The 64,311-nt window shown below is 39.3% G+C and overlaps 3 protein-coding genes across 4 annotated transcripts; 1 reads left to right on the top strand and 2 right to left on the bottom strand.

The window, feature by feature from the left end:
- Positions 1 to 7,127: 7,127 nt before the first annotated feature.
- On the bottom strand, positions 7,128 to 8,642 carry LOC119548446. Of its 2 annotated transcripts, XM_037855709.1 has the most exons (5): positions 8,522 to 8,611; positions 8,070 to 8,197; positions 7,923 to 8,013; positions 7,767 to 7,859; positions 7,128 to 7,697 (listed from the first exon to the last, which is right to left on the bottom strand). In XM_037855709.1, the coding sequence occupies exons 1-5, from the start codon at positions 8,562 to 8,564 to the stop codon at positions 7,486 to 7,488; spliced, it is 567 nt and encodes a 188-aa protein (XP_037711637.1). In that variant the 5' UTR covers positions 8,565 to 8,611; the 3' UTR covers positions 7,128 to 7,485. The 2 variants fall into 2 exon arrangements, with proteins under 2 accessions (XP_037711637.1, XP_037711636.1); XM_037855708.1 differs by having other exon boundaries at positions 8,070 to 8,642.
- Positions 8,643 to 8,751: 109 nt separating this feature from the next.
- LOC119548447 lies at positions 8,752 to 9,076 on the top strand. Its single transcript, XM_037855710.1, has one exon. It carries the CDS (start codon positions 8,803 to 8,805, stop codon positions 8,971 to 8,973), a length of 171 nt encoding a protein of 56 aa, XP_037711638.1. The 5' UTR covers positions 8,752 to 8,802; the 3' UTR covers positions 8,974 to 9,076.
- A 14,781-nt stretch (positions 9,077 to 23,857) lies between these two features.
- On the bottom strand, positions 23,858 to 28,096 carry LOC119548206 (tetratricopeptide repeat protein 30 homolog). The gene is made up of 5 exons (XM_037855340.1): positions 27,724 to 28,096; positions 27,488 to 27,666; positions 25,109 to 26,110; positions 24,721 to 24,931; positions 23,858 to 24,385 (listed from the first exon to the last, which is right to left on the bottom strand). The coding sequence occupies exons 1-5, from the start codon at positions 27,781 to 27,783 to the stop codon at positions 23,870 to 23,872; spliced, it is 1,968 nt and encodes a 655-aa protein (XP_037711268.1). The 5' UTR covers positions 27,784 to 28,096; the 3' UTR covers positions 23,858 to 23,869.
- Positions 28,097 to 64,311: the final 36,215 nt, after the last annotated feature.

The following is a 64,311-nucleotide window of genomic DNA, read 5'->3' on the forward strand; positions in this document are numbered from 1 at the left end:
CTCGATGACGACGATAATGATGATTGGGTGGTGGAAAAAGCCGCCTCTAATTCCATTCCAAGGCCAATTCACTTAGCTATTCGAGGAATTTTCATTTCACGAAAAGCCTTTGAAGTTGAGATTCTTTTGGCACGCATTTAAAGCTTTGTTCGTTCGAAAGAAATAAATTTCATTATAAGGGTTTTCCGAGCTGGCATCGCTGATATTATTATTATTAACGCCACAAAAGAAACTCTCCGTCATCGTCTGCCAAAGTTAAATTTAACCAGTATATGTACGACGGTCCCCCACGCATTTCCACCACGTATGCTGTCGGTGGGATTCAGGACACGAGTCCTGTTTGCATTGCAAATTATATGCCAGACTTCGGTGTGGAGCCGGTCAGAGAAAAAATCCCCATTCTGCCCAGTCAAAGTAAAGGCAAATTGATTTAAGTTGCGGGAAACGCGAGGAAATGTTAAAAGGCTGTCGAAATAAATGCATTCGGAAGGTCGGACATAGATTGCCCTTATAAAAATAAAATCGAAAGAATCGAGGAGATTTGTTTTAGTCAAAGAATACAACAATTTAATGTGTCAAAAGAATGTTTATTGTTATGTTTAAGAAATGTTAACTTTACAAACTTTTTTAAAGCTTAATTACTTTAAAACCTCTTTTACTAAAAATGTTTTTATAAATTAATGTTTAGTTTACTTTAATTACCATACTTTTTTTATTTCTGGTAAATAAGATTCTAATTAGCTTCGCAAATACTTTTGAGTTTTTAAGTCAAAGGTAAAAATCATTCAAAAGTCATGTACAAAGTTCGGAAATGGATTTTAATACCCAGCCGGAATCATTTAATGCCCTTACCCACTAAAGGGTGGGGACAACCACCGCACTTAAGCACAACATCCAGAGAAACACAATGCGTTCAGTGCACATGCCAGCTGCCGATGGTTGGCCGAACCATCTGGGGAAATGTCGCGACGACGGGAAAATAATAAAAGTACATAAAATGCAGGAATAAAGAATATATTGAAAAGAGAAATATATCTCAGAGAACAATACGCAAATTAATCAGCGCCCACACGGGACTCGTGCCTGCGATCTGGCATTCGTTAGCCGTTTTCTCCACAAAAATGCGACAGTCCGAAGTATTTTGCATTAACATAAATTTTATTGCGTATACGCAGCGTTGCAGTGGCATCAGCAGACGGCCACTACGATTTTTGGGGGATCAGAAATGTTGGTGAAAAAGTGTCCCTGCCGCCAACGATTTTTGTATTCATTATTTGCCCAGCGATGACGTTGTCCGGTGGTGAACACTTTTACGCCAGTTCTGAGGAAACCCGGGTGGGAATAAACTGGGGAGAAGTGGAAAGTGGCGGTGGCAGCTGTCGGGAGTCGTTTTCAGTTGGCTACTCACGGCGCCTGGCACAATGACAAATTACGGGTTGAAAGTTGAGTGAACTTTGGCGCGACAGTGTCCACTGTTCTCCCTCTTAATTTGGCTATTTGTAGAGCATAAAAGAGGTATTTGGCATTCTGGTAACGCTTGGTCTTGATCTGAAAACTTCAATGATGTTAGGTAGTCTTCAACACTTCTTATAGAGTATCTATTTTTCTTAAAAGATTTACTCGTGATCTCTTCATTGAGATGAATTATGTGATGCATATTAAGTGTTATAATAATTATTAATTAATTAATTTTATAAGCTTTACCTTTTGGTGAGAAATAAATGCAGCTTTCTAACTTGTTTTCCTTTATTATTACATCAATAGTAGGGTAGAGTATCTTAATGTCGGCTTTCTGCAACATATCCTTCACATTTTGGTAATGGGCCTCTAGTTCTTCGGCCGTAGTCTCCGTCCTATTCGCTCCTCCCGCAGACAGCTGTCAGTGGTTCAATCTTTGGCTGCGACGGTCGAGGCCTTTGAAATTGATGAGGCTCTTGCTTTTGTTGCTGCCTTTGGCAAATGAGGCGCAGATAAGCGTCAACTTTGACGCCCTCTTGAACATATTTTTTCAGTCGGTCTCATTCCTTCTAAGTTCTCGATTCGGGTTCGTTTTCCCTTTCAGAGCTCTTGTTTTTCGTAGTGCTTTGGTTATCATCGAAACTGTTGATTCTTCTTCGACACAGCAAACAGGCAAGGGAAAAAGTTTTAGGCGGTCTGTCGGTTTTTGTGTCTCTGGCTCGCCTCATTTGAACCCGATGAACCTTGTTCCATTCCCTTTTACTTTTTGCTATACACATTTTTTTAAACATTTTTTTCGAATTGTTTCCTATTTTTTTGTACTTATTTTCCCTTGTTTTTGCTGTTTGTGCGTGACATATTTGTGTGAGCATTTGACTCTTCGCTTTTCCCCTTTCGGGGGTAACCATTTGTTTGCCAGAATGCTTGACTCGGATTTGTTGTCTGGCCCTCTATTTCCCCTTTTAGGGTATGAAGAGGGGCCTGGGGCTTATCATTCAGAGGGATCGATGAGGTAGGCTGGGGAATGGAACCTTCTGACTGTTATGCAAATGATGAACATGATTTGAGGGTATTAAGTGAAATTAAATTAATGTCAAAGGAGAAGTCACATAAAATAATACGGAGCTTGGATGTAAAATGGCCGAGCTGTAAGAAATGGGCAAAAAGATTCTATAAACTAGAACATAACTTACACAGAAGGTAAAATGTATGAGATTTTAAATCTTCATTATTTGGATTATTAAAAACATGAAAGTCTAAGCACCTTAGTAGGGTAAAAACACTTCGTTTATTCAAAATTTGCAGTCTTTAGGCTCTCTGAACAAACGACAGAGAAAGCTGCACATTTAGTGGGAAAGGGCGGGGTTACTGGGGGTAGAAACAAAATCATCACTCGTCGTTCTCATCGCTGCTTGCACTGATTCCGCAGCTGCTGCTGCGGTTGCATCCGAGAAAATCCCCCAATGAATAGCAAGTTGCAAACTGCATTTGAATTGCAAACCCATGTCCCCTGCCCTCACCCTATCTCCCTGTCGAGCAGCAACTACCCACATTAGTTTAGCATATGTTTTACATAACTGAGAGTCGGAACCGGAGGCTGGGACCACGACAGTTCCCCAAAGCTGAACTGAATCCTCGGCTTATGCTCCACTTCTGGCTGTCTGAACTTTCGGATAATTTCTTTTTCATTTCGTTACTTTTTTCTGCGTGTTTTTGTACACAGGAGGAAATAATGGTTGATCTGATAAAAAACAGAAAATATATCGCATACTTTTAATATTACAGCTTTGCCCTTTGTACTCATTATAGTTTCTAAATTAACCAACTAGTCTTTGTAAGTATAAAAAGCATTTCAGTGTAGCTCGGGACTTCCTGTTTGTCCTATTGCTAATCTCCACTACATCTCTCGGATCGGAATTCTAGTTTCGTTGCCGCTTCGCCGGAATCAAAGATTGAACGTTTCGGGGGACCACGAAATGTACGCAGCTCAAAAACAAAATTTATTGAAATGGCAAAAGGAAGACCTTGATCTTTAGATTATCACGTCAATAAATGGATTTCGTTTTGTATTTCTTTCCATTTTTTGTCGCCGTCGTTTTGCCGCTGCTCTTTTTTGGCGGCGTCTTCAGCCTCTTGTTGTTCTTGTTCTTTGGCGTTCAAGAAGCGAAAACGAAACCGAAATCGAAATGAAACGGAAACTGGTGGAACCAGTCGAGCAGCAGATGAAAAGACGACATAAAACCAAACCCACTGAACTGACCAAGCCAAAAGAACTTCTTGGGCTAATTAAGAGTTTTGGCTAGCGCCAGCTAACTTGTGTTCGCTTTCGCTGATCTCGAAATCCAAGATCTCGGCCCATTAACTCAAATGCAACTAAATTAGGGGAGTCTTTGTGCATGAAGTCACAGCTCACACTCGCCCCATCGCGACTTAAAGATTGCTTCTCGCAAATGTATTCCACAAATGACGCTTACGTGATTACATAAAGACCCATAAAAAGTGATTTGAACTTGAAATCGCTAAATGCGTCATGCAATTGAAACAAATACACGGCAACAGAAACAAAAACGGCGCTTGTTAAAAAAGAGACTAGAGAAAATCACTGAAATCTGTGGAAATAAAAACGTACTAGCCATAAAATTGTTACAATGACAACGGACAGGCAATGGCTAAAACAACGGCAGCAGCAGCGCAGTTTGCCAGTAGATCAAATTGAATAACTGCTTTAGCTTTCAGTCGCAGCAGCAGCAACAGCAACAACAACAGCAGTCAACTATATAGCAAGAAGATCAACAAAAGCAGGCAAAGTCGAAAAGAGCGCATCAATTAGGCTTATACCCATGTACATATATACCTCTCCCATATACTCACTATATAGTATAACACTCGTGTTCTTGACGATGTTGCTGCTGTCACTGCAATTGCTGTTGCTGTTGCTGTTGCTGCTGCTGTTGCTGCTGCCCTCTGTTAAATGACAATTGCTGCTGTCGAAACAGATGTTGCTGCTGGTGTTTTTGCTGATATTCCTACTGCTGCTGTGCCTTTTGAGTTGCGAATATTGCTACTTGGATGTCTCAAATTGTTTTACCCGTTTCCGGTGGCCCTGCTGTTGCTGCTGCGGCTTTTGGTGTTGCTACTTTGTTGCTGTTGCAGATGCTGCTAATGTGGCTTTTGGTGTTGCATTTTGTGGGTACATGTCGTGTAAGCGTGACTTTTAGTGTATCTTTTAATTTGTTTATAGACAATTCTACAATAGCCACTACAATTTTATGTTCTTATTGCTAATGAATCCTTTAATGTTACCTATGTTTCCTTTGAACAATATTCTTAAATTTGTTAAATTTTTATGAAATATATAGGTACCACTATTTATAACATTTTGTGCAGGTTTGTATCACTCTGGACAGCAGTACATTTAATATTTTAGAACATCACTGTGGTCGGCTCTCCACATAGTGACGAATCGCACCGGAAATAAGTAGTACACCGATCGAAAGGTATTATGATCTTCATTCATTCGGCACGCTGTAATATAATACGCCCTTTTATGTGGGAAGCCAGAGTAAATATTTCAGAAAGTGTAATTGTTTAGTCGAATTTACAAGCATATTTTGTCAGAAAATTTGATATCGATATCAGAACTTTTGTATGTTGATAGTGTGATCGTCACGACCGCTCACCTCGGTAAGAGGTATTTGTATTCGATTCGTTACAAAACTCACTAGTATTTAAATTAATTAAGATATGCTTTATTAAACTTTTTTAATTTAGTCTTAAGTAAATACCACCCTTTAAATTCCGGACATTCTTTCATCCCAAGCACGTTTGTTAAATTCTACTAGATAAATGTGAATCTGTGATGCCTATGCAAATACCTATCCATTCTCTTATGAATTAAAGAATTAATGGCCACCTCGTGCATGTAAATACCAAGTTGAAATAAGTGAAGAGGCCTTTGCACACGACATTACTCACCTGCTCAAGTGTGAAATGTAATTAGAAGACATGTTCAATCTGGCGATCAGATAACGAGCTTATGTCAGCCCCCATTCTGACTCACAAGACCCAGGGAGATTCTTGGTCAAGACAAATCCGACAACATTGTCAAACAAGATGCCTATCTCGAAAGCGTGCAATTTTACTATGCAATAAAACAAAGTTGATTTCGCCTTGAAAATGGCAAGACTCATGCGATATGTTCTGATTTTAGCCTTAAGATATATTTCTTTAGTCGGCCTTCATTCAAAATGTCTCTAGAACCATTCGCAAGGACCAAACAAATTAACTAAAAAGCCTCACAGCAATTCAATTTCGCTTTCAATGGCAAACATACGAAATGTCACTGCGGGTTAACTCAGTCGAGGAAGCCGCTTAGAGCCAAACAAATTAGCAGCAAAATATGCCAGCCGGCAAGATGCAAATGCAAATTCAAATTCGACAATTGGATTGTCCGGCTTTTTGGCTCTGGCCGGGGGCCAAATGTTGTAGCCGGAAGCGAAATTCTCATGTCCTGTGGACCCGAAATTCGAATGACAATGACAATTATCCGAGGCTAGTGACTATTATCCCAGCCCCCTCGAAATGCTCGTGGGGACACGCCCACACAATGAGGGATAATTGTGAGTTACGCATACGCCAAGTGGGCCCCAGTATGGGTTTGATTTTATTGCCCACCGCCTGGACCCCAGAGCCAAAGCCAATTTGAGCCTGGCCCGAGCAATTTGGCAAAGGGAAGCCAAACAGCCGAACGGAAAAAATGTGAAAATGAAAATGGGCAGAGACACACATTTTCGGATGCCCATAGAAATTTCCAAGTTTCATTTTTTTGGAGGAGGAATCCCCTTCGGTAAATTGAATTGAAGCGACGCCAGAATGGGCAAGGCATCAATTCAATACAAGGAGGCTGTCTGCTCACCATATGTGTTCCTCTGCGTGCACAGTGGAAAAAAGGTTTCTAATAAAATATTAGTATAAGCCATATTTAGGAAAATATAATGTTAAACGCTGTACTCGATTGCCTCAACTATCAGTACCTCAAATGTCAGATACCCGTTACTCAGCTAAGGGGAGAGCGAGGGAGATGGAGATATGCATGCAGCAAATCGACTGTTTCCAAGATTAAACATTTTATTTGGTAATATCTTTTTAATGAATGGTTCGATTTAAATTATTTTTGGCATTCAGATGGTATTGATAATAAAAACCTTGCGGTGCGCAAGGACCTCAAGAATCTGTATGCCGAATACCAACTTTCTTGCTTTTATATTTATATATATTCTATAGAGTCTAAGTTCTCAGGGTTTATTCCTAGAGTAAAGGTGTGTAATAGATTCGTCGGAAAATATGTAACAGGATCTATATTCATGATCCCGATCACTAGCCATGTCCGTCTGTCCGTATGTGCGTACGTCCGTTTGAACGCAGAGATCTCGGAAACTATAAAAGCTAAAGTGTTGGACCTTTCATTAAAAAGTTATAAGCAAATAAAGGAATTGACGCTAGGAGACGCAGTGGCGTAGTGCGTCATCTTTTGAGCACATGCTTCCCCATCTCCCCTTAGCTGAGTAATGGGTACCTGATAGTCGGGGCCATCGACGACAGCGTTCTCTCTTGCTTAAATTATAAAGATTTGCAAGTGTCCTTAAAAAAGCTCTATATTTTTAGCACAGAGTATTCTAGAAATATAAACGTTAAATCGGTATATCGGCAAAGAAAATGTACCTCATAACATTATTAAATTTCCACCTTTTTCAAGTCCTTAGTTATTTTTTACTGTGTCGATATATGTATGCATACAAGTGGGTTTCGGGAACAAGGACACGGGAATCAGCACAATTGGGTTCCTTGAAGGACCGAGCCCAATCAGTCCAGTGAAACTGTCGTTGGTAATTGATTTTGGTTGGGCCAACTCAAATTAATTAAGTTATACGATTTCCTTTCCATCGCCGCAGCTCCTTGAATCATTGATTATGTTGTAATAATTAGCGATAGTTATGCAATTAATTCATGCTGTCATCGTCAACATCATCAATGATCCCAAACAATGTTCGTTGGGGAATTGTGTCGCCCGGGTCTTGGTTTAACGTGGTAGTTCAATATGTACCACTCAAAACAAAACGCTTCCGCCTTGAGAAACTCAAGTTTTTCGATGGGAAATGCGATTGACTCTAGGAAAAAGAGGGCCTTGTTTAAGTTGTCTAACAATGGAGTTCGCGTGCGAGTTAGGATGCGCAATTTAACTACAAAAAAGGTTCGAATATAAAGAAAGTTTAACGAAAATTATTTTGAAGTTTAAAGAATTAACTCACCATTGTACTTCTTGGTCTGATCATTGTGTGTGCATGCATAGGTTATAAGGAAATGCTTGTAGTCCGTAAACAAGATATTGGTGTTAAAGTAACCTTCATAAATGAGATAATAACAATTGAGATGAAAAGTATCATAAGACCATCTAAGGGACTCACGACTATTTTGCACATTGTAAGAGGCACAACGTCGCTGGTAGACGGGTAGGTCCAGAGGTGTTGTTGCATAGGCAAACCAAACTCCCAATAACTAATTCATAACAAACTTATTAGCAATGGCCACCAAGCGTTTACCTTCTAACTTACTCTATTTTTATTTACATGCTTCAGGGTCTTAACTTTGGGGCACTTATTTACTTCAAAGGAAGACACCAAGGGCTTTACTGTGGCCCTTCGAAAAGTCGGCCTTAATTTAGCTCCATTAGTAAAACGCACTACAACAAGTAGAACAGTCAGCAATAGGCTTAAATATATCAACCGCATTGGTATAATATTTCATACAAAGTGGGCCTAGAGTAAATTTCCAACCTTTTGGTAAGGTTTTTCAATTAATATAAGGTTCTTTGGCTTATCAGAATGGTCTGGCTAATGAATTGGTTGCGGCTTTTAAAGCGACTCCTTGGTTTCCCATTGCTGTCAGAGTTTACGTGCCGCTTTCTACCAAAGTTTCGGCTTTATTTGTTCAATTTATTCGACTTTTGTTGGGTATTGTTATTTTGCTAGTGAATTGCATAACGAATGGCGGAGTGACGCCTCACCGATAGTGTTGTTTTTGCTTCTTTTCACATGTACATATTCCATCACGGAAACGTGCAGCGGAATCGGAAACGGGGCACGGACATTCGCAATTACACTGCGCCGTTGTCTGTCGATATATTAACTGGGTCCGTGCAATTCTGTTCCAGCGATTTACATCTGCATCTGCATCGGCCGCTGCTGATGCGATTATGTCATCGCCGTTTGGTTCACTGATTCGACAAGGTTCCAGCGTGTCTTGGCCCCGAGTTCCGAGTTGTAAATAATTATTTTAGTCGCCAGAATGATCCCACCGCTGGGTTCCGCCCTCATTTGGCTGGTGGTGCTGCTGCTCCTGATGGAACTGGCTGAGGTGTGGTCCAGTTGCTGTGCCTGCCCAGCGCCCCGCTGCAAAATCGCACAGTGGCCATGCTGCACCAAGAAGTCAAAGTGGTACCACTCGTTTTTCGGTTAGCAAATGGAGATTGCACATTTCTGTAATTAGGTCTGAAATATCTCCTGTTCTATCATATAAACCTTTAAACTGTTCTTCCTTAATACAAAAAAATTGCAATTTCGATAACTGGATTTTATACAATTGAGCCAGTTAAGTTCAGTGAATTTTAAAATTTTCTTCTTCAATGTAAAAATTCATATTTTGATAACCCCATTAACTTTCATGGCGGCAAAGTGTTTGGTTTCAAGCATGGGTGCTCCTACTTTTAAGGGCATTAAACAGCATCATTTATTTATTTTCAATTAAAATCTGTTCAGACTCGCCGCCTCCTGCTGCTGAATTTTCGCGCTTATGGGGAAGCTTTTATTTTTGGTCAATTTTGCGCAACAATTATGTGAGCCCACGAACTTTGGCCCCGCCCCTTCGACCCCTTGCATCCCCAACTTGACTGCTCGACAACGTCAAATGATTTATTCAATTTGTGCTATGAAGCGTAAACTTTTTGTTTGCTCGCTGGCGGCGGAAGTTCGCTGTGTGAATCAATCGCGGGAGTCGTGGATCCTCCTCCCCGGGAACAACAATTTAAACAGTATTTCCACATGACAATGGCCGAGATACGTTTATGGCGACCCAGGAGGTCAAACTGAATTTGAATATTTAACTTGATGTTGTGCATTGCTGCGGTTGATAGAGATAGAAAGGATATGGATACACAGTCGCTCAGCTGCAATATATTTCCCCTGGACCAGCCAATTATAATTACAACCCTTTCGCGTTGTTCTGCCAAATAAAATGTTCAACATCATTGCACTTGGCAGCTTCATTTGTTTACGACTGCTTTTCGGTTTTCCCCTCCTCAGGATCCTTTTATTTTACGGCAGTCGGGCAAAAAGTTTTCTTTTTACAGCGATATTAAGTTAATTACTTTTGCCGTCGAAGTGCGGAACTCAGACGGGTGTTTATGGAATGCCGGCCTGCAGACTCATAATTAATAAGCATTTAGTTGGGCACACCTCGAGGCGCTCTCCAATGATGTTGTCAAAAAGCGTGAGCTGTTAAAAAGTATATTCATATTTGATTTTTATGATGCATTTCGCACGCCCCTCAATTGAAGGGCGAACGTGCCTGCCACTCGATGATTTCACCAGCCTTCAGCAAGACAGCTCGACGAAGAGAACTGCGGCAGCCGGAGAAGGGAAACCCTCGACGATGGGAAAAAGTGAAACCGTAATTGGTGAGGAGTCTGGAATTACTTGAGTTGTGGCTGAGGGCTTTATTGGGACCGACCGCGCTAATTTGATGATGAGATAAGTCGGAGAGATGGGGCTGTCAGGGTCTCAAGAAGCTACCAAAGGATATCGGGGCTGAGTAAGCTACGCTTGTGTTTCATAGAAACATTCAACTTTGATAAAGACGTTAAGGGGTTGCAGAGGGTGTTTGGGCCACAATCAAGCTCTTGTTCATGATATTAATATTTTTAAAAACACTGAACGGTGTTTTAAACATACTTTATTTGGTACATTTTAGATACATGTTATCTTGGTAAGTTCAAAATAATAATAGCCTGAAAGAATAGAAATCTTTCCTGCTAACACTTTAAGAAAAAGCACTCAACCGAAGGACATCAGAAAGTTACAGCGAAATTAGAGTTTTTGAACACGGTTATTAAAATACAAATAAAAAAGGGTTCATAAAATAGTTTTTTTAGGGTGCTATTTCATACTCATATTAGTAAAAGCCAGCAAGCGCTAGTTTCGAATTTAACGTTTTATTCGCAACGAAAGGTACTTAGAAACATAAAGGCGATATTAATATAATCTGTTATTATAGCTTAGCCAAGCCATGAGAACTTTGTAATTGACAAATCCACATAAGCGATGTCTTTGCAGATGCCTTATATCGAAAGTCTATATCCAGTTTCCAAAATATATATGGAAAAAACCACAGTGCCCGGCAGACATGCGCCTGTCTGTCAAAGTATCGCAAAATGTGTTGCTCATATAAATTTCATTTATGCCAGTTAAATTAATTACTGTCAACACATGCGAGGCGGCAGCTCCACCGCCACCACCAAGCAACACCACCAACATCGCCAAGAAGAGGAGCACCGCAGCAAAAACAATTGCCAATCAGCCACAGAAACTAAAGCAGGCCAAGCGTCCAACCAAAAGTCCAAAAACAACGCGGGAAACTTGGACGCAGAGTGCTGCGAGAGTAGAGCGTGTTGCGAACATAAACACAAAGTCATAAAGTTTTTACACAAAAACATTTAATTTTATTGCATTTTTGGGCGGCAGCCAGACCCCAGACCCCGAATCCGAGTCCGAAACCAGACGACGTCGTGAACAATGCACCACCCAACGGGGGGAGGAGGTGGGTTGGAGGCCGTCCATGGGGCGGGTGGTGGTGGGTGGGTGTGCTCCGCTGGGAGCATGGTCTGCTGGCCGGGCCAACTTAATTTGCCGCAAATCGAGCAAAACTACAGCGAGCAGAAGCGCTCGGGAGAAGCGGACCGAAAATCGCACACAATTTTCGGCAGGACAGGCATGTTATTCTGAAAACTTTAAAAAATCGGGGTAAAGTAGAATAGAAGAAAAACATGTGCTGCCTCGGAAAGAGGAATCTTAAAAAAGTTTTATTTGATAAATCAATATTGTATAATGATATCATATTTTAACGAATTACTTAGACAAAGATGGATAAGATCTGTGCAAACTATAATTTTTGATTGTCTGGAAGATAAGTAATATATACGTTTCACAGTAGTCATATGATCCTACCACTCAATTAATAACGATCGACTGATTGTCATTATTGGTTAACTTAATTAAGTTTGGTTGAATTTTAATAAGCTGGTACACCCTCTAAAAATGTTTACCAATAATTTGACAATTTATTAATCATCAACTTCTTTTATGAGTCCTGAAATATCATTAAAGTAGTAACATTATTGCTTAATTTTGAATGACTACGCAGATCCTGTTGAAAGGGGGAGAGTTTAAATTTGCAGATGGCTAGATGGATGCTGCCTATGTTCCCCCGTTCGAATTGTTCCCACACGACTCGTGTGGCTGGCGCGGTTGACGTCAGCAGCATTTGTGGAAATCTCCGCCCCAAACACCAGAACACATTGTCGTCATGCATCTGCAGTTGTTTAGACAACTTCTTGAAGAATCAGCGTAGCGAGCAGTCGGCACACTGGAAAATGGGCCAGCAAAGATCTTTTCTGTCTGGAGGTTTCGGTCTTTTCCCTTTTTCCCAAAGCCTCCTCGCCTAAAACCATCTCATTTTTGGCATGTGCCTAAAGTGCAGCATTAAAATAAAAATTATGCGGCAGACGGCGAACTGCAGACCGCAAAACGCAAAATGCACCACGAAAAGAGAGAAGTAAAAACGTCCAGCGTGCGTATACGTAATGTGCATTAACATCAACAAGTGTGGAGGAAAATTCGCGTAGATTTGTGGGTTTTTATGGGCGGAGGAAACTGGTGGGAAATGTGTGCCTGCTGCAAATGGGAAGAGTGCCAACAACAAATTTTCGGTCGATCCCATTTCGAAATGTTTTTCAATGCAGGGCCTTCGAGAGCCGCAGAATGTTTGAAATGACGATGATGCCATAATCATGGCAGCGATTACTGTCCTAAGTGGTGGGGATTGTGGCTCACTGTGTTTGGTTGAAACTCACGTATGGATCGCTGACACGTTTTAAAAACATGAGTAGAATTATATTTACAACTACTGTATATATCCTTAAGGACATTATCTCAACAAATAAACTATTAGTCTAGTCACTAGTGTATACTTATAAAAAAGTGTTTAAGTAAATTCAATTTAACTTTTCTCTTCTTAATATTTTGTTCTCATATTAAGAACATTGATACCAAAATGTAATTACGTGGTTTTTAAGAACGAATGTACTTGAATATTTTTCTCTGTGTAGAAATTCGCTTCTTGAGGTATTAGCAGGGTTTACCCAAAATCTATTTAACTAATAGATTAAATTTCAACTATTCTGAAAAAACACCTTATTGTGCGAAAGCTTTACAGACGAAGAAACGGTAGAATAGAATATTTAATTTAATTTTATAAAAAATGTAATGGTATCTTCTCTATCTTCCTGCTCTACTTTATCTGTTCCTCCCAAAGAAAGGTCCTTCGAAATCCCCACCATATGTTCCTTATTTCTTCCCTTGCAGACCAACCCCTCTTGGAGGCAACTGTCAGTGTCAGTGTCGGATGAACAACAATAAAGACATTTACATATGGCGAGGGTGTCGCTTAGACATAAGACCTGATCCCCAACCCCGAAATCCCACCCCAATCCCCCCACCCCACATGCGGCAATTCAAGGGCAACCTAAACATACCAATTTACGTAGGTCGGGAGTATAGAGATTTGGACGGCGATAAAAGCATTCGGGACAGGCCCGCGACCTCTGACCGCCGACCGCTTACCCCTGTCCCCGCCCTCCTGGCCACGCCCCCTGGCCTGGGCTGTGGGCTCAAGGCTTCTGGTCCGTGCCCGTGCCCCATGGCATATGTCTGCGATGCTCATTAAGGGCGCACAGCGTGGCGCAGCTAATGTGACAACGACGTGGGGAGATTCCTTGCGGATGGGAGGTAGACAGCCCCGCAGGGATTTTCATTTGACTTTGCAGTCAGTAGCCACCATTTTTTGCATTTCTTACCCGGTATTCAACTCGGACAGGAGCATACTGCTTATTTTATAAAATAATAAGAAACGAATTCCTGAAAAAAACATTAATATAAACAAATTTGCAGGTCTAACTGTTAAAACTAATAATTAATGAAATAATAGTTGCATTATTTTTATAAAGTATTATTTAAATTTTATCTGTACTTAAGATAGCTAATATACTATTTAAACTAAAATGATTCTCTTCATATTTACCAGCAGTCATGTATGAATTTATCACATTAAATTAATAAGAGAGCAAAATTAATTCTGTACTAAACTTGTTTCGAAATCTTATTACGTCATTATGCATAACATAAAAATACGATGGTATCTTAAGGTCGCAAAACACCACCAGATCCTTCTGCTGGATTTCCTCAACTTCGTTGTTGCTTTTTCTTGGGCTGACGACGATGGGGACAAGTTATTTGTTTCAAAAAGGAGTTGGTGGGAGAAGAGTGAACAAAAAATGGGGACTAGAATGGGAAGGGAAACAGGAGGCCGGTTTCGGCCTTTCAACATTTATTCTTTTTCCGCCGCTTTTATTGTTCTGTTTTCACTGCGGTAGTAAGAGTTGTTGCTGTTGCTGCTGCTTTGGGTAATTCAATTTACTGCCACAATTTTCATTTGTGCAAATTTCGAATGACTCGAGGATATACACAGTATGTATGTAGGTTATATGGCAGCGTCCAGTTCTTGGGTCTCCGGCTGGGAAGCATTTCATGCACAATTTGTTGGGTCCTTTATTTTTATTTCGCCGCATTGTGAAAAATTTGACTTGGCGCTGGCTGCTTCACTTACTTGATTTCCCCTCTGGAATCTCAAATTGCTTGTGACTTTTGGGTCGATCCAATTTTGTTTTGGGTTCCGCCTTTAGGTTTTTTTGATTTCCGAAACCTTATCAATTTCTTGAAATACATATATTTTACTTCTTAGCCAAGCTGGTTTTAATAGATACTTTTAACAGTTCAAAATAAGGTAAGAATATTCTTAAAAATAATTATAGTAGAATAGTTTAGATTCCAGGACTTCTGTAAACAAACTTAAGTAAGCTTAGCCTGAGAATCTAGAGCTATTCTGTTAATGGTTAATAGATTCAAAGAGAAGGCAAAGATTCAAAATGATTTCAAGAGAAACTCATCCAAATGGCTCTCTTTGGTAAACATCTCTCTTTTGTCCACCGTTTTACAGAGAAGTGATGCTGCTGTTGCTATGGGTCTCTTAAGCTCTAATAGAAAGAAGGCAGACGAGAGATAAAACGATGTCTGCTTTATTCTTAGTAGCTCTGTTAACGGTACAATAAAGCAGCATTACTATATTTAGTTTAATATTTCCTTTAGTGCTTTTATGTGCGTTTAACATGTTGATTACATTAGATGATAAATGATAAGCATTAGTTCTATTTTTGTTGGATGAGTAAGTATAAGAGGATGATAAGGGCTATATTTAAACTTTTATTTGGTAAAGCTTACATTTTTTTATTACAAGCTGTTTATAGCTATGCCATGTTAAATAATAGACGCGATGCTATGGAAACTTTAAAAGATCGGCTGTATAAAAGGCGTATTTATTATAATGCAGGTCTAATGTCGGTAAATTGAACTGACTAAGTTTCAGCCTGATAAAAACTATATATCCCTTCGTGGTCTGATTTGTTTATTTTAATCCAAAAACGTATTGAAATAGTTTGTAATATACATTGTTTGTTTAACAACATATCAATACTATCTAAACAATGTACTTTTGGCCCTACTGTAATATTCTCTTAGGCTAGAACCCACCCTCAGTACTCTTACGCTGTTATCAAGGTCTGCTAAAACTGGGACCATCGAACTGTTAAGGTTATTGGCCGCTGTAAAGGACTCTGCCTCATCTCCGCATCCCTGGCGTCCTGACAGCTCAGCAGTTCGGGCAAATGGTGTAGAAAATTTTAATACTCCCAAGAGAATCATTCGGGACTTTGGCTGTCTGGACAGTTCTTGGCGAAACGTGTCGAAGCGAAAGCCGTTTTCTATGAACGATTGAAGGCAGCCAACAATCCGTGAATGACATTGTTGCATCAATTATGACTGGAAAATACATGCCAATTTTGACCCTTCTTCGGGCTTGATCTCCAAATAAGCTTGTGATTAATGGAGAGAACAATGACAGGGGTTGGTCTGAAAACTTGCGAAACTAACTAAAACAAATGGTTCAGGGACTGCATTTCATGGCTACAACCAGCCGTTGAATTCATTGATAGTGTTTGCTGTTTAATTCCTGAGAGACATTTTTTCACTGCCTTTGTCCTTGCTGAAACAAATGTCCAACGCAGCATTTTTGGCAGCCGTTCAAAATGGCCAGCAATTATTTGATATTTGATTTCGCCTCTCGGCGCGCCCCTTTTTATTCTCTGGCGCTTCTGTCTGCGCTGCGTATACGTAATGGATGTAACAACATTTTAGTCGAAACCCCAAACACGCCTTGACAATTTCCTTTTCAATTCAACCGAATTTCCAACAATATTTCAATGCCACTGCACACATATATGTGTGTATCTATGTGTGGGAAAGTACTGGTGCCGGTCGAAAGTATTATTTGTTGCTCTGACCATAGCGTAAAGTGATTTACTATTTCTATTCGCCTGTGTCTGGGTTTGTGTTGCTGTTCTGTCGATAAAAGCAATCAAAGCTTGATTTATTGTCCTCACCGAGTTCTTGACAGCCGCGGGGAACACTTTTGGGTAAATTTGTCGGCAAAATAGGAAGGATGGCTTGAAAGAACCGATGAAAGAATAAAATGATGCATTTCAAACCAAGACCTAGGATTTCAGCGGGTTTTACAAGGCACATGTGTAATTTAATCGAGGGATTTCACTGTATGAAGTGTTTTTTAAAAGGTTTTTATTAGTTTACCCAATTTGTTTCTGTAATGTTTTGTGGAATATTGGATGGGTAGGTACATTTAGCTATTTGTGATTGAAACAATGCAGTTTGTACTTCATTAAATATTTTCGAAGTTTAATTGCTTTACCCACAATATTTCATAAAAATAAAAGCTCTTTATCTGGTTTTACATTTTTTCCCCCAATCGCTTGGCAGCCGGAAAAGCAAAATATTTGATTTCCTCTTAAAAATACCAGCGCTCCCATTTTTTTTATTTTTACTCTGTTACGTTGTTGGGGTTTCCAGCCGCCGCCTGAGTTATTTTCTCGTTTACAGTTAACCGGTCACAAACGCACACACTCACATTGACATGCAACAATTGCCCCGCCAAATGCCGACGGTCAACAAAAACAACAAGAACACCCACAACAGGAGCACCCATAAAGCCTTATTGATTTTTGACTTGAATGCGGTTTATAAAATGGAATTATGCCCTTTCAGGGGGTACTTCTGTTTCAAGCAAAAGGATAGCAGACCGTTTAAATAATCGATCAGTTTAAAACTAGAATTGCCTTTTATTTTCTTGATCGATGAAGTCTACTCTAGAATATTTTTAGTTTAATATTTCCTTTAGTGCTTTCATGTGCGTTTAACATGTTGATTACATTAGATGATAAATGATAAGCACTAGTTCTATTTTTGTTGGATGAGTAAGTATAAAATGATGATAAGGGCTATTTTTAAACTTTTATTTGGTAAAGCTTACATTTTTTATTACAAGCTGTTTATAGCTATGCCATGTTAAATAATAGACGCGATGCTATGGAAACTTTAAAAGATCGGCTGTATAAAAGGCGTATTTATTATAATGCAGGTCTAATGTCGGTAAATTGAACTGACTAAGTTCCAGCCTGATAAAGAATATATCCCTTCGTGGTCTGATTTATTAATTTTAATCCAAAAAACGTGTTGAAATAATTTGTAAGACACATTGTTTGTCTAATAACATTACAATACTATCTAAACAATTTCCGTTTGGCCTTACTGTAATATTCTCTTAGGCTAAAACCCACCCTCAGTACTCTTACGCTGTTATCAAGGTCTGCTAAAACTGGGACCATCGAACTGTTAAGGTTATTGGCCGCTGTAAAGAACTCTGCCTCAGCTCCGCATCCCTGGCGCCCTGACAGCTCAGCAGTTCGGGCAAATGGTGTAGAAAATTTTAATACTCCCAAGAGAATCATTCGGGACTTTGGCTGTCTGGACAGTTCTTGGCGAAACGTGTCGAAGCGAAAGCCGTTTTCTATGAACGATTGAAGGCAGCCAACAATCCGTGAATGACATTGTTGCATCAATCATGACTGGAAAATACATGCCAATTTTGACCCTTCTTCGGGCTTAATCTCCAAATAAGCTTTTGATTAATGGAGAGAACAATGACAGGGGTTGGTCTGAAAACTTGCGAAACTAACTAAAACAAATGGTTCAGGGACTGCATTTCATGGCTACAACCAGCCGTTGAATTCATTGATAGTGCTTGCTGTTTAATTCCTGAGAGACATTTTTTCACTGCCTTTGTCCTTGCTGAAACAAATGGCCAACGCAGCATTTTTGGCAGCCGTTCAAAATGGCCAGCAATTATTTGATATTTGATTTCGCCTCTCGGCGCGCCCCTTTTGATTCTCCGGCGCTTCTGTCTGCGCTGCGTATACGTAATGGATGTAACAACATTTTAGTCGAAACCCCAAACACGCCTTGACAATTTCCTTTTCAATTCAACCGAATTTCCAACAATATTTCAATGCCACTGCACACATATATGTGTGTATCTATGTGTGGCAAAGTACTCGTGCCGGTCGAAAGTATTATTTGTTGCTCTGACCATAGCGTAAAGTGATTTACTATTTCTATTCGCCTGTGTCTGGGTTTGTGTTGCTGTTCTGTCGATAAAAGCAATCAAAGCTTGATTTATTGTCCTCACCGAGTTCTTGACAGCCGCGGGGAACACTTTTGGGTAAATTTGTCGGCAAAATAGGAAGGATGGCTTGAAAGAACCGATGAAAGAATAAAATGATGCATTTCAAACCAAGACCTAGGATTTCAGCGGGTTTTACAAGGCACATGTGTAATTTAATCGAGGGATTTCACTGTATGAAGTGTTTTTTAAAAGGTTTTTATTAGTTTACCCAATTTGTTTCTGTAATGTTTTGTGGAATATTGGATGGGTAGGTACATTTAGCTATTTGTGATTGAAACAATGCAGTTTGTACTTCATTAAATATTTTCGAAGTTTAATTGCTTTACCCACAATATTTCATAAAAATAAAAGCTCTTTATCTGGTTTTACATTTTTTCCCCCAATCGCTTGGCAGCCGGAAAAGCAAAATATTTGATTTCCTCTTAAAAATACCAGCGCTCCCATTTTTTTTATTTTTACTCTGTTACGTTGTTGGGGTTTCCAGCCGCCGCCTGAGTTATTTTCTCGTTTACAGTTAACCGGTCACAAACGCACACACTCACATTGACATGCAACAATTGCCCCGCCAAATGCCGACGGTCAACAAAAACAACAAGAACACCCACAACAGGAGCACCCATAAAGCCTTATTGATTTTTGACTTGAATGCGGTTTATAAAATGGAATTATGCCCTTTCAGGGGGTACTTCTGTTTCAAGCAAAAGGATAGCAGACCGTTTAAATAATCGATCAGTTTAAAACTAGAATTGCCTTTTATTTTCTTGATCGATGAAGTCTACTCTAGAATATTTTTAGTTTAATATTTCCTTTAGTGCTTTCATGTGCGTTTAACATGTTGATTACATTAGATGATAAATGATAAGCACTAGTTCTATTTTTGTTGGATGAGTAAGTATAAAATGATGATAAGGGCTATTTTTAAACTTTTATTTGGTAAAGTTTACATTTTTTTATTACAAGCTGTTTATAGCTATGCCATGTTAAATAATATACGCGATGCTATGGAAACTTTAAAAGATCGGCTGTATAAAAGGCGTATTTATTATAATGCAGGTCTAGTGTCGGTAAATTTAACTGACTAAGCTTCAGCCTGATAAAAAATATATATCCCTTCGTGGTCTGTTTTATTTATTTTAATCCAAAAACGTATTAAAATAGTTTGTAATATACACTGGTCGGCATATATATTTTGTCATGGCGATGCCTCAGTTTCTGTTTAAATTTTTTTTTATTTTAAATATAAAAAAATGTATGGATTGTACATAATTCATTTAGTTACATTGTATTAAATTATAAATATAACAAATTTTCATTTTTAACATTCATTTAGATTTTTAATTGAATTAAAACTAAAAACTAAGTCATTTCATGGGTGGCATAAGTATTTTGACAAAATTTCTTTTTTCATCTTAATTAACTAATTTGTTTTATAAATTTATTTGAAACTGGAAATTAATAAAAAATATACCCTCCTTTGGTGTCTATGACCTTTTGCAGGCGATTCGGAACGGAATCGACCAAGGTTTGAAGGTATTTTAAGGGAACCTCTTTCCAATTCATTGTAACCTCAGTGACGGTTTCTGCTTTTGTCCTGGTCAGATCATTGCTTCTTTCTCGCTTTATTAGCGACCACACATTTTCAATAATGTTTAAATCAGGACTTTGTGGCGGCCAATCGAGAGTTTCCACCCCGACATCTCTTAAAAACCTAGTAATCATTCTAGCCTTATGGCAAGGAGCGTTGTCCTGTTGGAGAATAAATTCTTTTCCTATTAATCTGTCGCCGGAGGGAAATGCATAATTGTTTAAAGTTTCTAAATATCGCTTCTGATTCATGGATCCGTCTATGGGAACCAAGTCTCCCACACCATTATATGAAACTGAACCCCAGAACATTACGCTTCCACCCCCATGACTTACTCTTTGACACACAGGAGCATTTTTTTTACGGTAATTCTTGTTAATTCTTACAAAAACTTTCTTTTGAGATGCGTGGAATTCAAAACTACTCTCATCTGTCCACAGGACATTACGCCAAAATGAAGCGGGCTTGGTGATGTATCTTTTCGCGAACTCCAAACGCTTTAGTTTATTTTTAGGGGTGATAAAAGGAATTGGTTTTGCAATATATGTTTTCATATCTGCTTCAATCAAACGCCTGCGTATTGTTCTCTCACTTATGGAAGTGGATGCAGTCTCATCCCACTCTAAGGACACAGCCTTTGGTGTTTTTAAAGGGTCCTTCTTAAAAGCATGGACGATAAGACGGTCTTTATGAGCTGTAGTCTTTCGATTTCTGCCTTTACGGTGAACATTGATCACATCATTAAATTTTTTATATTTATTGATTTGATAATAAATGGTCTGACGAGACAAATTATATTCCTCAGCGATGTTTATTACAGAAACACCCAAGTTATATTTGATCACAATTTCCGATCTTATTTTGGCGCTCAGCTCAGATTTTTTAACCATTTTAAATATTAAAAAATCGACTTTATCCAATATTAATGAAAACTTGTAATAATATTCTTGAACAACACTTTCAGCTTGCCTAGAAACAACTAAATCACGCAATGACAAAATATATATGCCACTGCTAAAATCGTTGCTTGCTGGCATTCTTATCAGCAGAACGAAAAAACAAAACACAATTGACGAAATATTTTGCATATTAACAGTTATTGATTTGCTCTTCTCTTTTATCATAATTTTCAGTTCGAACAATGCACCGGTACTTAGATCAAGAGTCTGATAGTCAAATGAATACTATGACAAAATATATATGCCGACCAGTGTACATTGTTTGTTTAACAACATATACCGTATATATAACAACATACCGTTTAAATAATCGATCAGTTTAAAATTAGAATTGCCTTTTATTTTCTTGAACGATGAAGTCTACTATAGAATATTTTATAAAGAGAAATCAATTTATGTATAGTAACCATTTTCGAGATAGTCTGCAATTCCAAGATTTGAAGCTATGACTACTCAAGTTCTAAATGAAAGGGTATGTGCATTTTGTCGTGCAACTTCTATATGTATTTTACCCAACATTTTTTACCCAACACAATGGCAGTGACAGGATCAGACAGCCGAGCTGGGGACTGCATTGAAGCCGTAAGCCAGGACATTTAGAAAAATACATATTTATGTGGTTGCGGGTCTCCGTGTTTGCTGCTTTAAATGGCCTGGAAAATCTGTCTGAGAGGCAGGCACAATTTAGTTAGAGTTGCCGTGCCCTAACCAAAAAATTTCGGCATTCATATTAACAATCGACACGTCGCTCGATGGGTTAGGGGTTAAACGGGGGACAGGAAGTGTTAAGGCAAGGTTGAAATGCACAATTTACTGGGGAGATCCTAAAAAGGGAATTGGGCAGAAGCCGAAGCAGGATTAAGGACGAACGAGGGCTGGCAGGAGCCACCAACAAAAGACGGCTAACAAGCACGGCCAACAAACACGATAAAGTAAAACAAAATGAGCAACACTTGACGGCGTCGAAGGGAAAATAAAAGAGTTAAACAAGTTATCCTAAGTTTCATGTATGTGTCTTAGTTTAGCGACGCCGAAATACTCTTTGGGGACTAAATCATATTTAATGGAGGGATGACAATGCAAGTAATCACATCCCTCTACTCCCTAACTTTATTATCTGCTTACTAAATTTATACTTAACGATTTAGAAAAACACTGATGTATAAAAATATTATTACCGTGCTATTGTAGTTAACAGTTCAATTATCTCACCTTAATAAAGGACTACAAATGATGTTTAAATCAGATAAAAAAGCTTTCCCTCGAATTATCTTATTTGAGAAAATTTGTAATCTTGTGATGATAATGATCTATATACGTATATAAATAATTAACAAATTAATTTAATGTTACTTATTAATTTTTGACTTGGTATTCCTAAGGCAACCATTATATCTTTCGTTAGGATCTCAACGTTCCCCTTCCGTCAGGGTATAACCAAATTCCATCGCAAAAAGGTGTTACTATTTTCCTGTGGAGACTTTAGATGCAGGCGCCATTCTGCGTGTATGTGTATAAAAGTGCGGGTTTTCTGCGTGCTTGTGTGAGGGCGAGTGGTTCTGTCTGTTTGTGTTAATGACAAGTGTTTCCATGCTGTAGATGTTGCTCCTCTTTTTTCGCATGCGTCGCGTAATGACAAGGAGGATGTCGATGAGTATAATGACAACATCAGTGCTGATGGTGATAGAAATGGGGATGGTGAGGGAATGGGGATGCGGATGGGCATGCCCCACGAGCCAGTAGCAACTTAAAGTGCTTGTTTGCATTTTTGTCACCAATTGTAGGCAGTAAGGTATTCAGAAAAATACTGGTATAAAAGGGATCCTGAAGATGTATTTGAAAATATAAGTATTATAGGAAGTCTGGTAAAATTGTTTAGGATTTGTATATTCTGACAAATTCTAAAAATGTTATCCTGTAAAGGAATAGCACCTCTGCAAGACTTTTACGAAGGTATGTCGTAGTCGGGGCCAACCATTCTTTTTTTCCTTATTTTTCTATTTTGATGTCCCATTGATGTCGATGATGATGATGTCGATGAGGCTGTCAATGCGGAATTGAGCTGCGACATAAACACGTTGTCAAATCGAACGCGTGAGTGCTCACGTGCTCGCCGAGCAGAACGGTTGTGGGGGGTGGGAAAAACTGGATAAATGGGGAGGCAGTTCACCCCTGTTAGCACGTGCTGTTAGGTTTCTTTGTCAATAGATTGGCATACAATCCACTTCCCGGTTGCGCCAACCTGCCTGATGAAAATCTGCCATTAATGTGATTTATGACAGATTTCTGCTCTTCCACTTGTAATTTATATTTATTACCCACCTTATTTTGCCTATTCACATTGTCTAGAAGTCCTTAGTGGAATTTCCAGCTGTCACAGAGCCAAGGCAAGTAGATCCCTTGGGATTTTATTATTATTCGCAGGTATGTGTTTTTCTGAAATGTCATCTCTGTCTTATCACATTTTGACAAGAAGTAAATCTTTAAAAATCTTATGGAAAATATAGCCTGTTATGTATCTTTTGAACGGTCAAGGGGTGCTATAAATATATACTCGTTGGTAGTGAATTGGTGTCAAGTAAGTAAATTGGGCTTAAGGTTTGACAAACAAAAAGGTTGAAAGCTTAACATTTTTTTTTAAATCAGCACCATTAACCAAAGGCAGTTCCTGTCATTCACTCATTTGAAATAAATCTAACCATCATATTTTTTTTCATAAATATCTTATGAAATAAAAGGTATATGCCTTTGCTATATCATTATTTTCAATGTATAATTTAGATCATTATTATTACCATTACATTAAAGCAGTGTACAAAATTCAACGCATAAGCTAAAAATGATCATATTCGCTCAGCCTAATCATCAGAAGCCGCAACTTCCTGGCCTCCAGACCAATGGTTAGTGGTTCCTCCGGCACCTGTTCGGTGGCTGAAAAAATGTTGGCCGGCGTAAAGAGCCCGTAGGCCTCGCAAAAGCGCAGAAAGTTGAGCACCTCCTGCACGGTGACATAGGGCAGGATGATGTTCTGCTTGGCCATGCCGGTTAGGAGCCCCAGGACACATCGCTTCACGTGCAGCCAGGTGTCGGCATACAGGCGGTTCCCAGACCCACCCTCCAGGGCGTGAGCGATGCGGGAGAGGCCGAACTCGTAGTTGGACTTGGCGCAGTACAGAGTGCCCACCACCAGATTCACAATGCACAGGTGGTGGTATTGCTTGCCCAGGTTGCCCTTCAGCTCCTCGGCCTTTTCCACCTTGCGCATCAGCTCCTCGGCCTCCTCGTTCTGGAATGTCATGATGTAGGAGACGCACAAGTTGGCCAGCACTGCTGCCGAAACGGACATGATCTGGTTGACATGGGGGATTGCAGATTAAAATTGGGAGCCAGGAAGTGTAAGGTCGAGCGCACCGACGTTTAGATACCCGGTACTTTTGCAAACATCATTTTCTACTTAAGGGAATTTCAATAGATAAGGATTTTATATTCGTAACTGATATGGACATTGCATTTGAAACTAAGGGGCCCCTTTAATCTACAAAGTGTTCGCAACATAAAAAAAGGACTTCATTTAATAAGGCGAAAACACTTCTGTGGTGTCGTGCGAAAATCCCATGTTCACTTCAAGTACCGGGCATTTAAATTGGAAGTATCTGTGGGGTGGCTTGAATGGCTTAATCTCACATCATCTGAGTGCTGCCGCACGATGGGTTCATAAAAGGCAGCAGCCTCGTTGTATTTATCGCCCTGCATGAAGAGCACATGTCCTGCGTTCAGTCGCCAAATGGAGTTCTCTGAACAGAACTCCGCACTGGAATGGAATTCCCTTTCTGCTCCCACGAAGTCGTCATCGCGCCAGGAAATCCAGGCTCTGGCCATTACCACAGGCAGATAACTATATATGCAAGATTGGACGTATATTGCTAGGGTATTTCAAGGAATAGCTTATGGAGTTCCCTAAACTCAAGCATAAATACTAGTTAATGATGTGACAATAAACACATTCTATAAACGCATCTAAGCAAATGTCTAGAAAACAAGTAATAGCATTCTTGATTGAAGGTCAACTTACAGTTCCAGTGCTTGTTCGTAGTCCTTGAGGGCATCCCTCAGGGCCTGTTGCTCATTGGTGGCCCTGACCTCCTGAACTTTGGCTGCCAAGCTGCGTAACTTACCGGCCAGACTGGAGGCCAGAGTTCCAAGTTTCTTCTCGGCCAACTCGGCACTAGTTTGTGCGGTTATTAGGGCATCCAGAAGCTCATAAAGATACTGCGAGAGGTACTTGTAGGTGAGGTCCGTGTGCTCTGCCAGGATATCCGCAGCAGTCTCGTACAGCTCGTGCTTGCAGCAGATCAGCAGGATGTTGGCGAAGGTCTCCTTGGGACAGGAGGGGGCACCCAGCTCCAGAAGAAACGCCAGCTTCCTCAGACCCGCAACGGGACCCTGGACATCGGTTAAGGCCATGTTGTGCAGCGTGACCGGATCTAGTTCGCTTTCGGCTCGAGGGGGAAGGTCCAAGAGGGCGTCCCTGGCCGCCTCCTCATTGCCGTCTTGAAACTCCAGGGCCGCCTTTAAATTGAGTGCCTGGGTAATGCCCGAAATGGCCATTGTGATGGGGTTGCCCACGCTCCTGGCACCGCCATCGGGAATGTCCACCTGGGCACCGATTCCCAACTCTGGATGGTTTCGCATCCCCCTCTCCACAATCTCAGAGGTATAATCAAGAGCTTGGGCTCGTTGTTTCCTCTGAAAGTGAGCCAGAGCCACATTGTAGGCCACCAGTGGGTTGAAGCCGCCCACTTGAAGGGCCGCCTGGAATCGCTGGACCGCCGCCTCATGCTGATCCGCCTGGAAAAGAAGACATCCCTCGTCGTTGAGGGTATCCGCAGTGCCCCCTGCCCGCTGGTTTAGTAGGCTCTGTGCCCCGGCGAAGTCCTCGCTGGAATAGAGGATCGCACTCTGCAGCTGGAGGCAGTGCTCCCGGAGCTCATCTTCCTGGTCTCCGATTTGCTTAAGCACCCGCAGAGCTTCAGCGAAGATGCCAGCCTGGTACAGCGACTGGGCGTAGTAGAATCTGAAAGGAATTCTCGAATTAGGAATATAGAAGCTATACAAGCGAAAGGATTTAAATTATAAAGAACATTTTATCATTAGTCTATTGGTTGAGCAATCTATTTTTATACCCGTTACTTGTACAGTAAAAGGGAATATTATATTCGGGAGTAAGAATGTAACAGGCAGAAGGAAGCAATTCCGATCCTATGAAGTAAATATATACATTTGATTTAGCCCCTATCCATGTGTCAGTCCGCGTGAGCTTTAAGAGCTAGAGAGTTGAGACTCGGGTTCCTTAGCTTCCGAATTAGTGCGCTGTTATCCGAATGTGCCACGCCCACTCTAGCGCCCACAAAGTTAAACTCTGTCTATCACCCACATTTTTAAAGTCTTTTGTAAAAGTTTAAATGGGATTTTGTTTTGTTTATCAAAACATTCCCAGAATTGATACAATAGGACGCCCATTTAAATGTTATGAGCAATTAAAGCCTTCGCTGCTAGGTTGAGCTTGTTGCAAAGTCATTTTTAAAGCGAGTCTTTGAAGCCTATGTTTGTTTCAGACGAGTGCCACGCCCGCTCTAACGTCCACAAACGCCCTTCTTTTATTCTTTTCTTTTCGTTGTTTGTAGACGCTATTATCGATTGATGAGACAATGAGTGATCTATAAAAAAAATCGTAGGAACACCGACTAATAGTGGAAGTCAGGCTGTCGTTATTTTTCCATTTTACGAATTGAGACTTTAGTTATACTTTGCAGTTTAAAAAATCGTATTACCATTAGTCATTCATTAGTTTTCTTGCATTATACTGTTGAATTTAACATGGGCATACCCGTGGCAGTCATAAGTGACAAATTCATTAACTTTAAATTGAATATTTATTAACAAAATCGATGGTCCTTGCATCGAACTTTTATCCAATTTATCATCAACATTTTTGTCCACTGTTCATTAGACTTTCATCAACATTAGACTTTTTTTTAAATAGGGGAAATGGTCAGTTTGTGACTGTAACTGTTGATGAATTTGGGAGGTACTGAATTTTGTAACTTTACGGTATTTAACTTTTGGGTTAAGCGAATACATGTGATGGTGTTCCTATTTTAAGAAAAGATTGCATGCATTGGGCATCGCATAAGCACAGTAATAAATACAGTGGTGCCATCGTAATCGCTTCAGAGTTTAAATTGATGCACATGATAAGCCCCCGAATTCGTCGCTAAGCGATTTCCTTGGCAATATTGATACTAGTACTCTTTTCCAAAAGAACCCCACTCAATCTTTCTGAACATGCCGGTCAAAAGAGTTGCCAGAGAGTGTTGTGGTGGTACAACGCTCAATATAAGTGGATCCAATTTGAATTACAAAGTACTCTGTTTGCGTACTTTTAACGCACCTGTACTTGGCTTCCTTCGGCGCCAGCTGGCAGAGCTGCTCGTAGCAGGTGGCCGCCTCCTCGTACTTCTGGGCGTGGTAGTAGCAGTGTCCCAGGGTGGATAGCCCCGCCCTAGTGTTGGCCGCCTCACCGAAGTTGGTTATGCACTCGATCACATCCTCGTAGCGTTTGTCTTTGATCTGCAGAAGCTCTCCCCTTAGTGCGTGTACTTAATTTATAATTGTGTTACGGTTTACCAGATTGTATATTGTCCTGGTTACGTGCCCTTCACGCAGGATAATTCCCTGATGCAACATTTTCACTGAGCGGTTCGTTGGTAAATGAAAAATACTCTTAAGAGCCCTTTGTTATGGTCGGTTGTCGGAGTTTCCATGGATACCTTTATTTGTTTTCCGTCAAGTATCTGGGCAACGTTTGCAGGCAACAGTTGGTTGTTCAACATCGAAACGGGGGTTGGAAAATTGGGCTTATGGTTAAGAAAGGGCTTAAGACCTCAAAGTTAAAATAACTTTAACATTTCAACTGATATTAGTAAAGACATTTCGGCACTTGTTTATCTCCTTTACATTTTTCACGGGTAGATGGTAACTGTGTTGAGTAAGCTACGATACTGTTTTCAACTTTCTTTTTTACTGCTCCCTATGCCTTTGCTTATCTTTAAGAAAATTTACATTTTATAAGATTTAAAATAAAAGGCCTCGTTAAATTGACATTACCAATTTTTAACTCTGAAATATTTTAACAACCAAATGATATAATGCCTAAATAGGACCAACATTATTACTTTCCTGCCCAAAACTCTGCAATAAAAACCAATTAAGATAGAGCCAAACGGGCGCAAGTGGCGCGGCCAATCCATTTGAAATGCAAATGAGAAAATTGTCTAATTGAAAACTTTAGCATCTCGATGAGAGCTCCTGCTGCCCCCGCCATCTCCGTGACTTGCTGATGGAAGACTTAAAGTGTTAACTGGAAGCTGGCAACCGGAGGCATTAATCCGTGTTGGAGCCTTTCATTCGGCGAGTTCAAGGAGCACTTTTAATTAGCTTTTCCAAGGAGCAACAGTCTCCTTGTGGAAATCCCACACTGACAATAACTAAAGCGAACGTGCGGAAATGCTAATTAGGTTCTGTGTCTGTCTGAGAGCCGAGCCAACTGGGAGATCCAAAGGCCAGTAGTCATGCTTGAATGGAGGTTGGGAGGCGACTGGCTTGAGCCAGGCTCCGAGCTAGAAGTAGAACCGGGTCAAGGTTGCCTGCCGTCGTCATCCGTCTGGCCAAAAGCGGCGGCCACCAAATGTTGCACAACGGGTTTTGGCCCGCTCTCTCCGTCGCTCCAGCTCTTGGCAAAATGGTTCAAAAACGCGACCATGAAACTCTGCCAGCTGCGTCCCGTTTCACGGTGAACTGGAAATCTTAGCTGCGAAATAAAATGCATTTGATGCCAGCTAAACGCTTTCCTCTCATGTCATCTCATCGCCACTCGCATCTTTAGTTGGCAGCATCAAGTGCAACTGCATTTTCTTACAATGTCACCCGTCGAGCATTAGTTTTTCTCGATCCCAGGCCTAAGGCTAACCGCACGCGGCACTCGGATAGCCACAGCCTCAGCCACAGCCGCAGCGACAACGCGGCGCATGAGTAATGCAATTGATGCTGGCAATTACCAGATATCACACAGCACCCAGGCCCAAGGTGCCGGCCAGCAGGCTGAAGTTCAAGTTTTGTTTTGCTGAGTTATGGCAGGCCTAATTGCCCCAAGACTCCGACGAGAACACAAAGCGAGGCATTTAGATAATGTCAGGTGAAATAACATTTTGAGTATCGTTTCCTTCTGAACCCCCTTATATTGGATAACACAATTTTCCCTCAGCGATCACCTGCTGAGAAAAATGTCGAGAATAACACATTTAATTAGCTTGTTTGTGAATAAGAAGCAAATGCTTCGAGTCAGTACCAGACTTGATTTTCTAAATTTGAGTATAAGCTCTTTATTATTATAGGAAATATAATATCAACATTATAAATGCATTAGTTTATGCAGCAATATGTTTATCTATATTAGCTTCCTTTTCCAATCCAATGAAATAGATATTACAATTTTGTATCTCCCAATTCTTTGTTTTTGAGTGTATTTCCTGCCTCGACTCCCGAATTTTGACTTTCTTTCTCGGTGGTTTTATCGCGTTCCCTGTCTTCCGCCGAGCTTCCCGACTTGTTTATGGTTGAAATTTCGCATTTGCTTGTCTCGTATTAATCTCTTAATTTTTTGCTGCTTTATTTTTGAGTTGCACTTGCTGGAGGGCTGTTTTCAGGGTTGCCGGGTTCAAAAGAGCTCGGGTTGATGTGGCCACAAATTAACACTTGCTCGGTCCTAAAGTCTTGTTTCAACTGCCTCGGCTGCTGCACTTTGGAAGAGTTGTTTTTTATGGCCAGATGGTGGTGTCAAGAGATCAGTTAAGTCATAGAGCCAAGGGTGATATTAATGGACAGGTTCCTAGATACAAAAAGATCAATAAATAGCAGACAGTTATTTTGAGTTTTTTTATTAGTGTAGTTTAGTTTAGTTTATACCATAACGAATTCTGCAAGATTATACATTTTTTAATCATTTTAATTTGCCACTTGTTAATTTAAAGTCTTAACTTATTCCGAAGTCATGAATTCCTCGCTAATCTTTACTCCCACTCAATATTTTTCCACACGATTTTCTTATCATTTGCATAATACGGTGTAAGAAAACCTAGAGTAATAATCGTTAGCTGGCATCTCTGCCCATCATCTCAGTTGTAAATTAGTGGAAAGAAAAAAAATTGCGGTTTACTTTAGCTGACCTTGGGGCACAATCTTTTCCTGTCCCGCAACCATAAAAAAGTTCACTTGGCCCCAGAGAACTGACAACGAGAAACCACACAGAGAATCCGAAGAGGAAATACTGGAAAGAACCGAATCGCGAGCATTTCCTGCTTTGGAGGGAAAAAACTGGGAAATACATTTCGATATTAAATAAAATTTCAATTTGTGAGGCACAATACATTTTTTGTGTAACAACGCTAATTTAATTAGTATCATGTAATATACAGTGAGCTCTCTATTTTAAACTTATCTAATAAGTCTTGGTTTTTTGGATGAGTATAAGTCGCCAGGGCACTTCTATAGATTATTATCATTATTATTATAACTAATGGCTTAACAATTATTTTAAATCTAAGCATTTTCTAAATTGAATCCACAAGGAGCAAGTTTGAAAATCATATCAAGAAAAATGTAAACTGCAGTAAAGAAATTTCCTTATGGGCTCCCCAAGATCTTAGCGAGTGGAATAATTTTACTAATCTCGTAGCTGCAGCACAACTAAGGCGCAAAACAATTTCAAGGCCATTGACATAGTTCAAGCGAAAAATAATACAAAGGGCGTGGGGTGGGGTGGTGTTGGCTAGGGGCGGATAGGGGCGGTTGCGGGGGTGGCTGTTATGAAGGGCATTCGAGTGCTCTGTGGAGGGCTGCTCGAGCTGCTGCGATAAACCATCCAGCTTTTCTCGCTCGTCTCTCTTCTTGTTCTATCGCTGTTCGCTGGCTGCATCTTGTTTGGATTCTAACAAGTGTGCGAAGTGCAAATGTTTAGATTTTCTACAGAAAGGCAAATATAAAATATAAATATCTCAATGCGAGTAGACAGAGACATTTTATACTTTAATGGTTCCCCTTGTGCTCTGCCAGCAGAGGCAGTAAAAGTATTTTGAATCATATTATTTATTCAAAATTGTACTATGCTACTATTACATCGAAAGAAACTGAGGAACTTGGAAGTGTTGACTGAAATCATAACTGAATTAACGAATGACAAAAAACCTTGGCAAGAATTCAAAGATCAAAAGAATAAATACATTTCTGAGGCAGAAGCTCGACATCTGGCCAGCCCAGCCATACTTTTTGTTACAGTAAAAGATGGTGTAAAATTGAAATCAAACATAAAATTCTCTATACAATTTTCGACATTCGAGATTAATATGTTCGATGTAAGTACTATACTATTCCATTAAAAGTATTTAAGAATCTAGTATTTGGATACCACATTTATACTAAATGTTTTAACTTCTTTGCTTTCACAAATTTTGATATATTTGCTTGACTAATGCATTAACGTAGAATGTGAAAAACACATCTTTGATTGCTGCATGTTCAATAAATAATTCATTAATTAATCATTTGATGTGGTGGCTGTTTTTGGTTTTTTTGGCTGCGGTGCAAAGTTGATTGAACTTAAAATACATGAAGCTCATTTAAAATGTGTATACAAAAGCCACAGCAGAAACGGATACCAGACCCAGACTTGTGTGTGCCAACGACATATAAACAATTTATCAGAAATAAATTGGTTAACAGGTAAAATAAACAAATTAAGCGCAGAGCTAAATAAATGCTGGAAATATTTGTATTTTTTGCGGTTTCTTTTAAAAGGGTGAAATTGGGAAAGTGCATTTAGCCCAAAATGCTTTTGGTTTGGATGTGGCTTTCAAGGGCTAAATCAAATTATTTCCTTAAATTGAGTTCCGGAATTTAGGAAGTACAGGATCAAAAATATAATTTGTTAAGAGAATTTCGTGACGCCCCAAGTAGATTTACTTGGGTTATGTTCATGTTCAGTTTAAAAGCTCTCCTTATTAAATTATATTTGATTATGCCAGAATGAAGAGGAACTTTAGTAACCTCCTGTGTTGTGGGTAAATAAAACTGCACTTTTTATTTTATAATATATCGTCGAGAAGGGGCATTTATTATACCAGTTGTTCTTCTTTGCTTCATTAACGTTGTTGCTGTTGTGCTTTATCAAAGCCATTCTTTAAATTTTCGACAGTCTTTATTAACACGCTAAAAATTCGCTTGAAAAATCGTTGCCGGGAATCGGGATGCGTGATGTTTTAGGGAGGTGGGGTAGCGCTTCAGTTACAGGTAAGCCACCGACGACTTTTTGTTTTTGCCTCATTTGCGTCATGCAGTCAAAAGTCGCAGATCTCCTTCGGTCCAGTCCCCTGTCATCTGCTCGACTCCGAGCTGCCCACAGATCTGCCTTTACCATTCCGTTTGCAATTTATTGAAACGAAGTTGACCTTGAATTTGGTTAAAAGTCTCTTAACTTTATTTCGCTCGCTGCGCTGGCCTTTTATATAGGCGTATGTGTGTTTTTTGGTTTGGTTTAATGCCTTGCGCCGCCGTCGTCTGATGATTCTTGTTGTTACTGCTGATTACTTTAACGATGATGTCCATAAAATGTATCTCAAGCCCCGAAGCGCGCTGGCAACGCGCACTTTTTCGGCAACTCTGCTCGTGGGGGCAGCAGGTTTCCGAAATGGCCAAAATAAAACGCCGAAACGAAACTCAAGTGAATCAAATTAATTTAAAGCCTGTAAGCGCACTAGGGGATGGGTTGGCGCAAGGGTGGAAAATTGATTCGAATGGATGTCCGCTTTTAATGGCCCGGAGATGGCTTACTATCCATCAGATTGCTGCTTTGGACTTTAATTCCCCCTCAAAAATTAGTTGACTTTACTAACTCCTTAATTTGAAATGGTATGTTTCTTCCGTACTCTTTAAGGAGGGCAGCATTTCGAGTGGTAAAGGTTTTATTTAGTTGTGTTGGATATATTTTGCAAAGCGAATTCTGTACATGTTCTGCTCTTGAGCTCGACTATATCTAAATTATATAAACAGTGTCTGGTAACACTACCAAATAGAGGTTATCTACACTGATATAGGACTATTCAGTATATACTACATAAGGCATGTTCACATATTGGTAATTCAAATTTTAGCAATATAAAGGAAATTTTAGGAATAATAGTGTGAATTTGAAAATAATTTTTCATTTTCTTGTCTTATAATGATTTAATTTGTAAACATTTCCTATAAAGGAGTTACCTTTTGGCCAAGCAAATAGTTATTAGAGTTTATTTAATATTTTAAATAGAAACAATTCCTATTTCTTGTACATATATCAAGAAGTGAATTTAAATGTTTGATATTTTAGCGGTATAAACCATAAGGAACACCCAAAGGGGTGCCAACTATTTTATTATAAAGATAGTGTCGGTGTATTTTTAATTTTTAGTATTTTCATAAGTGTTTGGTTGATATTATTAGAATTTTCCCACCTTTTTGTGGCTATTCAGACTTGCCCCAATTGCCTACAAAATGCTTAATTAATCGTTTGTGCTTACCCAACGATGACGTATGAACATTTTGTCATGCCTGCTGTAGTATTTAATTATTATTGTTTTGTTTCAATTTCTTTTGCTATTTATAGTTCTATTTCGATTTGTGACGTTGTCTCCGGGCGTGTCCCTCCCCAAACCCGCCTGCCTGATACTTCCGTGCAGTGAACTTGTTTTTATTTCATTATCGTTCAGACGAAATGTTCTAGGCATATATTTGTTTACACTCATGTATGTACGGGTATATATTTTATTTGTTCTAGATTCTCTACGCTTTCTGTCACTCTTTTCGCATTTCTCTCTGTTTATGTGGATTTTCGAACGTTTTGCGGGTTTGCCCAAAATGTTTGCTCATTTACTTGGAGCTCTATTTATCTGCTTGGGATAGAAGGTCATTGTCATGGAATTGTTTATTTTTATTCCCCCGTTAGCACTTCGCTGCTGCTTAGAATACGTATAAAACATTTAAAAAGTGTGTGACAATCTCCAAATTATTTCGAACATTTTTATTCGAATTAAATGTATGTGAATCGGTTTAGAAGTTCACGAGATAGTAGTTTGGAATACAAAAGTCACTGAAATACTTTCCCAATGTAGCCTCTCAGGTTCACTCAACCTGTTCACAAGTTGTCACAAAGAAGGCTCAATGCGGAAATCGAATCAAAAAACGGGAAATGTACGTGGGCAAGTGTAAAATATTTTCTAAGTGGAAAATAAATGTGGAAACGCGCTGTGGGCAGCATTTTCCATCAAATGTGACATTGAATGGGTTTTACGGTGGCAATGCGCTGAGGCGCCCTACCCCCCACCTTACTGTCATCATCCCTCAATCCGTTGCATTGTGAGTGATTTTTTTGCTTAATTATAGAACGCTCAATGTTATATATCAAACAGCAAAGTAGCGTTCAAGTTAATAAACAATGCTCCCACTTCCACAAAAAGCGTATCTGACAGATACAAGCCGTATATATAGACTCTTCTTTATGCTGGATCTCGATGTCAACGTCGCCGTAGTCGTCATTATACTCATCGTCAAAGTCTTTAATGATTAATTTTTGTATTGTTCTTTGAAATGCGGGCGCATCTGTTGCGCCAACGACCGCACAAGGCAAGTTCCCGGTCCGCTCGGTCCGCCGGACGGACAGATGGACACTCAGTCACGTTGACCAGCTGGTGATCGGGCCAAGCCAACAGGCTGGCGGAACCACCCACCCGAAGACCGCAATAAGCCGCAATTAAATGAAAATTGCACGCCAACGGCATGAAAACGTAATTTGGATGAAATTTATTGTAGGCCGTCTCGGGGACCATATGCACATATGGATCATTCGTATATGCTTGCATATTTGTGTAATCAATTTTTTATAGTATTTTTCCTGTGAGTGTCTATACACTATTAAAAGAAAAGGGCACTTGGAAATAAAGGAATTAGATTCAAAGTTTACCAGTTAACTATTTATAAAAACTTTAAAAATATATAAACCTATTAATTACACTGAAAACTTATACTTGTATAAATTTGTTCACATATTTCAATTGCAATTTTACGTAAATTGCATTTGAATAAGAACAGTTTGGCCAATTGGCTTTGAAATATTTATAGATAATTGAAAATAAAAGCTTTTTTATTAAAATTTTAATAGAAATTAGCAACTCTCTTTGCTTTTCCTTACAAAGTTTATAAAATGAAAGTTATTTTTATGTTACATATTTCTATTTGCTTCCTAATATGTGACTTATGTTAGTAAGATATTGATATATGTATCTACTTCTGATATAGAACTTAACACGGTACAGGGAGCGAACCTAAGACCTTTGTTTATACAAATAACTATATTAAGGTTAAGCCTAGCTTTAGTTTCAATTCATGACACTTATCCCAGCTTTTAGCGACTGGTCGCAGAGTATCCACACGTGGGACTACAAGGTCTAAAAATATATTCCATATTTTCGCATCTACTTGGCTGCATCTGTCTGCTAAATGCATTTTAATGTGCAATTATTTCACTTAAACTTTACGTTGACATGGCTATGCGTGGCCGTAAAATATTTTCCATATGACGACGCTCCCCAGAGGCCATCCCAAGGGGGCGGAGGGCGGTGGGCGGTGGGTGGTGGCTAGGTGGCCGCCTTGGTTGTCACACAATTTATGTAGCCTGCCAACCACTTGACAGGAACTGCCTTTCGCCCTTCTTTTCGGGCCCTTGCCATTAGGGGCGACCCACATTGATTTACATATTTGCCCGCAAGCAGGACGAGTGGGTGGGGATTAGGTGGTGGAATGTTTGCCTTGGCTAAACGCACATAACTAGCAAATATTTGGCATTCCTTTGCTGATATGAGTCAACCCAAAAAAAAGGCCAAAGATAAATCGGGCCATATAGACTGGCAAAAGTATCTTCAAATTAAATTTTGATGACTGGGCGGGAAGAAAATGATGTGCCAGAGATTCCGTTGCCCTTGGCCGTGGAAGCGATGCAAAAACCGGTTGTGAGAAGTCGGCAAATATTTCTCTCACAATCTCACTCACGCGCGGATCGTATCTAATATCAAGTTCAAGGTTGCAATTGCCACCGACCAGAAACGGGTCTAACTCGCCGATGCACTAATAAAAAAGCTAAATAAGTCAGGCCATCGACGGGCGAAGGGGCAAGCAAGGGCTGAACATCTGTAATTATAAATTATAAAATCCACCAGCAGCACTGGTTGCATTTCAAACAAAATGCTTCTCACGAACTGCACTGTACTGAACATTACGTATTCGCTGCCAGGCCCAGCCCTAGATCGAAAGTGACTAATCCAAGAGTGTTTTGTTTTCAGTTGGTAATTGGAAGCTGCGCAGATTCTATGCCCACCCAGGTGGATGACTCAGCCCGAGCTGGATTTCCAGCTAAATGTTCTAAAGAAATGTATACCAGCATAGGTTTCACATTACTCATACGCACCATGGCACGGTGTGATTTGTTTGGATTCCAGCTAAGTGCATTTGTCGCTGCAAAGGCGGTTCCATGGAATCGCACGACCAAGAGTTGTCTAGAGGGAATATGGCTTTAATAAAATTAACATAGTGCTTCAACGACCTTTTCGGGTCCTGACAATACAAATCATTTGTATTAGCCAGAAATAGATCAAACTTCTGACTTACTTTTAAAAGTCTGTTGCTTTTTATTCCATTGAATGAAATGTTTCTTAGGTAAAATGACGTTTTTAATTTTCATAACTTGATAATAAATAAATTAAGCAAGCATGAACAACTAACTTAAATATTGCGGTTTTCCCAGCTCAATAAAGTATAAAAAAACTTACCTTTTCGATTCACCTTAAAGTGGCTCAATATTAAGTTGTTGAGTTTCTCTAAATGATTCTTTGTTTAATACCAGCAGCAGCTGTCATCAGCTTTAAAAATTTAATTTTTAAAGAGCTCTACATGTAATTGCAAAACTAGAGTTGGCTCAAAATAAAATGTATGTAAAGCAGAGTGCAAAATGTGAAATTCGAAACAGAAACTCAACAAAAAGTGGCTTCCCAACCCTCGAAGCCAGGGGTGAAATGTGGAGGGGGTGGAATGGGTTGCTGAAAGCCAATTGCATTATTACACAGCAAATTCTCTCTCGCTTTTTAGTGAAAAGTCTCTACTATTCTGGATGTATTTAAGGCCATGGAAAAGTTTGCACCATGTGAAAACTGTTCACGGTGCACTGGAAAAATGTTTGACTAGCTTTGTGCTTGTTGTCTTTTTTACTTTTTCTGCTCTTTGGCTACAATGCGAATATTTACTCCACACACACACTCTCGTGCGGATGGGGACTCGCTGGTATGGGTGACCATGAAATGTTCACACAACGCTGCTCATCTGTATTTGTTGGTTCTCTCTGTTTCTGTTTGCTGTTTTCTGCTTTCTGTTTTCTACTTCTGGACCTGCGACGCAGATTGACGCTTCATTACTGCGTTATGTAATGGCTTGTAAAGCTGCAAGTGACAAAGGCCTCTTCTCTCGCTCTCCGGACTTGTAGGTGTGTGTGTCCGCGAGAGAGGTAGTTCGCTCGCTCTGGTCTCTTTCATGCAGCGAGTGCATGTGAGATCATCGGGCAGCGCCGAAACGATTCTACATTCCGCATACGCCCCGTGGCCCAGCAGCTCATCATCCGCAGCACCACCATCATCCCCGTGATGAGTGGCAGTGTTGTTGCCTCGCCGCCTGCAAATCGCAGATTGCAATTATTTCACATGACATGACTTTGGCAGCCGGCAGCCGGCAGCCGGAGGTTTCCGCCAAAAAATTAACACCATTGCTCCAAAAATAAACCAGATTACTTTGATACAAGTGCAATTTTTATGAAACTTGATTTAACGAAGAGAAATTACATTTTTCTTAAATTTAAATATATATAACTATTTTTAAACGACATCGGAAGTAAGCATCGGCAGTAGGATATGTTAATACCCTTTTCGAATTTCTAATATGAATACCAATACCTAATAAATACCAAATATTGAATAACAAAATGCGAAATAAAGGAAAAAGTCTTGAAAAACATAATGTTCTCTTACTATGACAGGTATAGGATCTAGGTATATTATATAACTCCGATTTGTGTAGAAATACTATTTGTCAATAGAATTTTGACTTAATAATAGTTTTTTAAAACAGCGTTGACATTCATGTCTTACATGATCGTTTCCATATGAGTTATAGGATACTTAAATCGCATGGACAGACTTTATAGGGTCGTTTACTGCTTTACAAACTTCTGACCAAAAGTATGCTCTCTACCAGGGTATAAAAGTTATAATATCTTAATTGTTCTAGGTTTCAATAGTTTTTCATCGATTTACTTTTACTGGAACCCGACCATTTGGCTGCACTTAAGTCAAGCCATTCAGATGGCGCGACAAATGACCATCAATATTAAGTCACCCATAAAACCGACACGTTCAACCCCTACCCGACATCGAAGAGACAACACTGCGTATACGCAACCAATAGACTTCGCAAGACTTGTCACCCGAAAGCGAGAAAACCAGAATTTGCACTGCCACTTAACGTTTGCCAACATCATTAACATCAGAGCAGCGCCATTGCCACATGTTCTTCCACTGGCAGCCGAGCGGGAAATTTGCATAAATAAATACCTATGTCTTACCTTCGCCAAGAGAACCGACGTATCTGCACTTGTTCTGGCGGTTTCGGCCAAAAGAGGCTGAAATTACTGGTGCCGAAATGTGTTTTCCAGCCCGTGTTGTCATCGCCCTTGTCGCAGTTAGCCTTGATCGTGTTTATTTCGGCAGTTAAGCGATACACGAAATAAATAAATAAATAATACGAGCCCAAGAATTCTTCTCATGTTTTGTTGGTCTTTTGGCATTGCCAGAGCCATAAATGGCCCACCAGTTGAAGATGGCGATGGTTTACTCGGTTCTTTTCGGATCGGTTCAGTTCTGTTCTGCTCCACGATCTGCTATGTGCTATGTGCTATATGGTATATGGCGTGGTCGGGTGTCGGCTCGGTTCTCTTGAGGCTGCCCAAATCGGTGGCGGAGTAATTGAGGTTGTAAATCAAATCTTGCGTGGAAACTTTTGGTTGAACATTACGTCAAAGTTTTGGACAAATGTTAATGCTTGAACAAGAACTCGGAGAAGTTTCTTTTAAAAGCATAAAATACTTGTTTGTGATGTGACAGATAAGTACTTTGGTTTTAAAAACCATTTGATGCCCTTCTGATGAGTAAAAGCACTTCAGTCACTTAATCTTTGAAATGACCCCACCAACTTTTGAGGTCTTTCTAATAATCTCAGCTTTTTATAATAAGCAGAAAGGGACATATTTTCAAGATGATTATTGTGCTAATTAGCCTGATAGTTCAAGCAGTGAAATTATCGCATGATCAACATTTTTAGTGAAATCAACAGGAAAATAAAACATATGTCAGAATTAATATATGATTAGTTAGCTAAAAGTTCAGAAAATATTTTTAAAAAAACATATTTAAGTTCTTAGAAATCAACTTAGAAAAATAATAAAATGATAAGCGTCTTGAAAACATTTTTTTATATTAAGAAAAGAATGATTAACTGTTAATGCATTTAAACTATTCTGAATAATGTTTCATATTTTACACGAATTTCATTAAATCGTTTGATTGTTATTCCCTGCGCTTGACTTTCTCAGAAGCTTTTATAAACACTCCCCTAAATTTAATATTTTCCATAATTTTATTTTGGTTTCACTTTATCCCATTTGGCAGCTGATTATACATTCGTACACAGCACGACCTCATCGAGGTCTTGGCGAATAAATGTTTAAATTATCATTTAGTCAAGCCACATCAAAAGTAAACGCATTTCATCTGAATTGAATGAAATTTCCTCCCCATCCCTTACTTAATCTCCTCTTGCATCTCCCTCTGACCATCAATCCAATCATTTAATTCATTTGTACATTTCATTTATTGCATTCAACTTGAGCCGGGGCAGGCAATTTTATGGCTACATATTTTAACATTTAACGGCTGCAAAGCAGAATCCAAAAAACGCACAAGAAGAAGAAAAGTCCGGCTCGGTTTCGTTTTCGTTTTCAGTTTGGTCGATTTGACAGCTGGTCCGAGTTGTTCTCTCCTTGCGGCTGATTTTTTCTTGCCCGATTTGATATAGCATTTCGCTTACCAGTTTTGGGGCTCTCAAGTACAAACCACAAGACGAATTTGGTCATTTAAAATTGCGGCAATGTCTGATGGCCAGATGGATGGCTGCTGGTTGGGCTGCTTGAATGGATGTTTGCTCTGTCGCTTACAATTGTTGTCATTGTCAACGTGTTGGCCAGCTTCTGCTCTTGGGTTTGTTTGGACTTCTTCTGCGGGGCGTTTACCACCACCACCACCAGCAACAGCAGCAGCAGCAACAACAACCGCAGCTTTGTCTTCGACCCATTTAACGGGCCAGTGCACCGGCGAAGCCCTAACATTGGACGATATTGGGAACGTGAGAGTTGTCCAAGTTGGCCAGGTGCACTCTAAAAAAATCAGCATAGGCTTCGTTTCTTAGCCGCCCACAGAAGCAGACAAGAGGAATTATAAATAAGTTGTAAAGAACTAAATTATTTTAAAAATTGGGAAAAGTCTTTTACACTTAAGATGGTATGTTTAACGTTATTGTTTTACGTTCTTCTAGATTTAATTATATTCCATTTAAAAATGTATTTAGTTATTCTTTTGTATCCATGAGATATGATACAGTTTAAAAATATTTTAATCTCGTTTCTCTTCTTAATACCACCCCCTCCTTTAAACCATCTCCGAGTGTAAGCTGCAACTCAAGGCTCAGCTAGCTGCCATCGATTAGAAGTTGGTTAGTCTTGGAACTTTGGCTGGCTCTGCCATCACATGCAATCTGTATTGGCATTTATGTATGCAAATTTTCAAACGAAGTGTGAATTGCTCAGTCGCCGTCGCAAGTCTCCGTCTATCTTTCTGTATGGCCATTAAGAATATCAATTAGGCACGTTTTGCAGCTTGGCGGCAAAGTTCAAAATATAATTACAAAACCAAACCGAACAAAGCAAACAAAGCCTCGACTCGTACCCCTCTTAGTCAATTTTCCACTTGGCTTGACTCCACTTTGACTCTGGTCATTAAGCTGCTAGAATTTATGATTTCAATTGCAGCAGCTACAAAAAGACGGAGGAAAGATTTGCAGAAGCCAACGTTAAATGATCTTCATGGTTAGCAGTGGCAGCCATTTTCTGTAATTTATGTCAATCATTTGTTTATTCTTTGCATTTGCATTTGCATCAATTCATTTAAATGCGCTTGTGTTGGCCATTTGTTTAGCTTTTGAGCAAGAAGTTAAGATTTTAATAAGCATAATCGGCGACGAGGGGGAATTAGAAGGGGTTTCTGTTTAACTTTTTGGAATTACAATACTTTTAAGTCAATCCTTAAAATTTAAAAAAATTATTTATTGTTCTGCGTTACGCTTCTCACAAAAATCTCACTCAAATAACTACCCTACTTCTAGTACCAAACACAAAATTGACGTCCACAATGCGCCTAATTTCAGTGTTTGATTTCAGCTAATTAGACCAATTTCGCGGCAATTTTGTTTACCCCAGAATTAACTCAATCGATCCACCTGACATCTCATTAAAGTTCTAGAGAGATACCTCCACCCGTAGCTAAAACCACGATCCAGCACTCGGACCGACCTCCAATCGAATCTGTTCGAATCAATTATGCAAACGGCAGAGTGTGAAAAATCCCTTGCCCTTGTCCATCATGGTTAAACACGTTCTGTGAGTGTAAGTATATGTATCTGGAAAATGACACACTAGACCGGGCCCGAATGATTGAGTATTTGTGCCCAAAAGAGCAAATACAATTTGCACGATTTTTTTTGTAATTCGAGCGCGGCCAACAACGAGATACGTATCTGCATGTGTTTGGGCATTTGTATCTGTATCTGGTTTATCTGTAGCCACACACACTCCAGATACAAATGTATCCGCTGGCCATGATGGCCATGCTTGGTGACTCAATATGCCTAGTCGAGAGTCTCCAGTGCTGTTTGCTGTTAGCTATTGTATGTTTGCATTGGTAATTTGTGTATGCACTTGAATTTGCAATTGCATTCGGACTGAGGGATCTTTTAATACCCTCTTGTTGATAAGAGTCTATTTATGACAATTCAGGACATTTGCATATAACAGAACGATTGACTCACAGGTTAAAAGAATTATTTAGACTAAGGAAAAAGGTAGGTGTTTACCAAAATTGTTCAAGCTACCTAAATGTATTACAAATTTTAATTTAATAAATTATTTAATTTATTTATTTTTAAGTTTTAAATGTACAAATTTTGGACCAGTGGCCAGTTCTTAAAAGTTAGGTAAAACTCAATCCTGAATTTTTAATCTGAGAAACTATCAAAAAACATTTAAAGGCAGAAACGTATTCCCAACCTCGAATTTAAGAGAACTTAACAATTATTTTTTAGAATATCATAACTAAAATGAAATAAAATCTTTTGAAATATTAATTTATAATTGGCCTTACCTTCATTAAATAAATGCCATATTTTAAAATGAAAGTGAGTTTCAAATTCGACCTCTGGGTCATCATTTCTTTTTAACTCTTCTCACTTTTTTCTGTCCCTATCCCATGGTTAACAGATGCAAATTACCCATTTTTTCTCCGTCTTGAACTTGAAGTGCCAGCCCGCTGGGAAGCCACTAATTTGTGTGTCAACTCGGGGCGTGCCACGCCCACCTGTCCACCCCCGAATGCTGATCGGTTGCTCAGGTGGCTCTCTCAGGTGCTTTTCGCGTGCACTTGAGGAGGGAAGAACTGAAACCCAATGTGACATGCAATTGTCATCGTGTGCGGTTGTAACAAATTGAGGCTTTCGGCGGCGACCTTGTGGAAATTGCTGGCTCTCGACCAAACGATTTTCCCAGGCCCAGCTGCGCCGAGCTGGACTGAGGAAACTTTTCCGATTAGAATTCCTTGGCGAAGTTTCTCGGCCTTTTGATGTGGCACCGGGTCTCTAGAAGAAGCCAGAAAATGAAAGGCAAACTTGCTGACCAAACCGCAGGCGCTGGTTTAGCCTGGCCTGGGCTAAAAACCTCCTGTTGCTGACCTTCGGCTGCTTATTAAAATTTCCATCGAAGGCGTAGGCATATGAAATCGAAAAAGTTCCAGTTTTTGGCCAGGCCAATTCCTCCTTGGCACTTGTTGACCTTCGAGGTAGGAACAGCCGCAGCAGCGGCAGCAGCAGGCGGCATAAAATTAAACACTTGCAAGAGCCGTGGCGACAATAATGAACAATGATGAACTCGATTAAAAGAAGAGGCTACCCTCAAACCAGTTGACCGGGCCAAAAACCAGGGAACAAGAAGCGAAACGAAACCAGAGCGATCCGAGATACAAGATACTTGATGTGAATGTTGCCACATTGGATGATGCCGGCTGCCCAAAAGCCGTTCCATCGTTCGGTCCTGCAACATTCTCGTTTTGCCACTTTGGGATTAAGCCTGAAATATGCATTCATAATAAGCTAAAGAAACGGACGGTCGCTCCGACCTTTTTGTCAACTTGATTTCTGCCTCGGTTTTATTGCATATTCTGCTTTTAGCATAAACTTGGCCAATCTTGTGCCCAAGGCCAGTCAGTCAGCCAGTCAGCCAGTCGAGCACTCTCATAGTTTTGGATTTCATTCAATAAGCTCCAGTGAGGGGTAGCTAATGGCAACGATTATGGTTCCATCAGTCATTGGCTGCAATGTCTTCCTGCTCCATGGAAACCAGACGATGTCCCCTCCTCACTTCTGCCGTCTAACAATAAACCAGAGTTCGGAAGTTGGCCAGCAAGGACGTGGTTTGCAAGGAGCAACGTGGCTGAATCGAAGCTATTTCTGCAATTAATTTGACATCATTAGTGCAAAATTGGGATTCAATGGGTATGCCATGACCCCGGTGCTAGTTGGAAATTGTGAGTTAATAAACCAATTTCCATGCCCGAATTCGTTAGCAGCAAATTCTGTGAGCAATTTGGTATGAATATCATAGATTTCCATGGTATTTATGTGATTAGATACAGGAGCCATTCAGATGATTTAATAGGAATTTTTGGTGCAGTTTAGGGTTAACTGTAGGGGTTTATGGATAAGCACTCTATTTTTAAATGGCTATACCCAAAATAAGTTATAATTAAATTTAAAAAGGAAATCAACGCGATGTTTTCTAGTTAAATGTAGATCTATTTATAGAGCCTTTTTTTAATAGGGCGTAATTAAACTGTTTTATATTTTTAGCTAGTAAAATATTTCCTATGGATATTTCTTGATAAAAAACCCACAAAATTATTTATAGGTAATGAGAATTCTTGCGACTTCGGTAACAATGCAAAAACCCAAAGATTCCTTATTTAGAGTAGAGCTCGATTTAGCTGAATTCCCAGAATTCATCGTTAATAAGTAGAATCATTCCATAGATTAGTTGCTCTCCGCTGAGGTAATTCCCAGCTCAATTTCCATTTGTCGAACCACACCATCTCCGAGTCGCAACCCTTGTCCCCCCAACCCTTAACCCCAGAGAGGCAGCCTGAAAAAATCCCCCTTTCCCATAAAACGCGACTTTAACTCATCGCGGCGGCAGCAGCAAATCAGCAAAACTGCATTGTTTTGAACTTTGCTTAATAACCAAACTCTCGCATAAAAAATCCACTTTAGAAGTCCATTTAGGGGACGACAAAAAGCGTTTCTGGGAAGGCAGAGGAAAAAGTCACATGATTTAGTTGCCGTCCAGCCTCGCGCTCTCCTCGTCCGCCCGTCGTCCATCTCTTTCGCACTCTTGCGCTGCGGTCAAATGGGCGTCGCCGAGCAACAAAAAAGCACAGCTAAATTTCCGCACAACACCAGCAAGAAAAAGTCGTTGCAAAACTAAAACAGAAATACAGTGATGGCTAATAAGCATTATACAAGCTGTGTTGTGCGCCCGGTTTCTTAATTTTTGCTTGAGTTTTTAACTTTTATAATGGTTTAACTTTGTTATTAAAATTTGAATTTTTCGTTTGACAAGCAGATAGATTATTTAGTTTTATTCATTTCATATGGATTATTTATAAAATTATTAGAAAAAACATATAAGTAAATTAAATTAAGTCATCATATGCATGTTTTCTTTCTTTATTTTTTTGTTACTCCTTGATGCATTTAATATTTATAAATAAATTTATTTTTATTTTAATTGAATTGCATTGACACACAAATCATGCAGCATTGACATCGTCTTAAGAGTTAGCTAATAAAAATGTCACTGGAATAAATTTGTTAATAGAGAATAATACTTAGGCGTATGTGAAATCATTTTTATACCCTTGCAGAGGGTATATTGATTTCAGTCAGAAGTTTGCAACGCAGTGAAGGAGACGTTTCCGACCCCATAAAGTATATATATTCTTGATCAGCATGACTAGACGAGTCGATCTAGCCATGTCCGTCTGTCCGTCTGTCCGTCCGTTTCTACGCAAACTAGTCTCTCAGTTTTAAAGCTATCGGGCTGAAACTTTCCCAAAAGTCTTATATCTTTTGCAGGTAGTATATAAGTCGGAACCAGCTGGATCGGACAACTATATCTTATAGCTCCCATAGGAATAATCGGACAAATAAGTGAAAAAAAATTATATCTTTGGTGTTTTTTAGCATATAGCCTCCTAAGCTTGGAAATAACAATTTTTAAATAATTTTGAATTTTGAATTAAATTTTATCGAAATCGGACGACTATATCATATAGCTGCCATAGGAACGATCGGAAAATTGGTAGGAAAATAATATGAAACAAATTATAGCTTCGGTGTTTTTTGACATATTATCTTATACTATTGGGAATATCATTTTTTGTGTTTTTAAATTTAATAATTATAGCTGCAAGGGTATATAAGCTTCGGCTTGCCGAAGCTAACTTCCTTTCTTGTTTAAAATCAGATCTCTTAAAATTGGCTACAAACTATTTTCTTAAAATCATAATCAATATTATCCATCATCCAAATATGGTTTTATTCAAAAAAATGTTTACCAGTCAAGGACCGGGGGATGGGGTAAGAAAAATAATTTTTTTAAATTAATAAAAGTTAATGGATTTTGAATGTTTCAGTTATCTAAAATGTAATTTCTGTCCGAAAAAATTAAAGTTAAAATGACGGTTACGCACTTATATTAATAGTAGAGCTAGGGTTGCAAAATATTTTTTCACACTTTTCTTTGGTGGCAATTTCTTTAATATTCGAGATCATTTTGCACAAGTGTTTTGTCAGTCTGAACCTGGAATACGAAGAAACATTTTATCCACCTGCAAATTATGTTCAGGACCCACGCCGAGTGGCCACTGTTCGGATAGTCCCTGTACAGCTTATGGGCGGCACAGCAGCGCCGGCGGCGACTATGGAAAATAAATCTTTACTGCGCCATAAGACGATGACGGGGCCGAGGCGCTTTTCTGAAATGTAATGGAGAATCCGCCTCAGCTTATCTCGCAGCCCTCGCTGCAGCGCGTTCCCGCGCACTCTCCTAATGGAGATGATAATGAAATGAGCTGTGCCAAGTACAAACCCATAACCACAAGCCTTTGCCTTACCAGCATCCCCTTGCCGCCACCCTGCAATTTCGCAATCTGCAATCCGCTCATTTTACAAATTGCTTAGTTGCCGCTGCTGCAGAATGCATCTTTGGGAAAGCATTTGAGGTCAGCTGGAAATACCCTAACAAATAATTAAGTAGTTGGCACAAGCTGGTAATAGTGTGATTAATATTCAATGGCTTTAATGGTTGATTAGCCAAAGGTGGGGAAGCCGGTATGTGGCATGTTTGCCGTGTATAGTTAATAAACGGGAACATTGTTTATTATATGTTTGGCGATAATCGGAAAAATATGCATATAAAATGAATTGCCTTATTTAAATAAAAAAAGCTGTTAAATAACCGTGCAGTGTTATAAAATGAACATCGAAGTTTTTAATCGTAATTAGAATGCCACCAGCAGATTTAGCAGATTAATGTGTCCTTTAAAAGAAATGGCATTAAAATGGATAATGAAGTCATATAAGCCACAACAAAACACAATATAAATGTATGCCTTGAAATAAAAAAGGGAACATATATAATTTAATTAGCAAAAAACATTTCTTTACATAAATATTTAAATTTGTATTCTTTTTCTTAATATAAAATGGAAAATATGTAAGAAGGAAGACAGACAATTTTTGTATCCAAGCTCCAACTATCTTGTGGCTTTGCCAAGGGGCTTTCCAAGTCACCCTTTCATTTCGAAAAGGGTCATCCCAATTCGTCGATGCTGGGGCCCAGTTCCCAGTGGGTTCTTGCGAAATATGTAGTTGCAAGTATTTTGTTTGTTTATTTCTTTATTTTTAACATCGCTGCGGCGCTGCTATTGTTGCCGTTCCATCCGCCTGTCGATTTGTTTCGCTCGTTTCGGTTCTAAGTTTGCGTGCTGCATTTTTATTTTTTTAGCTTAGTTGTTGCCGGTTATTCCAGGGTGATTTTGCATTTTGTTGTTGTTTCGGCTGCCTCCAATCCCAGCAGCGTTTCAAGGTCTTTGCACTATTTGTTTTGCCAAGTTTCGCACACATCCCATATAGTATATGGTGTATAGTATATGGCGGGGTGTTAGTTTTCTGCCCGATCTCTCGGCTTGCCCTGTTCTGTTCTGTTCAGTTCTGTCTAGGGTGTTCTGTTCTGGGGAAGAGCGAGAAGTTTCGCCTTGCGAAAATTTCTTCGCTGGCCGCTCGTGTTGCAGTTTTTGCTCTTTTCCACTTGACTGACAATTTGATTGGCAGTTTGCTTTTGCATTTGCCATTGTTGTTGCTGCCGCTGGCAGCGCTCTATTCTATCGTCTCCCTCCGGCAATTATATTTAATTTTATTATTGAAGATTGCAGCAAGATTTTCGCCCCAAGGTCAGACGTGTAAATCTTCTGCTGCTGCTGTGGTCACGTAAGCAAAACTTTTTAGACCCCACCTCCCTACCTCCCTCCGCGCGATGTCGCGCCTTTTTAATGGCTGGCTGCTTTTGTCGAGTTGCTGGAGCAATTTAAGTTTTTCTGGTCGGCATTTCCTATTAGAAATTCTTGGCATTAATGCAGCTGACCGGTTGCACTTGTCGTTGCTGTTATTGATGCTGCCGAAGTTGTTTTGCTATCGCCAATTTCCTTTGTACTTATGCCAGCCGGAAGATCGCCAGGCTGAAGTAGCGAGGTTGCGGTGCGAGCGGATTGCATTGCGTATGCGCAATATGGGATCTTCGATTACGCATACGCAGCGGTGGCACTGAAAAATCAAACGGGAGAGTTGGCTTAGGCAAGCTCTATAAATATATGGATGCGATGTGTAAGTGGCAAGGAAAGCAAGAATTACGGGAGGCATGCAAGTAATTGTAAAGGAAAATCCTTGTAGGTGACCTAATGACGAAGAATGCACGTAAAAGTGTGGGTTTACAATTAATGTTTTAAAAAATTATAAATGTTTTTTTTTGGATTTTTGAATTCAATATGAAGTTATTGTTTTTTATTATGTTAAATATTTACAGTAAATATTACTAACATTTAAACCATTAATTTCTACCTTGACTTAAATATTTTCAGATTGAGTCCATCAACTTTTTATGTTTTGTATTGAATATTATGTTTTTGTATTTAGTTTATATATTTAATATGTAATAATTTGCAATTAATATGCAGATATTTATTTTACTATTGCTGCTTATAAAGAGTTTAAATATTTTTCGATTTTTTATAAACAAATTTAGTGACGGTTTAGCTAAGCTTATCACTCAAACGTTCCTCCAAATCGACTGACCACCGAGACCTCGAAGAACTGGCAATCCACAATCTTTCAATCGATTACGAGTCCGCTATGTACTCAGCACTCAAGTAACTAATTGCGCTGCATGGCCATAGAAAGAGATGGGGGGACTTGCGGAGAGGGGGACTGCGAATTCTTAACTAGCCATAATTGTTATATTTTCCTAGCATATTGCAGTCATATGCGTGTCGTTAGCTCGCCGATTCTGCAGCAGCAGAAACATCATCATCGATGTCGGTCTACGTCTATCGCAACTGCCTGTGCAATATCATCGGAATACAAAGCTCAAGGTTACGCATACGCCATGTATGCCGGGCCATGCGATGCGATGCGCTTCCAAACGATGCGAGCGCAATGTCTAAGCAAATAGACGACAAACGAGCGCGGCAATGCAAACACGGACACTTGTGCGGCCGTAGATGGAATTTTAAGCACACTGGTCTCGGTTATATGGCGGATTTCTAGGGGCTTTCAGCGGGTTATCGGGGTTTGTAGCAGATGCCTTTCAGGGCACACAAAGTGTCAAAAGTGTCAGAAGGCATGGCCAAGCCATCGATCGGCATTTTTGGCTCAAAGCAGCCTTTTCCTGCCAAGCACATAGTTTTGTACTTATGTGTGGTCCTTTTAGCTAAATAATTTCATGAAAAGCTGTCATAAACTCCATTTAAAGAAGTCCTCTTAGGCAAGAAACTTAAACGTCTTATATAATAAGTATTTTATTTCAAAATGAAACCAAACTGATCCACTTTAACTGAACAAATTAGTTGGTGAAAAATCCCTGAGTTACTGAAAATACGGGATATAAGCATAGAATACTGTCTCATGTCTTAGTAGGATTTTTCTCTCATTTTCCTATACAATCCCAGATCTTTTTCCCCTCATCCCCTCTCGTTCTACCATAGCAACGCTAATTGCTGCGCTCAAGCGTAAAACATTTCGCAAGAACTAATAAATGCAACTGCAGAAGCTAAAGCGAGCAAGGGGGAAACCAAGAGGAAGAAGGCCACCCACATGGCAACCATAAAGAAAGCTCAAGCACTGTCTTTGCCAGCTGCTGTCTCCAAGGCATCCTCAACCTCATCTGCTGTCATCGCTGGTGGCCCGAAGGCTGCTTCAAATGCCCCCATTAATACCCTTTCTTGGGATTGCCTATTTTAAGGATTGTTGTACATTCATTATTGCACTGCAAAGAACTGAACTGAACTGAAGGTCAGAAATCCATAAGAAAAGGATGTCCGTTAACAGTTTTTTTAATATTTAAATAATATATACTTTAGTTCCCAGCAATAAGTCACTTCAACTAAGGTAAGTTAATGTACAAAGGATTCCTTATCATTTCGCTATATAGTTTTGAACACGTTCTTCACATTTCATGACCCAAATGCAGGGTATCCCTTCATCCTATTCCTCAATTCATCTTGGTCTGCTCCCATATATTTTGCGAACTTTGGCAACTTTGTGCCCTGACTGCTCTTTTCAACTGTCTCCGGCTGGAGGTCCCTGCTCCTCCACTTCTTGGCCTGTCAAGTTTTTTAGCTGCAGGCACATGCAGTGGTGGGCGTGGCATGTGCAGAATAAATGTGACTGAAGGGAAGGCGAGCCACGTGCTCACAAAGACATTAAAAACACCGTTTTTGTTATTTCTTCAGTACTGCTACTCATATATTTTGCATTGCATATGGGTGCACTATAGGTTGAGGAGAAAAGGAAGGATTTCTTGGTTAATTGCAGGCCAAAAAGTGGGAATTTTAATTAGCCCCACGGCCAAAGACGGAGTTTGCCCACAATCAAAGCGCCAAAGCGTGCGGCAATCAATGAGGGGGGGGGGGGGGGGTGGGCCAGGCAATCCTCCATCCTTCTCGTTACTGGCCGAGAATTTCAAATTGTTATGCAAATTTCCAGCGGCTACTGTGTCGGATGTCTTCGGGGTGCCCAAGTGGAGAGTGTGGCGAGAACAAAAGCGCCAGGCAAACGCCATAATTCAAGTGGCCGCAGCGATTTCATGCCTGATTTCAATTATCAATACGCGCCATCGACAGCGGGCGACAGGCAACTGGAAGCCGGCATCCAGAGCCAAATCAATTCAGACCAGGCCAGGAACCCGGCGCAGCCACAAAGCCCGAGGAGCCGACACGTCCAACAACTGAACAATGGGCACAAATCATTTCATATGCCAAACGTGTGGTCGATGATTGGACGGCTGCAGCAGCTCCAGAGGCAAGAATAAAGAATGGTTTATTTCCAGTCTGTGCGAGGCTTCAAATACTCTTTCATATAGCCTTAATTATAAGTAAATATATAAAATAAAGTTAACTAAAACAGCTGTACATAACATGTCTTGATTGTCTAGATTATTATTCGTAAAATGTACCTATTAAAGAATTAATGTAGATGAAAATTAAAATAGATATAATTTATTCCCGATTATATAATAATAAGTAAAACGCTTTAGCTTGTTTTATCTACCTTATCATCAATATCTGCTGTACATTTATATCTTTCCATCTCTATATGAGCTAATGCCGACCAATTTAACCACACCCCCATATAGGGTATACCAAATACCAAACCCCACTTCATCATCGAATGCACACTCTAAAGTCGTGTCTTCTTATTGCCATATTTTATTTTAGATCAGACTCTGTCACATTTTTGGGCAGCAATTTGTTTGCCACTGCTGTTCTGAGGCGGCGATTTGTTTTGTCAACTGTCAGCGCTGATGAATTTAATAAATTTAAAGCGCAGAAGTCAGACGGCAATCGGCGTCATCATCATCGATAACATCATCATCATCAACGCCAGTGACTTCAGCATGTTGTACATGACACAAAAGCTGCAGTTCATCGATGGCTTTTGAATATAAAAATCACCCAAAAACGATTTGGCGAATCCGTTTTTGGGGCGACCGATCCATCCGTTGAAGTGTGGGCGTGGCTGATGGCGGATGCAGAATGCAATGAATTTTAAGTCGATGCGAAAACGATTGGAACCAAATGGCTTCCACAAATTTGGTCGACTGTAACAACAACAATGGAGCAGACGAAATAAAATAAATACTGCGACAATTGAAATTGTTTGGTCATGTCATGCAGATAAATAATGTGACAAGCTCCGTTTTGGTTAAGTAAAATAATTAAATATTTATCATCCGAGCTTATCGAGACCATTAATCATATGGGGGTATCATCAGGTATTGAATGCCAAGAACTGGGGAACAAAGCGATAGGAAACTTGACAGGCATTAATCAAAGTTCATTTCAATAAATATTTAACTGTGCTGTAAGTAAGGTATTTTAACTGTTTCTTCATTCATGAAAGAGGTGTGATATTTTGAAATGTGCGCTTAAAAACAAAACCTCTCAAACACTCTAAAATAGTAACAACAAATACTTTTTTATTTCCTTATATCCGCACTTTCCAAGTTTAGTTTTAGTGTTTACATTATTTTTCCCTCATTCTCGAAGCCCACAAGCCCACTCATATATATATTTAAAGGACCGATTCCGCCCGCCTTTAAAACATATCCCAACGAGAGTCCATAAATAATTCCATTGACAGCACAAAAGAGCTTATCGCTAAGCTCGATTCGAAAGCCTTAATGCCCATCAAAATGCATTATCGTTGCTCAAACGATTTGTTGAGCCAAAGACGACCCTTCTTCTCGTATACTTAAGAAACATTCATCAATTTTAAAGCCAATGAAAAGCAGGAAAAAATGGCATTGTGTATATGTGCTTTTGTAAAGAATCCATTGCAGAATTAAATCGCAGACCGCAGTGGAAACGAATTGAAGAATTTTTAAAGTAAGGCACGTAACGAAATCGTAAAATATGGCAAGCTGCTGTTTCGATTCAATTTTGCTGAAAGTTCGCACATATACGTATATGGTCGCCCCTTTCGTGGCTGTTCCTTTTCTCTGTTTTATTACATAACATGCAAAGACGTAAATGAGGCTGAGAAGCAGAAGAATTTTCTGACGACCGTTGAGGGAGACACAAGTAATTCTTATGATTATCATAATTTATATGGCCTTCGGGGCAGCCGAGTGTTGTGTGGCTATAAGTGTATCTGTGGAAATGAAAGCGAGCCAAAGAAGAGTTCTGTTTACCCGCCGAGTCGTCGGCGGTGACGTCTTCCGTGCCGGTTCGTGACTCCCAAAAGTGCACAAAAAAGACAGACCCCACAGATCCAGCCATCTAACTAATGCTAAATACTCTGACCTTGGCTCGGTCTCAGGGTCTTGAAAATTATATGCCAGCGCCAGCACCTAACAAAAAGCGGTACAAAAACAATTTCCACTCAATGAATAGAAAAATTGCTCACAATTGTTTGTCGGACTCTGGCTCATAACGATGTTAACTAAATAATTAGCTGGCATAATTCCGCTTGGCTAAGAGCTGTAAAATACTGGCCCATTAGGCACGAGCCCGCGTCGCCGAAAAGTCGGAAAGTCGAAAAGCCAAGTCAAATGTGTCAAATTAAATGCGCATTAGTCGCGTCATTACAAAGATCCAGCAGCCAAACCGCAGAAGCTGGACGGCCAGGCCAAATGTGTCTCGTTCACTCTCTTCATATAGACTTGTAGTATGTTGTACTGTATGTGAGTACTAAACAATTAAATGGCCAGCAAAATTTAATTGCATAATTAATAAACATTAAAAGCACTTTGCTATGGCAACAGTGTCTCTTAATGCCATACAATTTGCAGTTGTTTTCAGACGTTTGCTACTCTGGGTTTCTCTTTCTATCCGCATACTTCTCTCTTCGCTGTGAATCTTCAAAAGACACGCACCACGCGGCGTATACGTAACTTTGTGAAGATTACAACCAGGGGAGGTACTCCACGTTCGAGATGTTTCGCATGTTTTCAAAGAGAATAATGAAGGGAACAAAATAATTCTTCCGGTTTTTAATTAACTGCATTCTCCAACTTGATACGACTCGATACATGTTCTTTAATTAGCTTTTATTGAACAATGCTAAAAATCCTCGCATGCTCTTTCCCTTATCTTAAAAAATAAATGTTAACCTAAAAATTTTTGGCGACTCAATCATACCATTTTACTACAATACCAGAACTCCCACTGGGCACAACCCACATTCAAATTGGTCCATAGAGTGTCCAACGCTGGAACTCAAGAAAACCAAAGAGGTCCCCGAGGAATAAAAGCAATTCGCGTGGTAATAAAACATACAAGAAAATAATTAAAAGAACCGATAAGGAAATGCGTAAATGATTATTGTATACAAGTTAGGAAACAGTCATAAAACACACTGCTTTGATGTAGATAGAATTAGCATAACAAAACGTAAATAGAACATCGAGCAGTGACCTTCACCTACAACTCAGGCGAGACTAGACCCACCTAGGGGCCCACAGCCCACCTCTGTCCCCACCTTACCTCCTTCCCTCCCCCAGCACCCCAGAAAAAATCTAGTTGGTCATGCGGGACAGCCTACGCAATTAGCAGACTGCCCTGGTGATACGTATGTGGTACACATGGAAAAATATAGTGTTATATAGTATTTAAGAAAATAAGAGGTAGAACACCATAGTATTTTAACAATAAAGTACTTAACCCAAGTTAATTATACAACTTATGGAAAATTAGAAAAAAATTAAAGAAAGTGTGTAATTTCTTTCGGTGTGAGCGCAACTGCCAATCATAGCACACCAAACCCAGATTCATAGAAAGTTGGTGCCATGGTATCCCCATCGAAGTCTGCTGGCACTGAAATTGAAATTAAAAATTTATTCTAGTCTGGTACCCCTCGTGGCGTCCGTTCTCTGCAACTTTTGCTTTCGTTTGCCTTCTTGTTGTTTATTTTGCTTTTTATTTGCGTTTGTCTTTTTCGCACGTAAAACGTGTGACTTGAACTTTGAATTAATTCGTTCAATAATTTACATTTTTTTACCTTGCCGAGTATTCTTGGGTATTTCTGGGCTCTTTGTTTTTCTATTTTCTCCAGTTATTTATTTATTTATTTATGAGTCGAGCGGGATTGCAGGTTCTAGTTTGCTCGAATCGTAATTTATTTGGTTTTACGTATGCGGCTTAAACTTTTATTTTGCTTGTAGATTCCAAGAAATCGCCAGCATTTACGGCGGGACTGACCAAGACCCATCTATAAAGAGCCAGACTTAGTGGTAAACACTTCTCGGAAGTGACAATGAAACCGATTTGAGTGTGTGTAGTTCCCGGTTATGTGCTTTGCATTCGCAAGATACTTATAAGTTCGGCTTCGATAGACGAAGGAGATATGCCTGGTGATTCAGATGGGGTTTACTCAGTGGGCACCAATTTAAATAAATTAAGGCCTCAAAAAAGTAACTTTAAGATAAGCTTGTTTCAAATATTAAAAACTTATATACAAAGTTGCCTACCATGATGGTCCAGTTATTACTAAGAGTTAGATTATACTAAATTTTTAGTAATTGCATCATCAACTGAGTGTGTTTCAGCCCACTCATACTCGGGAAAGGGTTAGTTCTTATCAGAAAAGAAACAAATAGTCATCTTCGTGGCTTTGCTTGGCATGTGGATGAATCATTTTTGGATCACCCCATTGGTGATTCTTACACCCACTTACAATATTTTCGTAAAAGTATGATTGTATTGCAACGTATTTAATAAAATATTTATAGATCTACCAGTTCACTATTTACATACACACTTATAATATTTAATAGCAAATGACTTTAACTGAGAGCTGAATGGAATATCTGAAACTGAATTGTGGAAAAGTTTTTAATTTGGGATGCATTAAACTTGTTCTCTTAGTAACTCTAAACATTCCCTTTTTATTAGCTCGTTTAAAATTGCAATTTTTGCAATGCAAAATGAGAGAGCCGGGGATCCCGTAGTTAATTTATTTTTAACTTTGGTCTTGTGTGGAGAACCCAAATGAAGCTGTTGCCCTGGATGGATTTTCATTAAATGCTGGCATTGTTTCGTATGCAGTCTCGTCTGGCTCCCTTTTTATATTATAGCACATATATTTGTGTATATGTCCGTTGTTGTCTTCTTCATCAGCAGCAGCTACAAAAGCTCCTGGCATACATTCCATATGCTTTGGCGGCTTTGTTTGCACATTGACACAGGTGAAACTAATTAGGCCACAAAACCCAGCTCATTTCTGTTTTATTTGTTAGCCAACAAAGCAAAAGCAAAAAGGAAAACAAAAACAACAATGTCTTACAATTAAAATAAACGAACGGGCAGGTGAACTCATTTCTTTCATTTCGTTTGCAAAAACTAGAGAAAAGCTTGTTGCTTCTTCAGCTTTTGTTTAAACATTTTGCAGTCGTTGAACCGCCGCCCAAACAGAGTCTCCTTAAAAACCGATGATGAAGAAACAGAAACACTTGCGCTTGGGAATTTTCCGCGTACGAAAAGCAACTTAAATCGACCCAAATTGTAGGGCCATCCGTCGGCCCACAGAGCGTATGCGTAATAGCATTTTAGTTTCGCTAGTTTTCGCTTTCATGCGAGCAAATCTGCTTAAAAGGCTCCCCGCCAAATGGCAAATGCGAGGGAAAGAACGTGCCCCTGCAAAATGAGTTTCATTTGCAAAAGCGCGCGTGAAAAATTCATTAAAAGTCATCACAGTCCGAGCCGCCAGCTGCCGTTGCTGCTTTTTACTGTGTTCCCAAATACACTCCCCCTTACTGGGGCTAAGAAGGGGCGTGGTCGCTACACCGACGAGCTTGCCGTTTCTAACCAAATAACAATTTTGTAAACAAAGAATCCTCTGATTCGAAGTGACTAAGTGTCACTGAAAAAATATACTATACATATTTAAAATGTTTCATAAATTTAAAGTACGAATCAAATTTTCCAGCTTTTAGACTAGTCATTCTAAATTCATTTAGAGAAAAAATTAGATTTCTTGAAAACAGTTGTGGTTAGGATTATTTATGAATAACTTTGTTTGTTAAAAACACCAGAGATTGTTAGCCTGTCATAAAAGTCACTTGTCACAGTAAACATATGTACATCAACATACAAATTTAATATTTTGTTTACTAATTAATTTGAATTTGTTGAAGTTGAATTTTAAATATTTCAGAAAGCTTTTTTTATAAAAGACTTAATACATTTTAAATCAATCCAAAAAACAGTAGTATTACAAGAATACAATTTTAGTGACAAGAGTATTGTTGTACCGTGAAATTCCCAAGAATTTATTTTTGTATACAAATATTCTGTTGAGGAGGAAATTGCACAATTGCAATTTAATATTTTTTTACTATTAATGTGTTTGATTATTCTATATAACATTTTTATTGAAATTTGAATTTATTGAAGTTGAATTTTAAATATTTCAAAAAGCTTTTTTTAAAACACTCAATACACTTTTAATCAATCTAAGAAACAATAATATTACAAGAATACACTTTTAGTGATAAAAGTGTTGTTGTATTGTGGAATTCCCAAGCATTTCTTTTTTAGAAATATATTTTGTTGAGAAGGAGAACTCTTAATTGATATTTAAAATGTTTTTTACTATTGATGTGATTGATTATTCTCTGTACCGTTTTTATTGAAATATGACTTTAAGGAAGTTGAATTTGAAATATTTCAGAAAGCTTTTTTATAAAAGACTCAACATATTTTCAATCAATCTAAGGAACAGTAATATTACAATTGTAATGATAAGAGTATTGTTGTATCGTGGAATTCCTAAGCATTCCTTTTTTATACAAATATTTTGTTGAGGAGGAAAACTCATAATTGCAGCATTTTTCGCTTTGTTTCTTGGGAATGTGCGCACAAAAAAGTTGCTTATTAAAATTGAGCGAAATTTAATAAGCAGCGTTTTATGCAGGCCGACTGAGAGAATGAAAGTGGGGAAAGGGGGCGGCGGGAAGAGTTTTCCTAAGAGTTTTCCCTGCGACCGCGGTGCGATGTGGGTGGGAGGTTGCCACTTCTGTGGGCATTTTCTGATGGAGGCCGCAAAATGGCCGTCGCGTCGGCAATTGGATGTGTTGATTATGAAACCGCCAAAGTGGGTCTTACACAAGTGTGTGTCTGCTTGGTGGGGTCAAGCGGGGGGAGGGGTGGTGTGGCCGGGGGGTGGGGCGATATCCACCCGCAAGTGGCGCAAAAATGCAGGCAAAGTCACGTTTTGTGAGAGCGACGCCAGTTACCAAATGTGTAACCAAATGGCCGCCATAAAGATGTACTATTCCACCTAAAACCAGCCAAATAAAAATGCCAGAAAAAAATGTGTTAAATATGTATTTTGCATATGCTTAAGTGAAATGAGTTGCTTTGTGTGTAGATGGTGGTGCTTTTGTGGGGGGTGGCTGGTTGTTTGCTAGCTGGCGAAATGCAGCTGATGATAAAAAAGTTACTGCCCGGCAAACAATGGAAATGCTGAAAATTGTAAGAAAAAAGGCTAAATTGTAATATGTAATCCATCCATTTTGTATTTTATTGTTAAGTAAATCCTTACTCTTCAAATAATTTCTTCATTATAAATGTACAATAAGACCACATATAGTATTTGAAGCAATTGAGTGTTTCGACTTTAAATTAATGTTTAAGGGAAATGGACTTCAATCATTTAATACCAATATTCAGACTGGAAGTTTCAAAATGAACTGTTATCCCTACATCCAAAAATTTGACATCCCTTAATTCGGTTTCATATGATTATTTTACGTATTGTGAAACTCCTTTCAAGCCTTTAAATAATTTCAATATTCAAGTAAAAACTATATAATTTAGTAACAATTTCAATAAAAAGCCAAAAGCTATCTATGTGCCTTACTTTCCTTTACCAAGAACCTATTTTATCCAACTCACATAACTCCCACCTATTTTTAGCCACACATTTCACACCTTAGCTGGATTGTTTGCGCACCTTAATTTCTTATGCCATTTCTAGTTTATTTTGTTGGGTGGCAAACAAAATATTAATTTCAGTCAAGCCACCTCACTTGTTTGCATTTGAAAACTCCACTTGAGAATTTACATTTCAATTATGCCGCTCATCTTCCGCCCCCCAAAAGTTATTCACCCAGCCGAGGAGGGAACTCAAGACAGCAGATGTGAATCATAGGTGAGCCGGGTCTAGAGGAAAGGTAAAGACGGATACCGACTTAAGCCCAGCCAAGCCTACAGCACCGTCTACTGGCAAGCAGCTGAAGGATTTGGGCCAGGGAAAAGCCAGGGGAAATGGAAAACACAACCAGGAGGAACGGCAGGATCCAGACTGTCTGCAGTCGCAGGCTGTGTTAGCATTTTCATAACCTTGTCAGCTTGATATGCGCATAAATTTGAACCAGTGCACATTGTTTATTTAAATGACGTCGCTACCGGATCCCAGGCGGCAACAAACATCCACCCGAAAATACAAAGCCATATAACCGAAAAGGGGGAGAAGATAACTGGGTTCTTTGGCTGTAGCAAGCACTCCAAGTTTACTTTTAAATGTTTTATTGTATTTAGACCTTACGTTGGAATTTTGTCCACATTTTGTGACTTCAACATTTGCCTAGAAAATTGATACATCTCCATAAAATTTAACATGATACAAATTTAACATTGATATCTTATAAGTTTCGGTGCTTATACAAATATCTTGAGGAACTTCTCTTTAGGTATCAATGTTTATCTTTATTATTCTACGCAAAACCTAAAGAGAATTTTCTTAACGGCCCATTTCAAAAAAATGGATAATTTCGGAAGTAAGTGAAGAGAATTTTCTCAACGGTCCATATTCAAAATAAAAGTACAAATATTCTCAAAACAAATGGATCCATTAGAAATCATAAAAATGTAGCAAAACGGATAATTTTGTACGTTTTTTTTTTCTTTCAATATCGAATAAATCTTATTTTTTGACTTCATCTCTGAATCCAAAGAATATTTTAGCCACATAAGCAGATTACAACTTTCGATTTTTGTTACGACTTGACCCTCGGGAAAGTTCTTGCAACATAAATTACAGCAAAGCAACTAAAAAGTGAGTGTCTGGCAAAAAACCATAGAAGCTCGGAAATTTATGCTAAGCAAATGCAGGCAACTTGGAGTCGAGTGTGTGGATGGCACTCGGTCAATGGAAACAATTTTCTAAGAAGTCGAAGCCCGTCGCGATGAAAGCAAAAGTCGCTTGAAAAATGTTTTTGTGCCGCCGGCGGAAAGTGGTTTTGGTTCTGCCGCACCACAGCTCTGATGGTTTTCCACCAATTTTCGGCTCCTACCTTCTGGCATCCGCATCTGAAATCTTGTCTGTATCCGTCGGATCTGTCGTCTGGGCGCAGCACGCGTTCAACGATTTTATCAATGTCAACGGCAGTCGCCGTCTGCTGCCTGCCGTTTCATAATTGCCGCAAGCCAGCAGCAGACGCAAAAGCAAAAGCAACAGCTTCAGCTGCAAACTCAGATTGAGATACGGATTCGGTTCAGCTCTGGAATAAAATTCGAGACTGGGGCGTCGACTGAACGTAAGGGTCGGAATGTGCAGTCAATAGATACAAAGCGAGTAAGACCGTTGTAAAAAATGATAGGGCTTAAAAGTGCAACGAAGTTGAGCTACACTTTAGTATAGATTATGCAAACGATACTAATTCATGGAAGGACAATAAAGCATATCTACTTACTTAAAAATTTATTTATTTTTAAGACAAAACTTAGAATTTCCAAAGCCTTATCATTATCTTAGGTAAGTTTTCCAAAAGCATTAAGCCATCTGTGCAGTTTTGTTATCATAATATTTTTTAATAAATCGAACGTATTTTTTTTTTAAATTAAGCCATTGGATAGGAGCTGGGTGTACCACAAAAATCGCTTAGTCCTTATATTGATGTACCTTATACCATGGTATCAAACGGAAGCGATTTTCCATATTGTTATTGTTTTGCATCCATCAATAAATCTGTTAATTTTTATAAAATTAATTCGCCCAAGCTCTGGACTCATAGAGTATATAAATTCACTTGCCACTGACGCTGTTCATTCAGTCGAGTGATAAACCTATAAAATAAAACGAGTCGAGGGCTGTCCTCAAAAACGTACGCAGGATGCGGCTGGAATGAAGGTGAAGACAGCGGCGCGATGATGACTCCGATGACAATCACCGGCCAAGATGCTGGTGATGTAAAGAAGCGTGACAATTCAACAAATATTTACGTTGGCCCCGGCCCCAGCTCCGAACCCGATCCCGATCCCCCAGGGCCAAAGAATTTGCGCAACTTTCTACGGCGAGCAGAAGGCAGGGCCTCCTCGTGATTTTCACTTTTCATTTATGAGTTATTATGGCCAGTTGCTGTGACATCATCGCAGGGGGGCCTGGAGGGGCGTTGGGGCAGGGCAGGGTCAGCCGACTTCGGACCCTGGCCAAACCAAGCCAAGTCAAGTGTCAGAAAAGTGAAAACTCCCTGGGCGAGTGTTTGTTTTCGTGTTTGTGTGTGCGGGCTTATGGCTGCCGTCTGTCTCGCTGTTTATTTTTCTTTTTTGGCGATCCAATTTCAAGTGGCCCGCTGTTTATTTATTGTCGGACTGCAACAGCCGCCGCAGCACCCAGCAGCTGTTGCCATAACAAAAAGCCCAGCCACACACAGAAATACACATGTATAAACGCACCATAATTGTTAACAACTGCAGAGGGTTCCGGCCAAAACGGAAAGTTAGCCAAAAACCAAAATTAGTCATCGCGAATTTTTATGGCCAGATAATCCCAGCACTTGGGAAGTTCTCATTTCTCTCGAGGCCTCACATACTTTTTTCACGGCTCACACAATTTGATGATATCGTTAAATATAATTAAATTTATATGGCGACCAATAAAAACCATAAAGAAAATAAACAAATTTATTTGACGCTCAACGACTGAAAATGGTCACAAATTTGCTGTTCGGGTGTTAAAAAGATAAAAGTCAAGACAGAATATTTTGCGAAAAAAACATAGTAATCAAATAATATGGCGTTAAATAATATTGACTATAGTCCGAATTGTTTACTAGATTTCCTTTGCTGAAATAAAAATAAACAGTTTTTTAATATTATAAAAACCATTGGAAATATTAATTAATTAATTAAATTAATGCCAAAGGCCTTATTGTGTAATAGCGCAAATATCAATTGTTCTTGCAATGAAATAAGTTAATGTAAATAAATTTTAAATGTAAATGTAAGTAATAAATTTAAGTAGATATCACACGAAAAGGCATAAAATAATATTGGCTATAGCCCAAATTATTTACTAGATTTCCTTTACTAAAATAAAAATAAGCAGTACTATAATATTTAAAAAAAAAAACACAAATAAAAAACAAACTAACAAATAGTCATAAACTAACACCAAGAATCTTAATTTTAAATACCACAATTATTCATAGTTCTTGCGATGAAATAACGAAATGCCTTCTAATACGTTTTACCCAATTATTTATAAACATTTTAGCTATCCATTTTGTTTTCATTTTATTTGCATGTTCTTTTTATCGCCAACGAAAAATTCCGATGAACCACAAACGGTAACAGAAAAAGAGCCAGAATCAAACAAAAGTCTCGTCGAATTGCACAAATTCCTCAAATAGCCAATGCTCATGGCAGTCCAAATAATCCAGGCCCTCTCAGCTGTCGCCACAGAAATTGGAACCGCTGCCACAGAATTTCGAGTGGGGTGGGGCAATGTGATTGGGGGAGGGCGGGAGCTGACACAAATGTCAATAATTCAAGCCAAAAGCTGACCACACAAGTGCTTCGCCTGACCCATTGCTCATTTGTGCGGCTCATTGGACACTGCCTTCTATTCTCACCCTCGTCGAGTTTCCAGTTTCTTAAAAACTTTTCTGAAAATTGCCTGTCATGCGTTCCACTCTCTAACTGACTCAACTCTCCCCAAGGAACCGAGAAAAATTAAGACATTTAACGCTTTTTTCATTACAGCTCCAGTTCGGATGCCACTTCCCCGCAATTTGCGGTATTCGTGTCCTTTTGAAAAGTTTCCTGGGGATTGGGAAGTTGCGAGACCATTGCAAATGGCACCATGAAATTGGCTAGAAGTTTGCCACGCCAAGATGACATTTTTAAAAGTATTCTTTTAATTGTTTGTTAACAGCGCGTTTATTTTAGATCGAGGAGGAACACGAAACTGCGAAATAAGCGGATTCTTCTGCTGAATATGCCATGTCTTTTCTTCATCAGTTATTTTTAGTTTGGATTGGGACAGGATATTTAGTGCCCTTACTTTTACAAATTAATAGAAGTTAATTCACAAGTAAGGTCACAGCAAGCATTTTCAAAATATCTATCTAGTGTTGGGTTCCAATATTCTGATTCTAAGATTTAAGACACCTAAATAAAATTGTATTAACCAGTTCTGATGCTGCAAGGGTATTATAAATTCGCCTGAGGCCATTCCTTTCTATTCCTTTGTTTGTTTGGTCAGGAAAACGGCGACAACACACGATGCGTAATCGTCGAGGGCTTTTGTTGTTTGTTTTGTGGCTACAAGGGGACTTCTCTCCACAAAACCACCCCAGCCCCAAAATCCTACCCCTCGGTGCGTGGAGATTTGATAAACTGCTTTTCGACTTTATTGCTGTTGTGGCGCAAAAAGCCATTTTTTTATTTTTGGCAGTGCCCAATATTTTCATCATCTGCGCATCGAGATGTCCATTTTCCGTTCGTTAGATATTTTGTATTTTTTTTGTATTCGTGTTGTTTTTTATTGCGATTTTTATTTACTTTTATGTGTTTATTATATAGCCTGTTTTGGAGTTTTGTCGAGCGCAAAATTGAGACGCTTTACGGGGTGGTTGGGGTGCCTTTGATAGGTTGTAAGCGTTGACCACTTGGTTACAGCTTGGAACTTCTTATGGCATTGCTTTATTGGGAATTGCTTTTTAATTTGGTTTGTTCTTTGATTGTTTTTGTATTCTTTGACTTCGAGTGAATTGTTTTTTAATTGCCGCTGCGGGAATATTAGGATGGTTGGGAAAATACAAGAAAACGAATTTCTTTTTTTTGAATGAGTTTCCATAAAGAATAATCCTTCGAAATTACAATGTGAATAACATAATTAAATAAAATAAAAAATATAAAAATTACAAGAACTTATTCGCATATATTACAGAGTTTATAAAAAAAGTTTTTGCAAAAAAGTTACATATTTATAACGCAACTTTTTTTCCTTAGGTACAAGCCATTTTCATTCCAGAATATATGCCTAAAATGTTTTTAAGCAAAAATAGTTTTTCATGAAACTGGCAAACTTTTCGACCCGAAATTG

The sequence above is a fragment of the Drosophila subpulchrella genome, chromosome 2L (genome assembly GCF_014743375.2).
Source record: "Drosophila subpulchrella strain 33 F10 #4 breed RU33 chromosome 2L, RU_Dsub_v1.1 Primary Assembly, whole genome shotgun sequence".
NCBI lineage: Eukaryota > Metazoa > Arthropoda > Insecta > Diptera > Drosophilidae > Drosophila > Drosophila subpulchrella.

Coding starts and splice junctions, on each gene's coding strand:
- LOC119548446 (XM_037855708.1), bottom strand. CDS start 8,246: ATGCGGTTGATATATTTAAGCCTATTGCTGACTGTTCTACTTGTTGTA. Junction 7,860..7,922: donor TTACAATGTGCAAAATAGTC/GTGAGTCCCTTA, acceptor TCATTTATGAAG/GTTACTTTAACACCAATATC. Junction 7,698..7,766: donor TCAGACCAAGAAGTACAATG/GTGAGTTAATTC, acceptor CCTTTTTTGTAG/TTAAATTGCGCATCCTAACT.
- LOC119548447 (XM_037855710.1), top strand. CDS start 8,803: ATGATCCCACCGCTGGGTTCCGCCCTCATTTGGCTGGTGGTGCTGCTG.
- LOC119548206 (XM_037855340.1), bottom strand. CDS start 27,783: ATGTTGCATCAGGGAATTATCCTGCGTGAAGGGCACGTAACCAGGACA. Junction 26,111..27,487: donor CCGAAGGAAGCCAAGTACAG/GTGCGTTAAAAG, acceptor AATTCCTTTCAG/ATTCTACTACGCCCAGTCGC. Junction 24,932..25,108: donor TACGAACAAGCACTGGAACT/GTAAGTTGACCT, acceptor TTGCATATATAG/TTATCTGCCTGTGGTAATGG.